Genomic DNA, 72,089 nt, shown 5'->3' with positions numbered 1-72,089 from the left:
TCTGGCATCTCAGTCTCACACATGAAGAATTCCACAATGAATGACTATTAATCAGTGGTCTGTGCTTTCTTTACCCAAGTTCTTTCAGGGTGGAATATATACCGACATTTTAGATTATGGAGCACTGCTTATTTTAGTTTTGTTCCTGAGCTACTTGGCACCTGATCATTCCAACTCCTTCTGCATTACAAAGCTGAAGCAAAACTAGCTTTGGGCCTGAGTTTTGTTAAACTTGGTGACTGCTACCAAATTCATTTCACTTAAGATTGTAGGTTCAACTCAAATGTGGGTCCCTGAAGAGAAAGACCAGTTTTTCATCCGTAAGTTAAAGAAAACATCTCTTATTTCTATTAAACACCCAGGAAGGAAAGATCATGCGACAACTGGAAGAGCACTGCAAATATCAGGGTTACCAAGAGTCACCCAGAAACCTTTAAAATAATTTAAAGTGGTGATAGAACAAGTAATACACTGTGCTTCTCTCGATGCAGTAATCCTTACCCCTTGAACCTAACTTTACTTGCAATAAGAAGTCAGAAAAAGCATTTCTAGTTGAACTACCAAGGCAATTTCCCACAATTTAATTGGGAAAGGTGTCAATTATTTTGCATTTAAATGATCAATAAAGCACTAAAAACATCTCTTTGCTAAAATTATCCTTCAGTTAAAAAAATGAAAAACTTTTAACATTAATTTGCCATGGATTCTCAGGGAATTGGTTCCAGAAGCTTAGGCTCCTTTCCACTAAATCTGACTAAACTGGGTTTCTCTGGTAGAGCAGGCTAATGCTAATGCTTCCATTGAACCCAGGTACTTTTTTCTTTCTTTGCTTTTGTAAACATTATCCTTCTCACTTTTATCTTGGTTTTTAGTGTGCTTAATACGGCAGATAAATACACATTAATTCTCCTGTCAAGAATCTTGCCCTCTTTTGTTTACATTGCCAACAGCATGCTGTGTAACATTGTAGACTCTTTCCAGTTTTGCCAGGGTAACATTTATCAACATTTTTTAACATTACCCATTTCCTTGCTATAATCTTTCTTGGTATGCATGTAGCCAAAACAACAAATTCATGTTTTCTAAAATACCAAGAAGATAGGTATCAGGTGCTTTTCTTCTTTCCCTTTCTATTCATCATCTTGGTGAATTATTGAAAGACAGTGCTTGTGACCAAAAGACTAAAAACTTTTTGTTTCACATTGTTTTTGCTGGAAACGTGGGTCTTTACTACTGATTTCCTTGAAGTGGCTGAAGCTGGTGAGGTGGGCGGCCCTGACGCTGGGCTGGCCATTCCCCAAAGCTTATATATGTTGGAGAACTCACCAAGGCATGGCTCATCATCTGTGGTTAGACTGCCACCTGGTTGAAGGTCTTGCCATTGTACATGCCCACCACCCTGCCCACCATTGTAGGCAGGATAACCATGTACTACAGGTGCATCTTCATCACCTTTGACTTCTCCACAGCAGGTGCCTCCTTCTTGGCTTTGCACAGGCACTTCAGTATTGAGCATTGTTTCCAACAGCGGCCAGGCTCAGCCACGATGGCTGCCAAGCACTGCACAGCTGCATCCGCTGCTTGTAAGACACATCGAGCAGCCGGTGGAGGCCTATGCTGCGGTAGCTGAACTTGTGGAAGGAACAGTTATTCTGTTCCACTTCTGCCATCTTGTCAGCTTCCTGGAAACAGTGCAAAACTTTCTAAAGAAATTATTTTATGAGTAATAAGTGGGTCAAGACAACATTGTACTGTGAGACTTAAATACATCAAAGATATGTGATAACACCAGAGCTATAATTTGCTTACTTCTCTGCAAGATAAACAAAACAATTCTAAGACTTGCTCTATTAGAAACAAAATTCCTTATTATTATCTACCTAACACTGTAGTGAATAGACATATCTTGGAAGTGGGATTAAGAGAAGATAAAATTAAATGGTTTAAAAGTAACTAAAGATGAACCAAGACACTCTGCATCATTAACAGCACAACACATGCACACTGAGATGCTAAAACAGCTAAAAAGGCAAAGACAAAATTAAACAGTAATGATGATTTATAGTAGGATACTCTGAGACATGACAGAAGTCTCAATACACCAAAAGGAAAATCTTGTTTGCTCAAATTATTTGTTTCTTCTGTCTAATGAATGTAATTCTAATATACAAGTGATAACACTGGCATTTCTTTGAAATGTTGATTCAGTTTAATTATGAAAATCACCAAGGTATTTTCTAGCTGCTGCATCACTCCCTGTACTAAGATTAATCACATCAACATCATTCATTTAATCTTCAAAGAGGAAGCACTTGTCCACAAAAGCCTTCAAATAGCTTCATTAGTGCAATTTTTCAGTCTCAAACACTTAGCTGGCAGCATATGATTGAAGGAAGGTCATTATATTCATCTATTTCCTAATCTAATTTTTAATGTTTCTATATTTAATGCAGAAATATGTAACTGGAATTTTTGCCTTGTCTTTGTTTGGCAAACAAATTCAAAAAAAAAGGAAGAAAATCTGGGTTTTGATTAACAATATTAGGTCACTATAGGTTCAAGTTATGAAATTTAATATACAGGCTGATAAACAGTTCATTTCCTTTTTTGAGGTTTGTTTAATGTAAAAAGGACTGAACACAGAAACATACCTACTTACCTCTTATACACAAAGAAACACTTGGAACACGAGAGACATTTCCTCATTTCAGAAACCAGAATTACAACTGTAATTCTGCAAGTAAAAGCCTTTGGTGTTTTACAATGCAAGATTGGATTTATATACAGAAGTGATCAACCCTACTTATGCTTTTCCACTAAGACCTTCTTTAAGCATCCTTTCTATTAAGAGCATTAGTATTCCCTTCTCTCATAGGAAACTAATATGTGTCAAAATCCCATAAAACAATATTCCAGCATATTTGATGCACTGATCAAATCATAATATCAATCATTAAAAACCACTCATTTACAATCAAAAACATTCTCAGAGAGACTCAGAGCACAGCCTGGCACTATGGGTTATGGTGGTAGACTCATAGGTAATTACTGTACCTACTCTGAAGGGTTATAAAATGTGTCAGAAAGTAAAATTTGCTGAGCCCTGTTACCAAGAAGCAAAACTTGCTAACTGGCGCATTAAACATTGCATCTTATAAAGGAATGATTTATTTGACTTTTGACTGGTCCACTTGCAGAAATCATTACATTGCAATATTCAGTGACTGTGCAAAGGAGAAAGAAAGGATAAATCATGAAGAGACAGTCTCAAGTTAATAGCTGGCAACCAAAAGAGAATAATGCCAAATTTTAAAGACAAGATCTGCTCATGATGGCATAAATAATGGGCAGTATGTGCAAGTTAGGAAAAAAGGATCAAAGCTTTAAGTCATGAAAACCATCTATAACCAATCACAATAATATGATGGAATTGTACAAATATTTCCACAAATCCTATAAAGAAAACCACTATAACTTTTATAAATTATTTTTAAATTAACGATGAAATGCTTTTCCAAAATCAAGATCTAATTGACATAATTTTGAGATAAAATTTAAAGACGAAAATGGCCCCACCTTGAAAAGGCCAAAATTGCCATCTATCCATCTACACATGAAATGGAATTACGTGAAAGAGAAACAATAAAACACATTACTTGCATGTGTTCAATAGGAACACCAGGAAAAAAAATCACATTTCTTAATTGAAGTGTTTATTAATTTTTAAATCTAGTTCCTGTAACCCTGTGTTCATTCTGGGAAACACAAAAATAGAAAAGACAAAGTCTCCTTTCTTAAGAAGGCTGCCACATGGAAAAGGCAAGAGCACAGGTATGTCCTTACACTGAACGGCAATGCAAGATACGCAGCAACAGAGAGGGTGAACAGGCCCCAGAGGTCACAAGGAGATTATTCACAGCTGGAAAACCACGGAAGGCTATACAGCCTAAGGACATCTAAATCACACAAGATGGCTACCAGGTTGAAAGGTCACCACAAGGGAAAGAAAGATTCGACCTTACAAGCTTCAAATATTTTATCTACCCATCCCAACATTTCATGAATTTATATCTTCTACAAGGAAGAATAAGTTTTTTTTTTAATTTTAGAAATACCAAGCGAATTGTTTCATAAGAACAAATTTAACAAGGGTTAAAACTCATTTCAGTCCACACTTTTTAAAATGAAGCTAAAATATTCATTGTAATCACTAATTCCAGATATATAATCCAGACAGAAATTAAAAAGAATAAATCTTACCAAATGTACTCAATCATACTGTAAAAAAAAATATGTTGACTTCTAAAGTAACAAAGTAAGTTTATTTTTATTCCTATAAAATCTGGCTGGAAACCTGCTAAAACTTCTGAATCATGTAGCTTTATGAGTTTCTATGTAATTTTTCACTTCCTGTCTCAATTTGAAGGTATAAATTTCACCCCACCAAAATGCCTTTACTAAAAGAGGATTTCATTTTATTGCCTAAAAAAGTAGAAATTTTTAAATAACAAAAAAGAAGTATAAAAATCAATGAATAGAGTTCATGGAATTCATCTATCTGCAGGCACTCCTGACTTGCCTTCGGTGATTTCAATTATCATCTTAAAAGTAGGCAACCCATTTTGAACTACCAGATGATATTCAGAAGTCAACAAAAATGTCCAAGGAACACGTTTCCTGTTTGCAAGCACACAAAGGATAAATACAGGCAGCCTGATGACAATATGAAAAGGAAACAAAAATGACTTTACACAAACTAATACTTAGGTCGAATCCCCTTCTAAGCTTCCCAATGTGTCTTACAAATAAGAGTATGTAGTGGCTCCCTTAGCTGTGCAGGTAACTGAAAAGCCTCCTTGGCAGAACTCTAAGGAGCTTAGAAACACCTTTCTGACCATCTTTCCTGTCTTCTATATATCCTCATAAAATATTTACTGTTCTTCTGAATGACCACTCTGATTATCCTGCGACTCCTTTCAGATTCCCTGATGATGTCATGGAAATGTTAAACCCATTATGCTAAGTTAGGACCTCCATCTGCAGTGACCTCTTGCCACAAGCTTCGAGGACAGCATGATATTTTTACATAAAAGTTAGTCTTCATTCAAATCCTCCAGGTCTGATCCTGAAAAAACACTGACAGCTCAATCAACCCTAATAAATACTTAACTAGGTTCATGGAAAAAAAAATAGGAATACAAGTCTGCCATAAAATCCATTACACATTTACAACCGAGTCATAAAACTATCTGTTAAATGCACAATTATTTCACATTTTTATTGGAAAATAAGCATTTATCCTCATTTGCAGGTTTAACCCAAAGGTGCTACATGACATTCGTTTTCATTAAGCTATTAGGGAGTGACAAGTGACAGTGCCCAACTCTAATTATCCTTAATACAGTATTTCAAATTGATCATGCATAATGCAATTACAAATCATAATTAAATTAATTTATATTGATTTAAGCTTTTATAAGCTGTTAATAACTACAGAAGAGTACATCTATTTCCATAGCCTAACATTAATGTTTTCAAACTGTCAGAGTATTTCCTTCCTTTTTACTCCAGTTTTGTTCTCATTAAAGAAGTTCACAAACTTCTAACTACTTGATACGAGTACAAGGTCACTTTAAAATCCTCTGGGTGGAAATTTAAAGTATTTAAATCAGATTTCCGATGCGTGTGTACAGTTAAAATCATCTGAGTTTAGTAATTTCATCTCTCTAAGGAAGCCATTCCTCACTCCGCAAGTGCCTCCATGCCTGGTAGGACAGTCCTTGAATGGTAAAGCAGCGGTGGGTCTCAACGTCCCTGAGAGGTGGAGAAGATTCTGGAACCCAAAGGAAGGCCCAGAAAACTCGGCGCAGGCCACAAAGCCCGCAGAGTTGGGCCTTTCCAAACACGTCTGGCCTCACCCTACTGGTGAGCGGAAAAGGCAGTCCTTTCAGCCATCTCCCTTGGACCTCCTGAGAGCAAGTGGACCAACGGCCTGGGAAGTGCAAGACCAATTCCTCTCCCTTCTCTGAACTGAAGGGAGATGGAGGGCAAGGCCACCCAGACACAAAATGTCATGATGGAAATGCGACTGACAGCCCCAGCAGGAGTCTCTCACAGAGCGCGGGCTGAGTGGTTTGGCCCTCCACCAGCCATTCCAATACCTCCTTCTAGTCGGAGTACGCGCGCAGCGGGACACTGGGCCTAACCCCGAGACACAATGTGTTCCTTCCCTACCCTCAATCCCAGGAGTAGGGCTGTCGGGACTCTTGACCTAAGTGGAAAAGCTGGGCCCAGAGTTCAATTTTTTTTTCCTCACAGCCTTTCTGAGACATTAAACACCTTAAGGTTCTTAGAGCGGAAAACGAAAATAATCAGATTTCGGAAGGCCTACCTGGAAATGGAACTGACGTGCTTATGAGAAAGGTTGAGACATGAGGGTTCCTGGGCCAGTCGGGTTGCCACAGCATTCGGAAGAAGGGCGACTCGGCCAGCAGCACCTGCCTAGGCGCCGGCGAGCGCGAGGAGAGGAAGCGGAGGCCGGAAGGGCGCGGGGCGCACCGGGCCTCGGGACGCGCGCCCAGGCTGCTCACTGGCGACCCCTCCAGGTCCCGGGGAGAAGGGAACAGGCGCCCGAGCACACCCAGGCTGTCCCGCTCGCCGCGCGGAGACCAACTTTCTTTGCTAGTTCCCAGCACCCGAAGCACTCCCTCGAGGAGCGTGGACACCCCAGAAAGCCACGGCTTGTTCGTCGTCACCGCGTAACCGCAGCGCCAGGGCCGGACCCCTGGATGGAGCTCCCGGTGACCCAGACCGAGGAGCGCTAATTGGAAAGGGGAGGGGAAGAGAGTTCCCTGTCATTCCTACTCTCTGCCGTGCACTGCACCATCGAAAACTCGAGAGCTCGGCCGTCCTACACTTGAAAGAACAGTGGACAAAGTCTGGGAAAAAAACGCAGCGACCCACAATTCACTCGGTGCCAGCGCGGGGCTGCAAGAGGCAGGGAATCCCGCGCAGTCAAGGGCGGGTGGTGGGACTCAAGGACTCTGCTCCTTACTGACCACCTGCTCCTGAACAGGCACTATCGCACTGGGTTCAAATATAAGTCAGCTGGAGCAACACTTTCTTGCACACATCCCATAGTTATTGAACAGTGCGCACGGACACACAGACACACACACACAGGGCCTCCCAAGAACGCAGAGGGTTCCCAGGCCCCCGGGACAGACCCCAGGGGTCGTGCAGTGCACTCCCCAGCACGCTCCACAGGCTGCGGGCCTGAGCCCCAGCCACGCCTGGAGGACGGCTGCTGTCTGCAGTTGGAGCTTGCAGTTCTAGTCCGGGTTTCTGCCAGACTCATCACTTCTCCGCGCAATTTTCCAGCCCTATTCATAAGTGTCCCTTTTTCTGCTAGCACTTTGCCGTAACAGCTGGGACGTGAGTTCCTCTTCTCAATACTGAGAGAAAATCTCGACGGGATCTTTTTGTTGTGTGACCACCAAAGATTTTCAAAAGATTTTTGAGTTGTAAAAGTGGTCTTTGCACTGAAGATTTCTCAGATGAGGAGAAAGAGGGACAATTGGAAAATACCAACCAGCATCCTAGCACATCGCTAAAATGGAGGATAAATTAATCACTTGTAACATTATTTTCCTTAGCCTGTAACACCAGAGATGGCAGTACGGATTTCTCTTCACTTTGTCACAACTCGGCATTAGATGGGGTCGTGCGGCAAGGAGATAGGGAATACCCCAGTCCTGAACCTCATGTGAACTGCGATTAGGTTATAAAGCCCTAGCTCCTTGATCTTGAGGTACCTATCAATCAGAAAACTTTTAAAATAAAAAAAAAAACTCTGGCTTTAATATTCCCCCCCCCCCACTTAGGAGTGAGTTTTAGTGCCTGTTTGGAAAAGGTGGGTTTAGGTTTTTGTGGGATTTTTTTCCTTTGGTGTGACTTTTTTTCCCTCTTGTTGGGCATCAGTATGTGTAACTAGCAGCCCAGGTTGTTAAGTTTCTAAGCAGGAATCAGCTTAAAATGCATAGATTCTATTATATGTACAATTTAATCACAAGGTATTTAAAATAGACATTTCCATCTAAAATCCAATCAGAAATCAACACAGTTCCTCAGGCATTAGATGATCATCTCGATTTTGCATTTGTAAACTGGGAGAAATAAATGTGACTTGTGGATACCAAGAGGTCAAGTACGGCTGCTCAAATATTTTTCTTACAAAATGACGGATTTATTAGACAAATAAGTAGCCCGGCTGATGCAAAACCCCCAGTGATTGAATTTTGACGTTAAGTCAACAACAACTCGAACTACATCAGTGCTTCAAGATTTAGTTATGATGGTGGAGATTACTGAACAAATAAGAGCCAGAAATGAATACAGATTTCTGAGGATCTGCCCCTGACACCCTCTTTTTGACATTCTCCTCCATATGCCCCTCCTATTCATACTGTATTATGATTAAAGGACTTGCTTATGCCTTGCAATTGGAAAAGAACTTTAAAATAATTAGGCTTATTTTCCTGTTTAAAAAAAAAAAGAGGACAGGCTCGGGGAGAAATCAAACTGTCTTTCATAATAAGTTCCCTCATGGCCTGAAAGTCACCTACCATTAGACAGGGGACACACAGTCAATGCTTCTGCTTTTTAGAGATCTTATTTTCATTAGGAATTTTGAAAACCTCTTCTTCCCTTTCCCTTGCCCAGCCTACAAAACACTGCTTTCTGAAAGATTTGAGGACCTGAGTCATTTTAGCATCCAAATGGAGCATCAAGATTCACTGCTAAATAATTAAGTGATATGCAGAGTTTCAGGAATATTAAGATTTTACCTCTTGCATTCAAAGGTTGCCCGACAGTGGTCCCCAAGAGCGCTGGCCATGGTGCTGAAAAATCTTCCTTGGCTCTTATACGAAGGGAGGGCACCACTGGTGGAGGAATTGGAGAGTCACTTATCTTTGCTCTTCATGAAAGAAAGTTCTAATAATTGAGACTACATTTAAACACAAAGCACTTCATTTCTTGTCGTATCGTGGAGAAAAAGACTAATCTCTTAGAGTAAAAATTTGCTTCTTTTTTATTCAATGTGTAGCTTCCTTCTTGTGGTGGAATAGTGAGTCTATTTCCATTTTGTTCTTGAGTGAGCCAACATTCCATTCCTTCTACTTTCTCTCTCTCTCTCTCTCTCTCTCTCTCTCTCTCTCTCTCTCTCTCTGTCTCTCTCTTTATGCTGTGATTTTTAGCTGCAGTTCGATTCTTTCTAGTTTATGGAACTGTTTACTTTTTAGGGCCAACTCTCTACATGATATTAAACCTTTGTCTGACCAAGGATCAGAGACAATATCTCTCTAGCTAAAGATGTGTTTTTGGGGGGTATCTAGGCACAGACTGCTGCAGTTATAAGCTGGCACTACATTTTTTTCAAAGATTTTATGTAAATACAATAGTAACTCCACTGTGTAAGATAAATTGAACATCAGGGCTTCTCTCCTTGTTGACCATGTGTTAGCCCTCCCCTAATGGCACACATGTTTTCCTCATGCTAGGTTTTGTATCATCTATTGTGTTAGTTGTTTCTTCTGGTAACTAAACCTGGGAATCCAACACTGCTAACCCAAAAAAACACTAGATTTCACTAAGTAGAAAGGGAAGTTTCAGAATTATTTTGTCACATCCTAGACTTAGATAATAAATTCTGCAAATGAAGTCCCTATACAAGGGAGGAGGAGGATAGCAAGGGGGAGGGTAGTTCTCTTCTTTCTCCTAAAATAGTGAGCCCTTTCTATCCAGTGATACTTCTGTTTAAAGTTTGCTGAAATTGTTTCCAGATTTATATTTCAATATGCTCTTTAGGATGCAAAATTCCTGTCAAATTAAAGAGTGCTCATGTCTTGCCCGCTTCCAGCAAATCACTTGCAGCACCTAATAAATCCAGCGGGGGTTCCTTCCATGGCCTGATGCTGCTGAAATCATTATTGTCCTGCCTTGTTTCATGTCAGAGGCCTCTTCGCCTCATCTGTCATGAAACCAATTTCACTTTATTTACATCCATTTGCTAGTTTAATTACTGAGCTGATGAATAGCCTGAAGGAATTAAGTTACGAGTCTTTGGAAACCCAAAGCGACAGATATATGGGCTACCTTTTAACTACAGGGGAAAAAAATGAAGGCTAGTGGCATGCACCAAAATTTAAAGATAATAAGTTTTCCTCCATATCCAGCTACTCTTGAGATTCAGGATGATGCTTTCTTTATGGCTTCCTCATCTCCTGGGTGAAATCTAAGCCTTTAGAATTCCTCATAAATACAGAGAGACTACAGCTTTCCAATACAATGAAATTATTATTTTCAATTATTTTTTCAACTAACAGTTACAGATGATTTTCTGGTCAAACTAGGTAATGTAAAGTAGTGAGATTTTTTTTTAAAGGTAGCTACCAATATTAACGCTCCCCAGTAGCTGAGGTCTTAACTTTCACACAGATGGATTTGTGAAAACATTTAATATATTCAATCTAATGCATTGTAGAAAACATCTCACTTTTATACTATAAATATAGTAATAAATTTCAATACATAATCTTATTTCTTATAATTGAGCATGACTTCTCAAATACATTCCTTAATGTATTTTAACATTATACATACAAAAACACTTTGCTGTGCTCTCTCTCCTTTTCATGACAAGCATAATCTGGTACTATGGTCTGTGTAAATGAGAGATTGAAGTGTGAATGAAAACTGTGATCTCAACATATTTGGAGCAAATCATTTGGAGATATATATACATATATATATATATTAACCTTAAGATCAATAAACTTTTCAGTCATTCAACTCTCTTATACATCTTACTGCTACGGCAAAAACCTTACTAATCATGACAAAAATTGTGAAAACTATTTTCCAGGTGTTTTTTCCAAGTTCAATCACTAATTATAATTTTAAAACAAAGTTGGCAATCTAAAAATTATCTTCATTTGGCATGTTACCACTACGTACCAATTAAAGCAATAAGCAAAAAAGCCAGAATTGATTTTTTATTTTATATTTTCTCTATTCCCAGGTAGCATGACACATGAAAAGAATAAAACTTTCAAACCTAAATGCCTACTTTTTTTCTAACATATTTTTCTGACATTTTAAAATTTATACTTTTGTCTTATCTTCCTAAAAGTGGCAAGTTTGAGCCTTAACCATCATTTCAAGAAAATTTTAAATATTTCCCCTACAGACTTAATATGCTGCCTCATCGCATCTTCATGCTGAGTATGTAATTACTTCTTAGGTTGTGCCAACTTCCTAAAGTAGTTATCTAACTAAAAGATATTTTTAAACATTCAAAAAGCAAGAGACACTTCTATACAAAGCAGAAATGACAAAGTGATTTTAAATGATTTTTCATTTCCTCTCAACAGAGTGAAATACTTTTTGTCATCCTCTACACTTTGTTGTTACAGGAAGGGACAAAAATGTAAGCAGTTTACATTTACAATTAGAAGAACTAAAGGTGAAGAGACTCTACTGTCCATGCACATATATCCCAATAAATTATGTATTCATCACAAATTCCCCTGATACCTCCCTACATGCCTCCTTCCATCCCCTAAATACACATTTAACTCATCCTCCCTCACCACTTTTAATAAAGCTCAACTACTAAATAGCATAGTAACAAAAACTTTATTATTATTTTTTTTTTACCAAGACAGTCTTGGCTATAAATGTTTTACAATTAGCCACACCCTAAACTGGATATTCAGGTACAATTTCCTACTATTTCAGTAGAATCAGAACTATGCTAATTCTCAGGCACGTGTGTATAAACAGTCTATAACCTGGTTAATGATAAGAAATCTGTATTACTGTGTCTTCAAAACATTTTTATTCACTTTTTAAAATGCAAGTCATGAAAATGGTGGGGGCCTACCGTGCTTCTTCCTTCCCTCTCCCCTTCCCCCAACTCTGTCATTCTCCCCCTTTGCAAGCCTCTCCTCCCTCACCAGCTCTTTTTGATTAATAGATCCATGTGGCTAACGGCCTGACATATGGTGTGCGAAGCAGCTTGAGATACTACCTTAGGCATCCCCTACGGCCATTAACATATTAGGGGCTTATGTGCAGTCAGACAGTCAGACCTCATCCCGAGCCAGGGTTTTCAGAAAGGCTACACCCCAGAGTTGTTTGATAGAGAGTTTCAATAATGCACCACTCTCCAATTTTCAGGGAGCCAGTCTGGCTCCTAAAGACTGGAGCAGAATTGGAACAAAGTTTAGAAATAAGACTTGGTTACGTTCCACAACAACAGAAAAAAAAAAAGTGCTGACGTCTGTTTGTATATAGATATGCACGTGGGGGCACAGCTTTAAGCTCACACATGTTCACCAGCTCCTGAGTATCATCAGCAGGCACCGTCAGCTGCCCAGATTTATATTGTTTAAAGATTTATTTTGCCTGAAGTTGTCTTTATACCCGGAATACTACCAGTACAGTAACAGTAGAGTTATCGATAGAAATTCTTCACTAACAAAACCAAAATACTTAGAAAAGACACAATGCTGAATCCTGGAGCTTGATTTTCTTCCCAACTAGAAAAAAACAGTCAGTGCATTTTAAAATCTGTAAGCTATAAAACAAGACTACGCGATCCTATTTTAATGATATTTGCAGATCTGTGCCCCTTAGAGGTAATCAATTTTATTCTACAAAATCTGAAAGTTTATGAACAAAAACAAAAAAAAGTATAACAGCTCTGAAAAGTGGTTGAAGAATCTGTAGGATGTACGTGTTTACAGATTAAAACTTGTTTTGGTGAAGGGGCTCTATTCAAAATCAAAGCATCCATGCCACTTGAAGCTTATTTAATTCATTTGAAGCTCATAACTTCAAATTCGCTTTACCCAGTTTGTCTTCCAGACTCCTGCTGATAAACCACTGTACCCCTTTTGATATGTACTCTGGCTGTTTGCTTGGCAAATAAATGCTGTTCCGCCCTATTAAACCTTTTAGGTGGTTTCATCTTCGGATTTCTCAAATACAGAGCTAATAAGGAGGTGCTTTGAAGCTGATTTACTTTCAAACTCTAGCCCTGAGGCGTTAAATCACGCAAAAGGTAACTAGAAAAAGCAAATGGCCACAAGCAAGGTGCACCCTCCCTTTCAAATCCGCCCCGACCCTCCACAGGGCATTGCGTGGCATCCAAATTCTCCCTGCTCCGGTGCAGAACGGCGTCTGTAAGCCACCCCTGGGGTTCTGAAGCGGTGTCACACCACCGAAGGGGTGGCAAGACAGCAGGCACTTCCAGGTTCCAAAGCCCAGTCCCTTGGAGGGCCGGGGAAAGACGACGACAATGATCTAAAAGTTGATTCCAAACAGATATCAGGTGGAAAGTTAAGATTAGGAAAGGGCAACTTGTTTAAGCAGTCGGAAAGAAAACTTCGGTGTGAGGCGTGGCGGTGGTGCGCCCAGAGTCGCTCCCGGGCGTTAAAGCCAATTTGAAACCTGGGGTTCAAAGGACACTTCCTAGGGAAGGCTCCGGCGCAAATTCGTGCGTCAGATACACCTGATCTCCAAACACTCTCACGCGAGTACACACACACATACACACACACACAGCCGCGCGCGAACACAGGCAAACGAAACAATTGAAATGGATCAGTTTTATTTAAAACGGGAAGGAAAGCGCCTGCCGCTCAAAAGCGTCCCCGTCTCGGTTAGCAACACATTCAGAAGAAACGCCAAGCCCTCGGGAAAAACTTAGTCAAATGCCTCCTACCCGCCTCTCTAAGTGTGTGAATTTCCACTGCTGACTTCTAAAAAAACACATTTTAAGATTGAGCCCAGTACAAAACGGGTGAGCCCCGGCGCCAACCTCACAGCTCCTTCCACCGTCCGCTTCTCTTTCTTTCATCTGGACGCTTTGGTAAAGTCGTGGAGTGGTCAAAATTAACATAAATCATTATTAGTTATTAGGATTTGCTCTAAATTGCACTGTGAATATCGCACCAGCCCCATCTGCCGCCCCTGCTCTCACAGCAATAGATTGCAGATGAAATAAATGTCCTTACCCCATTAGAAGGTTCCTGTCTCTGTAGCCAAAAGCCAAACAAAAGCAATAAATATCGGGCTTTTTCTCTCCACTATTCAGCTGTGACTCTTTTCATCAGCTCTTCCTCTAGAAAAGCTCAATAGCTGCCCGAAAATATTGCATTTTATATCACCAAAGGGCGATTAATATTGCATTAACTGTATTTAACATTTTTTTTAAAGCGCGGGTAAGTAATCTACAATGAGTTCGTTTCTGTTAGTAAGTACAGGGGGTGTTAGGACGATGGCTGCGCCGTAGGAGCGTATTATTTGCCTCACATATTGCATATATATATATATATACACACACATATAAATATACAGACACACATATGTATGTATGTATATAATGTGAGTGTGGACCGCGCGGTGTTTGAAGCGCACGAAGCTGCGCTAATGGTCTCCTTCAAGTATTCTGACACTGTCTGGAGACAGCCAGGTCTCTGCCTTCATTAAATGTTTATTGTCAACACTTGGCGGGGCGGTTGGGGGACGGAGGGGGAGATACAGAGACCGGTGTGAGTGAATTTCCACGTCTGGGACGTGTCAACATTTTCTTCTCTTTGCATCCATGTCTACAAAAGTGTGTGCACAGTACGCTGCACCGAGGCCAGACGTCGATTACCCAACAAAGTTCTGTCGGTGATTCTGTTCCTCCTAATCCAGGCAAGAAACCCATCCTCCATCTTTCCCTTTGCCAACTCCAGGATCTCTGCTTCCCCCACCTCTCCCTTCCGTTTCCCTTCATCCCTTCTTATCCCCTTTCCTTTCTAAATCCGACAGAAGCGACCTCCGGCGGGTGCGAACTCCTGGTGAAGAACGGGACTAACTTTTGCCCCACCACGGAGTTCAGGGGAGCAGGACCCAGAGCGGACTATCTGTGCTTTGCGGATTTTTCTCAGGGTCGAGAGCGTTCAACCTCAGCTTTGAATTCAAGACACCCCCGAATTGCCCGGGACAAAAAGCCTGGCGGCCCCCTTTCCTTCCACTATCGAATAACGTCAGAACGGAGCAGGACGTGGTACTGTGCGCCTCGGCACCACCACCAAAAAAGCCAAGGTCGCGTTTGTCTCTCAGTCCTTCCAAACCCCGAGAGCCCCTTCTCCAAAGTTTGTCGGCGGTCCCCTGAGGCGGCCCAGCGGGGACGCGGGGTGGCGAAGGACAGCACCTGTCACCTCTGCGAGACATGGATCCGGTCCGTTCCCTTTTCTCTCGGAATATCCTCCAAGACCCTTAACGAGTGGGAGGAGACCACCTCAGGGAGCGCCTCATTTGCAGCGGCGGAACGCGGGCTCTCGGCTCGGAGGGCCCTCCGCGCGCGCGCGCCCCGCGCATGCGCGGCCTCCGCGCGCTCCCCGCGCGCCCAGCCGCCCGCAGCCTCCGGCCGCCTCTGCGCACGCGCGCCGGACGCCCAGGCCTGGGGCTGTGAACCGGCTCGGGTCCTCGGGGCGCCGGCTGGACTGTGGGTCAGGGCCCGCCGGGCAGGGGCCGCCGCTGCGTCCGAGCGGAGCTGTGACCTCCGGCCGCAGGAGGCCTCGGGGCCCCTGGGCCGCTGCGGCTCGCACACTGGGGGGCGCTGACGGCGGGGGCAGGTTCTGAAGTGGCGGCCCCCGAGTAGCGAGAAGACGCTGAGGCGCCCGCGCGGCCGTCTCCCAGCGCACTCGCGGCCTCCCGGCTCCGCGAGCCACCGGATTTCGGGGAGGGAGGCGGAGAGGGCTGCCCGTCTCGCACCAAGCTGACTTGACAAACAATTAGGAAAGTTTTTAATTAGCTTCTTGTTATCGTTCATTTTATTAATTTCCAGACCCCTGCGGTCATGAATTATTCAGAGGGGGGCGGCAGCCCGAGTGGGGCGGACGGCGCGCCCTCGCCGCACGTGCTGGGCCACGCTCCGGCCGCGCCTCGAGCCCGCTGCCCCGGGAGCCCGCTGCCCTCGAGCCCGCTGCCCCGGGAGCCCGCTGCCCCGGGAGCCCGCTGCCCTGGGAGCCCGCGCGGCACCCGGAGCCGCAGTGGCGCGAAGGTTTGATCAAATATTAAATAACGTAATTATAGCGACAAGGCTTATCTCGCAGGTGGAAAAAGAGGCCCCTGTGAGAATTAGAATTCGGCTGCTATTTTTAAAAAATCAATTAAGCTCGATCTCCTTTGAAGCAGCCAGCCGAGACTGTGCGCGTCCCCTCCTGGGATTTGAGCTGCAAAGAACACCGGTGGCAGAACCGAAGCGGTTGTCCGGTGAGGACCACCTTTAGCATCCCGCTGGCCTCCCTGGCCGTGCAAAAGGGATGGGGACTGCTGGTTTGCGACGGGGTCAGAAGCCCCGGCTACAACTTGAAGGACCAAAAGTTTGGAAGTCCAGCAATGGGAAGACAGGGGTAGGCTGCGATAGGCGGGGACGACCTGGACAAGTCGGGAATGCGGGTCAGAGACCCAGGGCGGTGCAGCGGTCTCAGGGCACCCTGTCGCTACTTGGCGTGGCCACGTGTGAGAACTCGAGTCTGAGTATCACTAGACAGTAAAAATCGATACCATCACGGCCGTGGGTGCCTACGGTTTATTTATGAGAGTGTAATCGAATGTGAGAGCAATGTCAGAACACGCATTAAACAACAACCAAAAAGATGTATTCAGAAGGCAGCTGATGGGCCCTGCGGAAGGAGCAAGACCAGAAGCTCGGACCTCAGAAAACAGCGAATTGAAGCCGGTGGCCTTAAGGAGGGAGATGCATTTCAAGCTCATTTTTCTTTTGCTTGTCCTACTCAACCTCATTCCTGCATTCTTCAGAAGCTGAAATGCAAACGAAGTCTCCCACACTTTTAAAGTTACTGTGAGCTTATTCTCAAAACGTTACTAGTCTTCAAAAGAATCCGACCCACACATTTCACCGCCTCCCGCCTCCCCAGCCACTCACAGGTATGGGAATCCGCATATGCAAAGGTTCTGCTCTTCAGAAACGAAAACTTTCAAAGGTCAAGCTATGGCTGAGTTGTTCCAGCTCTCCTCAGGACGTTAGATCTTCTTTAGGAATGAACTAGATTGACAGTTAAAGGCGTCTTACCGTACTTACTATTCTTTCCATATATAGATCCACTTACCAGAAAGCAAAATATTTTTTTTTTGTTTTGCACAGTTTCTTACTACATGAAATAGGAAACTCTGCAAAGCAGGTATGTTTATGATCTGACTTTTAACATAATAGCTTTCTTTATATTTCATAAGGATTCTGCTTAATACAAAACAATCCTAACACAAACATTGGTCCTTATGACATAATACAGCTGTATGTGTCTGCCACTCTGAGCAGATAAAAAAAAATACACCTCCATAAATCTTTTCACTTTGTTCATTCCTGATTCTTCAGCAATGAAATCCGGTCATACTTTTCTATAAAATAACATTTTTTTTTTACAAATGCACTTTATTAAAAAACTTTGATGATATATCAAGTTAATTACAAGAGAAACAAATCAATTTTGATGGAAGAGATCTATTTTAAAAAATACTTCTGTGCTTTTTTAAAACATTAACAACTGTTTAAAGTCACAGCTTTTTTTTTTTAAATGTACTTTTCTTTTTTGAACATCAAGTGTTTTTCACAGATTTGCCGGTGAAATTAAGATTTGGCTAAAATAGATTGACTTCAGAAGCTAAAGCCCAACGAATAAGAAACTTTGTACATTTGGCATCTGCTCTAGTCTCAAGTCACCAGGAAACAAGAACGTCTGGTCACTCTGGAGCAATATGCGGCACAGGGAATGTTCCAGAGGAAACAGAGCACTTGACAAGGTGTCTGGGAAGATCAGTGGGTCTTACGAAATTTGATTTCCAAAGAAAAGTCACTTCATTATAACAGTTTTTGAAGCGTTTTCTTTTTTCTTTTTTTCTTTTTTTTTTTTAGCCCTACAACAACATAAATAATCCCCAAATGCCTCCATTCCTAATCCTTGATTTAAAAGTTTATTCTCGGTGCCTGGTTACTTATTACCTTCCATCACTCTGAATTGAGTGCTGTTTAGAAAAGCAAAACAAAACAAAACTGTGATATCACAGGCAATATAGAATTCATTTTATTCAGAGCACCACTGTTCACATGAGTTATCTGAAAGTGAATTCTGATTTAGGGGGAAAAAATATCATTCTTTTCCTTTTCTTTTTCATTCATTATTCACCATATCCTCCTTCTTTTTTTATTTGTTTAGCTGGTTGAGCTTTTGCTCTTGAATTAGGTCTCATTTGTTGAACGGCTCTACCAGGACTTGGCCCAGTATAAACACAAAAATGCACCCAGATCATAAAACTACTCTTCTTTCAGTTATGTTTTATTTGTAAGTGTATTGGGACACATCCCCCTGTTGTAGTTTGGCGCACAGAAATGGTTCTGATAGAAGTGGGGCAGGAGGAAGGTGATAGAGCAAAAAACACAACCAAGGAGAAAGCTCAGCAGACATACATGGAAAGGTAGATCAGTGTGTGTGACATTTCAGGGTTAACACTGGCGGTTTGTAACCACTGTGTGATTGTGTGTGTTAAATAAAATATTTACAAGCATCTTCCTTTTTCTCATTTTCCTCTAAATACAATATGACAAGATTGTTGTGTTTTCAGTGGAAACAGGCAGTAGACTGTGAAATCACACTAGCCACAAAACGGTCTACCAGAAAGCTAGTCCAGTTGAGTGCTCAGTTTCAAATGCATAGAATGTTTGCGCTGCAAACAATAATATACAACATAATTAAACAAATAATGCCTAACCAGAGTGAGACCTAATTGTGTTTCCTTCTGCACCTTTCCAATCATGCATGAGTGCAGTCTCTCATTAAACAGCAGGTTTGTTTTACCTTTCTGGCTTGTCCTGTTTTCTAGTTTCAATTCAAGAAGGGTAACAAGCCATCTACACATGAGATCCAGAGTGGTTTGTACACAAAGCAGGCATATCTCCTCTCCACCTTCAACTGTCTCATTAAAAAAAAAAAAATCAGCAGCTCATAAGGTACCTTGATTATTACTATGAAATACTATACATGATATTCTATTTGGGAGATTGATAGTGCAAATCAAAGTTTTTGCCAACATGTATCCCCAGTAATAAATAACTCTTTAATAATGATGATGATAAGAAAAATCTTTTGCTTCCCTCCTCCCCACATGCAGACCTCTGAAATAAACAACCTGGGATTGGGGGCTTTAATTCTGTCATCCTCTCTTCTGGGATTTAGATGATTTTTCTCACAGCCAAGTCCTGCCCAAATGGAAAACATAAACTCTTAACATTTCAGTCATTCCATCTTCTCCAAGAGAGGAGGAAAGGGGACCTAGAAGAGCAAGATGAGGTTTGTTCAGTGGAGAGAAACAGGCAAGAGAGGCAAAGAGAGGATCTCTCCTAAATAACTCCATCCCATCACAGGATTCAAATCAGGAGGGGAGGAAATCCGTTGAAAATAAACCCCTCTGGAAAAAAATAAATTAGGAGAGCAGCTAAGTTCTATGAATGGAAGGAAAAGCTGATGTTTGAAACTGGTTTCTGTATCAAAGATACAACAGCAAAACTTAAAGAGAAAAATCTTGTGAAAATTGATTTATTTTCCTAGGATAAAAGACTTCTTTTGGAGACTCTAAATTCCACCTTCCAGTCTGCTCAAGGACTCTGCGTAGCACTCCTTACCATCCCACAATGACTGGGAACTAGGCTGCAGAGGCAGGCTGGGCCACTGAACGCTGTGTACCCCACCTAGCCCTGCAGCCTGCCTCCAGTCCCACACCCTCTCTTCAGTTGTGCCCGCTTCATTCCGTTGCTAGACAGCAGCCATTGGGGTTTCCTTGGAGCCCAACAAATGAACCAAAGAAGCTATGGATAGTGAGCCTTAGCAAGAGGGGAAACTTAAACACGCAGACAGAACCACTAGCTTGGCTCCCCAGAATTTCACCTTCCGATTCATTTGGTTTTTGACTCTGCTTGGGAGTGCAGGGTTGGGGCCGTGGTAGTTAATGGTGCCTTTACTCTTTCTCGGGTAACTGAAGCTGCAGATTGCGGCTCTCCGGAGTTTAATTTCTAAAGCACTTTTCCTTTGTGTTTGTTCTGCTTTGTTTTAACTTGTCTTTATCTGCCTAGCATTTTTTTTTGGATGACTGGTAGGTTTGTGGGTTTTGATTTTTGTTTTGTTTGTTTGTTTTTTGTACATAGTTCCTTGGTCCCAGGAGAGATTCGGATAAATGTCTCTGGTCAAAAACAGTCCACTTCCCTACCCTTCCCGGTCTCCCCCCACCCGACCCCCAGAACCATCCTGCTCCTCTGAAACCCATGTCCAGCGTCGGCTTTCCCCCACACCCCATCACCCTCCGCACCCTCCGGCCTCTCTTTTCTCCACCTCCTGCCTCTAACCTCTAGGCTGGGACACAGGAAAGGCAGCAGGCAGAGGAGAGGGGCTTGCCCCCAGTCGCAAGCAGGATAACGGACACTTCTGAACCGAGAGCGTCAGCGCAGTGGGTTACCCCCACCAAGCGGGCCCGTGCCTCCCCACCCACCGCTCCCTCCTTCAGTAAGTGGCGGAGAATTTCATCCGCTTCTGCTTCTGTCTCTGGTTGCAAAACCACACCCGAACCACATTCTTTTTAAGGTCCAGTTTCTCAGCGATGGCAGCGATCTTCTCAGACGAGGGCCGAGGCTGCACGGCGAAGTAGGCCTCGAGGGAGCGCTTCTCGGGCGCAGCGATGGAAGTCCGCTTGCGCTTCTTCTCGCCACCGTTGAAGAGCTCGGGCTTGTTCATTTTCTCCCGCTGCGCGCCCTCGGCCTCCTCCAGCCAAGCCTGCAGGATGGGCTTAAGCGCGATCATGTTGTTGTGCGACAGTGTGAGCGACTCAAACCTGCAGATGGTGCTCTGGCTGAGAGAGCCCACGCCCGGGATCTTGAGGTTGGCCAGGGCCGAGCCCACGTCGGCCTGCGTCACACCCAGCTTGATGCGCCGCTGCTTGAAGCGCTCGGCGAACGCCTCGAGCTCGCGCGGGTCCGTGTCCGAGTCGCAGATGGACGCCAGGCCCGCTGCGCCCACCACGGCTGCCGCGGCCGAAGCAGCGGCCACCTGCCCGGCCGCCGCTGCCGCAGCTGCTGCCGCCGCGCCGTGGTGCGCTGCAGCCGCCACCAGCCCGGGATGCGGCAGCCCAGACGGCATGTTCATGGCGGCGGCCGCCGCCGGGTGCGACAGGTGGCCCAGGCCGTGCATGTGCGGGTGAGGGTGGGCCGAGCCGCCCAGCAGCCCACCGCCCGGACCACCGCCGGGGCCGCCCCCGCCCGGGCCGCCGCCCCCGGGGCCGCCACCACCCCCGCCCCCGGGGCCGCCGCCGCCAGGGCCACCGCCGCCAGGGCCGCCGCCGCCCGGGCCGCCCCCCGGGCCGTCGTGGGCGCCGCCACCAGCGCCCGCCGCGCCTGCGCCACCAGCGCCAGCCATAAGCGCGAGCGATGGCGAGGAAATGTGGTCCAGCAGGTCGCCCGGCTCGAGCGCCTGGTGGTGGTGGTGGTGGTGGTGATGGTGCGCCAGCGGCACGGTGGACGTGGATGTGCAGGGCACGCTGTTCATCGTGTGGTACGTGGCATCCGGCTTGAATGGGTGGCTCTTGCCCTGGGACACGGCGATGTCCACAGCCGCCAGCGCCTCGGCCCGCGCCAGCAGCGTCTCGTCCAGGCTGGCGAAGAGGTTGCTCTGCAGCTGCAGGCGACACAAACCAAACCAAACCAAAACCAAAAAACACAAACGAACAAAAACAACACAAACACACACACACAAGCCAGAGAGCACAACAGGCGGAACGCAAACACAAAGCCACCAAAGTAACATCGAGACGAGTGGAACAGCGGGCAGGATGGTATGGGGGCAACACAGAGGGGCCGGGGATGTGCAGAGGGGGGCCACAGGAACACATTCCGGGGACAGACGGGGGTTACAGGAGACGAAAAAGGAGGGGGAGAAGAACAAGAAATGGAGATGTAACTCGCAGCTGGGGACCCGTGCACACCCCCCAAGCACACAGAGACCGCCGTCTGGAGGCGTGAGATACACAGAGAGAGTAGAGGCAAGTCCGGAACCGAGGCCCCAAGAGCTCCAGTCGCGGGTGCCTGACACGAAGACATCGCAAAGGCAGGAGGGGGTACACAACACGCCTCGCAGCGGGATTCCTCCGTCAACACCCCCCCATACACACACACCCCAGCCCGCAGAGTCCCCCGCACCCGGAGCTGTCCGGAGCAGCACCCGACATGCAGCGTCCCGGCCAGGGGGAGAGGGCCGCGGGCGCGCGGGCGCTTACCGGCGGCGTGGGCAGGCAGGCCCGCCGGATGGCTTCGGAACTGGAGTGCAGCGACGGGTACTTGTGCTCAGGGAGGGTGGGATGCATGGCAAAGTGAGGCTGCTTGCTGTTCATGGACATCATCTTGGCGACTTGGTATGTAAATCCACAAACACTCCAAAGTCCGCTGCAAAAGTGCGCACGCCGGCTCTCCCGGCCTCCCTTCCGAGGCGGCGGCGGCGACGACCGCGCTGCGGGCGGCTCGCTGCTCCGGCCGCCGCCCGAGGCTCCGTCCGCCCGCGCAGCGCGCCGCGCGCCGGCCTCGCGTCCCCGCTGCTCCGAGAGCTCTAGCCCCGCGCGCCGACGGGAAGCGCTCCTCTTACACCTGAGCCCCACTTCTCGCGGCCGGCCCGCGGAGCTCTCGCGAGAGCTCGCGGCCCCGCCGCGCTGACAGGCATCAGCTGTCTCCGCCGTCTGTCTGGCGCGCGCTCTCCCCGTTCGGCCGCGCGGTGCGTCTGCGCGCGCGCGCGCGCTCCACCGGCGGCGACCGGCGCGTGGGAGCCACTCTCACAGTGACCACCGGCAAGGACAGCGCAGGTGATGCACCTGTGGCTGCCCGGGCATGCGCACTGAATACCTCACCTTTCCCAGCGCGGGTCTGCAAAGATCAGAAGGGCCAGCTATTGTCTGAGGGTAGGCACCTTTCGAGGCGGAAAGACAGGATGCGCGCACGCCTCTCCGTGGGTTCCCCTCCACCCCTCTCCCGTCACACGCCCAGAATATATGCGCATTATTTAGTTACACCTCTCCGGGATGCCTAACAAGCTGTTATATAATGCATAGAGCTGGGCATTTGTATGTTAAATTATGCCCGCGCATTCCTCTGTATACACACAAAAATAACAACACGGAGATACAGAAGGTGCTGTCTTGGGCTGCAAGGATCTGTTTCTTTCAAGGTTTATAAATAGATTCCCGGAGAATACTCGTGGTGATAGACGTTTGTTTGAAGCAGTCAGACGCTATTGATTTCTGTATAATTTAATTTCCTCCACATACTTTGTTGTTGTTGTTATTGTTGTGGATATAGCTGTGTCAGGCACCGCCGGTGACAACCACTTAGGAGCCAGAGGAGCCTGTGCTTTCTACTCGGAAATGGCTGTTGAGGTGGTGCGTAGCTCGTATTGTCTGCTTTAAATGTACAAACCTACATTTCAAACTAGCTCCAGGTGATCTGAGGCTTTCAGTAATCAAAAGGAGAAAATAGGGGGCAGGGTGCAGTTGGAAGCCTTTCCGCCGTGCTCACTCACACACACACGTGCTGGAAAGTCCAGGAAGAGCAGAACGCTTCAAAGAAAGACAACTTTCTTTCCCTCCCCATCATTTCATCTCTTGGCTTCTTACCTCTGTTTACACTTTTCTCTTTAATATACTAAGACAGGATTAAGTAACTGACAGGAAAGCCTGAATCAAATTACTAATTCAAATCGAGTTGAAAGAGCCGGCGCCAGCTCTAGTCCAGCCTTAATTTTGTTTTGTTTTGTCTTGTTTGGTAATGACTGTGAAATCAGAATTTGAGAAAAGTAAATCAATTAGCCAGCCTGCTGTATGGCTCTTCCGCGGCAGGTGGATGAGGGGCTTCTCCTGGGAGCCACAGTTCTGGAGTCTCCGGGGACACAATGCTTACCCGGGGTGATAATAACCGCCCAGATGTTATCACATCTGCCTGAGAGAGCTGGAGAGAGGCAAGGGCTGCTCATGGGAGGCAGAGATCAGATGAGTAATCTTCCCTGGTCTCTCGCTCACCAAGGACGTCCACATTCCCACCAAAGAACACCTCTCATCTCTGTAAACCTCAAACTGCGCTCCAGCGGATTTTATCTCAGCTTTGCATGATTTTAGTCGGTATTTAGCAAACCTACTCAGATTCCAAGAAGATCCCACAGGCGTCACCACGGCCTTCTTTTTGTTCTTTCTTTCCTGTCTTCCCACCCCCTCCCTTTCTTTCAAACCCTAGAGGGAAGGGAGAAGGATGTTCAGTTGCTGGCGCGAGCAGGAGCCGCTTCTCCATTCATTACACGATCCTCTGGGAGCGCTAAATGCAACTTTAGCTCCGCGGGGGATGGAAGAGGAGCGGGCGGGCAGCGCTGGAGGGGAAGAGAGAGTCCTCAGATTGTCTTCACACCAGGGTGTGCAGGCTTAACCTAATCCTTCCTGACACCCTTGGCAGTCAGTCCACGTGCTCTCCCGTGGGGACAGAGGGTGGGGGTTGATGGAGCATGGCTGGTGGCACCACTGGCACCTGGAGTTCTCCACTGCTCTTCCAGGAAGTCTGGCCTTTAGAGACACTAGAAGGCATAGCCCAGAAACACAAATACTGCCAAGTGCACCTGCAGAGATGAAGAGCTGCTAAGTAACCCAACTGGAGTTTAGTTTCCTCTTCAACCTTTGGGAGACCTTCAATAACCCCAACCTGGAGGCCTGGCCTGGCCTGAAGCCAAGGGTGTACCATTTGTCAAGAACTCTTTTCCTAGCTCACCTGTCTTTGGACAGCAGGGATGCCTGTTCACCTCACTGTGGGGCCAGTTGTTTCTCCAGAACATCTCTTTGGTTGTTTATATTTAAGTTAGAAATGCTAGGCCAAGGGCACAGTCCTCCCCTTCCCTCCATCCTCTGCCCTCCCCACAAACGGGGAGCCCATCTAGGCCACCTCCAGATCCCATCATGAATCAATGCATGGGTAGAGAAAGGGAGAGGAGTAGTCAACTGGAGAGGGCCAGGAGGAAAAAAGCAGAGTTTTTATGCAGCCAGGATTGGCTGGAATTGCAGGCAGATCCCCAAGAGAGCTGAATTATGGCCAGGGTGGGTGTGCGCACTTGTTTTTATATGTGTTGTTCCATGGTGTTTTTTTTTTTTTTTAGATGTCTTTCCTTATATCTTTGCTGGTGCTTTTTCCATGTTCAGATGCTTGTGGATTACCAATCTGACCCAGTGCAAGACAGTGCAGATGAAAAGTTATAAAATATGGGCACCTGCCCTCCTGAGGCTTGACAGCCTGGTGAGTACCTGGGGAGGCTAGGGAAGCCACAGGTGAAACATATTTATGAAACAAGTATAACAGGTGTGAAGACAGGGAGCGGTACTCAAATATGGACTAGGCCCAGGTGTTGCATGAACAGTTATCCCGACACATTCCTGGGGTGGGGGTGGTGGCTCAGTCACTGGCTATGGAGTGAGGCAGCACAGGCAGCTGCTGTGACTAGATCTCCACGGGACCTGGGCTCAGCTCACCCTGTGCTGATGATGCCCACATAGAGTCTGAGCCTTGGCAGAGGTTCCTGGGCATTCTACCTTCTGCCCTCCTCTCCCTTCTTGTTTAATGCCTAGCACAGATCTCTCCTCTCTCCACACCCCGACTTAGAGCTTTGCATTTTATCAAGAGAGGGATAATGAATGCACCACTATTGATTTCCAAGGAATTTCCGCCCCCAGGGACCGGGAGTCTATCATCTGGATCAGAAACACATTTCTTTTCCTCATTAATTAATTTTCTCCTCCTCCTCTGGCAGGCCTCCCTTCACATTTCCTTTGGCGTTACCCACTTCCAGAACACAGGAAACTGCCCTTCCCTGGGTGGAGAGAGGAGCCGCGGCTGAGGCACGGTACACCGGGAGGGTCCAACGGGAGGGTGCGTGTGCCATCCCGCGTGACTTGTGTGCTGTGCCTGTGAGGCGCCCTGTGTGCCTGACAGCGCTGCCCACTCTGATGCTGCCCTCCTTCTTCCAGCCTGGAGGAGGGCAAAGTTGGTGACAGACTCTCTATCACTCTCCCCCACCCCCATTTCCACTCAGGGGACCAAAAACCATCTGAAGTGTTCGAATTTAGCCACGAGGAAGGGGGTGGTCCTTGGGAAATGCTGATTTGACCAGTGTGGAGTTTGTGTCAGGCAGGAGACCCGCGCCCCCAGCCACCTCACTCCCTGCTCTTTGTGGAGCCCAGGGTTCCAGCCGCACCTGCAGGCCCCTGGTACTTTGGGGCCTAGGGACAGAAGCTGGAGCATCACTGGGCTCCTTGCAGGCTCCGACGCCACGTTGCTTGCCGCCAGGGAGCCGGTTCAACTCGTGGGGTTGGAGAAGCCTCCGGGGCCCACAGGGGGATTGGCTGTAAGGGCTTCTCGGGCTGTTGTGTATGTACCGTGGGAACCACAGGTTTAACCCGGATCTTACAGACAGCATGGAGATACACGACATAGGAGAGACTCGTGTCCCCTCCGGCCGCCTCCCCACGGTGCTGCCGGCCCAGCTTTGGTCACTGCCACTTGCCCACCTCGGTCACATTGCTCCCCCGAGATAGCGCCAGGGGTTGTATGACCTACTGCTGTGCTGACCTCCGCCAACCACGACCAGGGCCAAGGCTGTGCCCGCCATGGCCAGCGGGAGTACCCGGCCAGATGGGCTAGCACTTGCTATGGCTGGGAGATTTCTTGAAAGCCACTGTCCCCGCTCCTGGCCATCATTTCCCGGCATCCGCACCCTCTGCGTCCCCAGGGAACCACCGGTCTTGGGGTTCGCATGGTAGAAAACGCGCTCTTCTCTTTGTTTCGGCCTTTGAATCGAAACACGACTTGGCGTTGGGTGTAACTTTTCTGGCCGTGGACCACCCTGCCCCGAAATGTTGCTGATGACCCGCGTCCCGGATGATGCGTTCCGGGAAGTTGGTGCCTGGGCTCCCTGAATGTTGGCGTGAAGTACGCAGAGATACAACTGTGTCCATCGCTCGGCTCTCAATCTCTTAATGGATACCTCCCCTGCGGACACCCTAACAGGAGACACAGGACACTTCGGGCTCGCTCTCACAGAGGCTCAGCCACGCCCTCCTACTCGCAGGACCCGTTGCTCAGTCCCTGTGGATAGCTTTGCTCCACTGACCGTGGCCTCGGGCACCTGTGAGTTGGCTCCCATGGGGAGGGAGCAGAGGCCACCCCCTGGCTCACCGTGGCCCCTCTCCAAGCTGGGCGAGCGCGCCGGGCAGAGCAGGGCTTTCCAGGTTTCAGTTCAGGCACCAACAAAAAACAAGCCACACTGTCCAACCGGTTGGAAGCTCTGTGTTTCTTTTACCCCACCTGGCCGGCAGGCCGGGCCGCGCCATCCTGGACCTCCCACGCCCCGAGGCTGGGTGCTATTCTGGTGGAGACACAGAGCTGGGAGGGAGACTCCCGGGAACCCCCACCAGCGCTCTGGCAAGAGGCGGGCGCCGGTCTTGCTCATCAAACTGCCTCCGGGAGCAGGATCCCCAGAGGGTCTGGAAGCCGCGGAAGAAACCGCAAGGCTGGGAGTCCGAACCCGGGAGTGTGGAGCAGGGTCCCTTCGCCGCCGACTCCACTGCTCGCTGGCGCCGCCGCCAGCCGCCCCTCCTCCCTGCCGCTCGCACATATCAAAGCCCCTTGCGAGGGACTGGGAAATAGTTGCCTTGTCATGTAACACATTGCCCTGATTTATTATAAAATTTTAACGAAATCATGCATATTTTAACAGCCTTTAATCACTGCATGAAAATTTAATTCATGGACTGTAGCGCGTTTAAATAAATGAAGTGTTAATTCATTAGGATTAATTAATTTGTTAAAGGATTGTGTGCAAGGTTAAGGTGGGAAGAAAACTCTTTGTTGGTTTCGCGCCTTAATCGCCAGGTTTGGCCGAATGATAAAATGAAAGGAAACCGCAGAGTCGGCCTTTCGGCTGCGGACCCAGAGGGAGCTGAGAAGAGAGCCCCCCCAGGGACGCGGGAAGGAGGGCGCAGGGCGGGAACCCACGGGTCCTCTCCGGAGACCGGTAGGCGGGGAGCCTGCAGGAGAGGGAGAGCCAGCGCTGGCTGCGGCATCCAGGCGGGTGAGTTCTTTAGTTCCGCCTAGGGGCTCGGGGCAGAGGCTGGCACGCCGGATTCCAACTCCTAACCCCAAACAGGTGTTGGGGAAGCGAGGTAGCCCCCGGAGGGCCAAGCCTCGGCTTAAGGGACCAGTGGAAGGTTTGCCTCTCTACCATCTTAGGTCCTCCAGTGCCCAGGAGTCCACTGGCTCGTTATTAGGCTGCCTGCCCGTTCGGTTAGGGCGAGTCCTTGAGACTCAGGGAATTTCGCTGCTGCAGAACCGAGCCAAACTTGTAAGCTCTGGCTGGAGCAATCCAGGAAATCTGTTCCAGTCAGGACTCCTGGCGACAGGAAACGGTACCTTCACCACCTCCTCTAAGTGGGCACTAAACATCTGCCCATCCCAGAACCCCCTGCGGCGCCGAACTCTTACTCATCCTTCAAGACCCTGTAGGAATAGCACCTCCCCCAGGCTGTCGGATTTCCTCAGGGCATCTCTTTAACCCGCATGTGTACTTTTTCCTAATCCTAATTTCAGCAATCTAAGTAAATATCTAAGCGTGCTCCTTGCCCCATGAAAGGACCTTTACACTCCCAGTTACCAACGTATAAAGCCCACACGTCCATACATTCGTTAATTCAGCTATTTCTTAGAGAACAGTTGTTCTCTATAAGGATTCAGAACCAAGGAATCTACCAGGTTTCAAAAAAGGGGATTGTTACCTCAAGGAATTCTGACCTGCTTCAATCCTATTAAAACTGAAGATCACATTAGCTCCAGATGGATTCTTAAAAGAAATCTGCATCTTAATAAACGCTTCCTCGCTGAGTGGGGTTCCGAGAATTGGGCAATAAATGTTCACTGTGCACTCTGAGATCTCGGCTTAAAAGCTTTTCTCCCTGCCAAGTGTTATTAAAAGGATCAGGTTACAGCGTGATAGGCAAATGCTGTGTAGTAGGACTCCCACAGTTGGGAATGCAAGATCTTATGAGACTTTGGGAAACCCTTCTAATAAAGTAAGCCACACAACAAACTCTTTAATTTGATTCTCTCTACAAATGTCATCCACAGGTACAAAACTGAGGGGAAACGTCCAGTTCCTGTATTGCACCTTGAATAACTGAAAACCATTCAAGTTCCAGAAACACGTAGTTCCTTGTTCCACTGCATCTTCAGTTGTAAATGCCAAAGAAAGGACAGGAAAACAAATTTGAAGCAGACTGGAAACCTTAGTCTGCCATTTTTTGTTATATGTCAGTGGATTCAATAACAGAAAAAAGGGACATCATTTTTGGGTGACATGAAGATTTTGAAAATAAGATGAATGTTAAAGTCACAATCAAATTCTAGCTTCCTGCTGTATCCAAACCATTTTAAGAAGTCAATATAAACTCCCATACTAGCATGTGGCTTAGCGTTAAGATGCTCACATTAACGCTGTGGAGTGCCTTGGTTGCATTCCCAGCTGGAAGCAGGAAGCAGTGATGGCTCAAGTCCTGCCGTACATGAGAGACTTGAGTTTGGTTCCCAACTGACTTTTCCATTGCAAGTGTTTTGGGAATGAAACAGCAAATGGGAGGCGCTTCTCGCTGTCTTCAATTCAAATTAAACAAGTCAATCATCTACTTATTAGTAGTCCCATCTTTGCAGCGACACAGACCAACTAGGTAAGGTTGAATCCACCCAAACATCAGTTAACGTGAACCTTTAAGGTTGGCATATACACAACTTCCACCATCAAGCTTGTTTAGAATCAGACCCAGTAACTTAGGCAAGACTTGAATGCTACTTCAGTCAAAATAAAATGACATGCTAATAGTGTCAAAATATCCTTGTATAATATCACATCCCTTCATCTTTGGGTCTACAAATATGACCTTCCTACATGGGAGTGGGAAGCAGCCTAAATTCTGCAGTCAGAAACCTGATTCCAACATGTGGTTCTACCCCATTTCACTGGAGATCAGTAATTTTCCATAGCTTTTCTGTGAATGGAGAATATTTGGTTCATAGTGTTTGAAAAAGAAACTTAATGAAACACATTAACATAATACTTGGTCTCAACAAATTTTTTGTTTAATGTAAAAATATCTATTTTAAAATCTGTGAAAACATCCTATTTGTCATGACATTCGATGATAAAGGAGTAGAGTATATATGAGAATGTGATTTAGATTCTGTATGATATTCCCTTAACTCAGGCACAACATGGGTTTCATGAATGCATGCAGTAACTGGTTCAGGAAGGCAGGAAGGAGGGCAGTAGGAAATCTGATAGGTACTTTCATTTTGGTTAGTGAATGGGTAAACCAGGCTGCACATGCCACATTTCCAACACATTGTCAGTATAGTTTTGTATTAAAAACAGATATATTCATGTTCATAGAATTAGGCTTAATCCTTGTTTGGGTCAATTTGGGCTGCCATAATAAAGCATCTCTTATCGGGTAATTATAAGTCTCTCACATTTCTGGAGACCAGTAGAGAATCAAGGTGCTAACACATTTGATGTTTGTTAAGAGCTCACTTTGTTTCAAACATGGTGCCTTACTGTGCAAGATGGGGTAAGAGAACTCGAGGTCTCTTTTGTGAAGGTACTTACTCCATTCATGAAGGAAGAGCCCTCACAATTGAATCACCTTCTAAAGACTCCACATTTTATTACCATCACCCTGGGAGTTAGTTTTCAGCATATGACTCTTGTAGGACACACAAAAAAATCTACGTAACACCCTCAATTTTACCCTGGGACCGAAACAAATTTTACATTTTGGCTTTTTAATGTATGAGCATATTATCAATAGAATTTAAGCTGCTAATATCTATAAAGATCCACTAGCTTCATCAGGTAAAATAATGAACAATTATTTAAAAGTATGCATGATAAAAATTTATGCTTTAAGTGAGCTTTCTCTGGCTAGTTACTTGACAAACGAAGGACATGTCTCTCCAAATCATAAAAGTGACGTTTCATCTTCACAGTTTCCTGAGTCTCATAAGGGTGCACACACTTTTCTGTCACAAGCCAGAGAGTGATATTTTGGGCTTTGTGAGCCACCTGATCTGTAGCAACTTATCAACTCTGCTGTTGCAGTGCAAACTGGTTAGAGGACATGTCATCAATGAGTATAGCTGTATTTCAAGGCTTTATTCAGAAAACTGAAGCCTGAATACCAACTAATCTACTCATGCATTGAACTATATTCTTGTGTGTGTGTGTGTTTTTTAAGAAGCTTTATTTCCATTGGAAAAGCAGGTCTATAGAGAAAAGGAGAAACAGAGAGAAATCTTCTATCTGCTGGTTCATTCCCTAAATGGCTCCAGTGGTTGGAGCTGAGCTGATCTGAAGCCAGGAGCTAAGAGTCTCTTCCCATATGGAAGTGCAGGGTCCCACGTGGGAAGGTCATCCACGTGGGTGCAGGGTTCCATGGCTGGGCCATCCTCTACTGTTTCTCAGGCCATAAACAGGGAGCTGGATGGGAAGGGGAGCAGCCTGGACAAGAACAAAGTGCCTATGTGGGCTCCTTGCTTGTGGGCATAGAGGATTAGGCTATTGAGCCTTTGTGCTAGCTCCTATTCTTCTGATTTTTAAAAACCATTAAAAAATGTAAAAAAAAAAAAAAAACTTTGTTTTTTTTCTCACAGCCTCAAACTCAGGTGTAGATCAGACAATTAAAAAGTAAGTTTACCAGTATAGGTAAAATCAGTACCTGAGACATCAGGAACTACAACACTTATGACATTCTTTATTCAATTCACATAGAAAAACATGCAGTAATTAATGTAAAACAATATAGTACTAAAGTAGAATGTTCAGTGCACAATAAACAGGTCACCAGCATACAGACTCATTTTTAAACATAACAAACATTTTGGAATACATGTTTTCAAAGCCTAAATTAAAGATTGTGCTTAACTTTTACCTATCCTCCCCCTCAACACTTTCCATGAAACAAAAAAGTTTGTCTTATACAAAAGCTATTCTTTTAGTCAACGGAAACTTTTCAGTATGGAAAAGAGCAGGCAAAAATCTATCATGCAGTTTCCACAAAAAAACAGTAACATGCAAACAAGACCTTTACCACCCCACACAGACACACACACAGAGACGCATACACACACAGATACACGCACGGAGACATATATGCACAGACACATGCACACACACAGACATATACACACAGACACACGCATACGCACGCACACAGACACACACACGCACACACACAGACACACGCACACACACATGTGTGCGCACATGCACGGAGACACACAGACACATACACACAGACGCATGCGCGCACGCACACAGAGACACACGCATGGAGACACAGACACGCACGGAGACACACAGACACATGCACACACACGCATGTGTGCACGCACACACACATACACACGCATGCACGCGCAGAGACACACGGAGACACAGACACACGCACAGAGACACACAGACACGCACGGAGACACACAGACACATGCATACGCACGCGCACACACAGACACATACACAGTCACTCATGGAGACACACGCGCACACACACACGGAGACACATGCACACACACGCACACACAGACACATGCTCGCGCACACACACACACACGATGTGAGTGGACTCACAATTGCAGTGAGTGCTTTATACAGGGATACCTGCAGCAGAAGCCGATTTTAAGCTCCTCCAAACCCAGCAGCTCCATGTCTTCTCCACAGTATGCTCTACTTCTAAGTTTACATACACATAAAAAGATGAGCAAGTACAGGCTGACACAAAGGGCATTTTCATATTAAAACGTATTCCTTCGGACTAACAGAAGGCTTTCACAACAACTATACAAAGCAGAAGTTTTAAAAAAAATGCAAACATATACATGAAACCTTAAAAACAGTAAAAGAATATATTGAATTAATTAAGGTTAGAGTGCTATTTTTTTCCATCATGGTCTTTCATAAAATTTGGGGCAACACTAAACATAAATAAAAAGAGTCAGATAAAATAATTTCTGCAATAGGAAAACTCAATTATCCTTATGAGCAGTGTGGAGACAATACTAAACTTATTTAAGAAATCCATGTTCTGAAGACAACTTAAGCTCTTTAACAAGCCTCTGTGTCTTTTAAAACAAAATAAATCCAACCGAGGTAAGCTTAATGTTCATTAAAAAAAAATTCTCAATTTTTCTTAAGATCACTAATTTATAAAAACATCAGTCTTTTCAAAATGAACCAAAGTATTCTGGATATGGGATTAATTCACCATTCTGACTTAAGAGAATTCAAAATATAAAGAGCTCCTTTAAGGGGAAAATAATGTTAAAAAAAGTTAATATCCCTCTCAGGACAATAATCACAAAGGACAACTTTCTAATGAGTCAACTTTTGGTTGCTTTAGATGGGCTGGCATTGGAAAGGCTGCTCTGGATTTTTCTTTTTGTTGATTGATTCACGTTTTTATTCCTTTTTTCAGGCACAAAGGAAGTAGACCAAGGTGACTGGAGGTGGTTACCAAGACTATGCATCTCCGAGGACATTTTAAACAAAGATGATCCAAACCTTTGATCATCAAACAGTCGATGTGAGCTGTTTAACAAAACTCCCTGGGAAAACTCTGTCTGAAACAAACAATTGGGTGGTTTAATTTCATTAGTTCCTGGATTAGAAGTGGAATGGAGTGAAAAATCTTCATTCATTTCTTGGTCAGATGGAGAAAGGAGGAAAAAAGAAGCAGGTTTCCATTCATTTCCATTTGCTAACTGATCAGTACTCAGAGAACCTTTGGAAAGGTTTAGCTTAGTTCTCTCTTCCAACTTCTCAGGTTCCTCCAGAAATTCACTGTCCTGAGATGACTTTGACAGCCCATCCAAATCCGCTGACTTAAAACCGTTATTACAAGGGCTCTTACTGTTGTCAGATTCTGACATCATTGAATCCAACTCAGAAATTTTGTCAAGGTAAGCAGCATCCATTGATGCTTCACTGGATGTCCGTGTCCGGTTCATTTCGAAAGAGCGAATAGAATTTAATTTCTTGGATAAACAAGAGCCTGATTTCTCACTCAGTTTTGAAGATGTTTCTCCAACAGAACTGCCTATCGTATTCCCCTCTGATCTTTCAAATTCCAAACTCTGAGCATAGCTTGTGGAACAACAATCCCAAAATCCTGTCTTTGGGGAACTAAAACATTCGGATTTCTTTTCATTTTCACTTCTACTTACATCATCTTCTGAAGAATCTTTATTACAAACACTTGGAGAATCACAAAAATCATCAAATATCAATTTTCTGAGATGGTTTGAGTGCTTCCTGGAACTTCCTGCCTTGACCATTGAACTCTCTCTATTTTCTGGAGTATTAAGCTGAAGGCAACTAAGAGACAAAGGAGTACAAGGAGCTGGAAGATCATAAAGTTCTTCATCTTTGTAGGGTACACAGTCACTAGGTTTGTTACTCCACTCTCTTTCCAAGTAAGTATCCATGTTTGTATCTGTCACATCTAACATTATTTCTACCTGTTTTTTATATAGTTCTTTGTTCTTAGAATTTGGTTCTGTCTTGCTGCTGCTTTCTTGTCTGGTAGAATTGGTGTCAGAGAGTTGGCTGATGGAGGGCTTGGCCAGGTGAGAAGAACTTAAGGTGGATGAGCCAGGCTGCTTTCTGGCACTGTCACATTGATTACTTGACACCACATCCTCCTCATTACCCTTGCACCTCTTGCCATCTGCAGAAAGTACTCCTTGGCAGAAAGAATCCATCATATCCTTTTCTTCATTTGAACGTTTTAGTTGTGTGACTTGAGATTCCAGTTCCTCTATATACTTATCACTTCGTTCCAGGGCTTTCTTGAGGCGATTGGTTTCACGTTCATATTGTTCAACTTTGGACTGAAGGGCAGCGACCGTAAACCTTCCAAACCTATAAAGAGTGGAAGGATGGTTAATTTTACAGTTTAACTGTTAAGGTCTCTTTACTTATGTATTAGTAGGTTCAGGGCAATAATTGCAAAGCTCTAAAATGATTTTTGAGAGCTAATCAGTGTAGTTTTGATAGAGGCAGAAATGAGCCGATGATTTTCCTTCCAAGAGCTAGCTCTGTCAAGTTAGCTCAAATATGCATGAAGAGTTATCTCCTAAAACAATGGCAAAGATTTATGATAACATTTCAACAGTAGTCCACAGCTTGAAATATTTACATTCAATCATTTTCCTACTGTACAGCAGCATTTTACAATACATTTCTTACACAATGTCACCTTGTCAAACATAAAATGCCAATTTGAAATTCAGAAATCTTACCAGTCCAAGGAGGAGTGGTTTTAAATACTTATTTGGACCCTTTCAATTATAGTCTCCTTTGATCTGAAGGTTTTCCTTGGACTTTCTGAGCACTGGGCTCTAATTCATTTCAGCTCTACTTATTTTTAGCATTTTGCAACTATGTAAGACATCAATCTTACTTCTTTCAACTTTGAAATACAAAGTCAGTGCTTGTGCTTCCAATATACCATTAATGAAAACATTTTTACATTTTCGTATAGTGAAAATGTTGGAGAATGACACAAAAGAATGCATAAAAAATTCAGTTATTGAACCCAGCATTATCTTTTTTTTCATTATTCTATCAATTATATGTAATAAGTCAACTCAGAGTGTTTTTTTGAGAACTTGGTATAGGTTAATGACATATTTGGACTGAGGGATATGGCAGTGTTAGCTCTAAAGGATATAAAATATCTAGGTTAAAATCTGTTATTACCAAGGAAAATTCTTTCAGGAAATTGCTTCTGGAGCCAATAAACAGAAGCCCTACATTCTAACTCCATACAAAATGTCTTCTCTTCCCCAAAGTTCTTTCAAAAGCTCTAAACATCTTTTCAATGACTTTCTTCTTTTCTAAAGAATTCAAGAATTATTTGCAGGAAGGTACTTAAGAAGTTAACAACTAAAAATTATTTTTATCTTCTCTTTTTTCCTTCATTATAAAATATAACTACAACTGAGTAAATTTATTAAGTTTAAGTTAACGTATTAAGTATAAAATGCTACAAAGGACCAGGAGCTAATAGTAACTGCACATATTAGAATCAACCACAATTTGTTAATTTACTTTTGTTCATTTGGATAACAAAGTGACAGGAAAAAAAAAAAAAGACAGGCACAGATTTTTGTATCACTTCAGTCTCCAAATGCTTGCAATAACTGGACCAAAAAACCCAGGAGCCTAGGACTCCATCTGGGTCTCCCACCTGGGTGTCAGGTGCCCACCTGCTGCCTTCTGAGATGTACATCAGCTTTGAGAACTCAGGCCAGCAGCAGGAAACATTTCCTTCCCAAACATTGGCAACTTCTTGTTTCAGGTTTAGCTTAGAGTTTCAAACATACTGCTATATTAAGAGGCTGTATTTTCCCTGAAGATTTTTATTATTATTATCATTTTTGTGGTTCTGACTTTAAATCAAATTTAGCCCAAACCATAGAAAAAAGCTGAGGTACCATGAGAACAGACAAGTCCAGCAACAGAGTGCACATAAGGCAGACAAGCAAGCAGAGGTCACTGATGGAGTTAGGCTGATCTTTAACACCAATTTCTCAAAAATTTTCTTTCACCATTTTACAAGCCTAATACTTTGCCCGCAAGTATCATGGCAGAAGCTGTGAGCCAGAAACCCAATCTAGGTCTCTCACATGGGTGTCAGGGACCCAGTTATTTTAGCCATCACCTGCTGCCTCCCAAGATGCATTTTATCGGTACTCTAGAATTGGGGGCAGAGCCAGGACTCAGTATAGGTTCCTAGATGTGAAATGTGGGTGTTCCAAGTGCTTAAACTCTAAAGTAAAATGCCCGTACTATCAGATCTATTTAGCATGCTGGTACACAAACTGACAGAAATGTATAGTGAAATACAGGGAGGTAATCAACTAGTTAATTGATCCATGTAATTTATTTGCTTTCTGTCTCACACCATTAGAGCAGAACCTCTAGGACAGCAGGAGATTTAGCTGTCTTATACGCACTGCTAGATCCCCAGAATAATTCTTGGTATGGAGCAGTACCATGTACAATATTTAAATAAATTTCATTTCTTGCTTTAAAATATGTCAGTACCTCACTTTAAGACAAAGACAACACTACAGCATTAGCTAAAGGTCTGTGGTCCTCTTTTTCTTGTAACTATGTGACAACCATTTTATGACTGACTATGTTTCATGCAATCAACTGTTTACCATTTTACTTTAAAATGAAAGCCAACTGAATGATATATATATAATATTGTTTTTAATTGACATGCTTGAAACCAAATTAAGCCTCAGCTTGTAAAGCTGGCATCCCATGTGGCTTCCAGATCCAACACAGCTCCTGCTTATGGTCTGGGAAAGCCTTGGAGGATGGCCCAAGTCCTTGAGCTCCAGCATTCACTATGTGGGAGAGCCACAAGAAGCTCCTGGCCACTGTGGCCATTTGTGGAGTAAACCAGAAGATGGAAGACATTTTTTTCTCTGTAACTGTATTTCAAATGAAAAAATAAAATAAATCTTTAAAAATACAAGTAAATGAGACATTTGACACTGGTATTAGGGGACATTTTAGCTTATCCCAAGGTACCTATGTTAAATTAGGCAAAGGACAATTTATTTTACTATATAGGTATAATGATAAAGGGTACACATCTGGTTTTATACCTTCTTGGAAAAAGACAATAAGGACAAAAGCTTAACTGTCTTTGCATGTTAATATTCTCTTCTTGCAATAATTTCAGATATTTCCAGAATATCCAACACTAAATGAAACATTCCAGGGCAAGCTAGGATTTCTGACATCATTTGTCATAGTTCCTTTTCCTGAGAAAATTTTAAAGTGGAGTATTTTATAAAACATTCCATTAGAGACCAGAAGGCTTTGATTTGCAAAGTAGCAATGATAACTAAAAGTTTCATTATGCCAGAGAAAACAGTGCAGAGCAGTTTGGGAGCTGCAATTTATACTGGAAGTATGTTTTGCACAAATCTAGCAGCAGATTAAGGTATTTTTTTTCAGCTTCCAATGTGAACTCATGCATGCATTCTGGATTAGAGAAAACAATGATAGTTTTCCTTACTCAAACAGTCACAGTGATACAAGATCATTCCTGTCTGGACCAGGAACAAGAAATAAATCTGACCTTTGAGGTACTGGAACTAGAGTTAAAAACATCTCTGATAACATGGAAGTTCTCAAGACCACATGTTTTCACAGCATAATACTAGAAGAAATCAAATGTGTTTGAAAGTGATCCAAAAGCAGGCACATAGATGCTAAATAATAAATGCCAAAGTCCAGAATCAAATGAGTTAAGCTTGGGGCAAGCTCTGTCAACAGTGAGCTAAGCTGCCACCTGCAATGCTGGTAAACCATATCAAGTCGGTTCAAGTCACATCTCTGCATCCTATCTATCTCCCTAGTAATATACCTGGGAAGGAAGGCTGAATTACTAAGGCCTGTCACCCACATTGGAGATGTGGACAGAACTGTTTGCTCCTGGATTCAGCTTGGCCCAGCTCCAGCTGTCATGGTCACTTGGGGAGTGAACCAGGTTATAGAACTCTCCCTCTGCCTTCCAAAGCAATGTATCAATCAGAAAGAACAGAAAGAAAGGAGGGAGGGAGGGAGGGAAGAAGGGAGGGAGCGAGGGAGGGGAGGGAAGGAGGGATGGAAGGAAGGAAGGAGGGAGATGTTCTGGAGCTCTGCTACTGATTTAGGCAATTTATTTTGCCTCTCTAGATCTCAGCAATCTCAACTAAAGGTATAAATATAGTGGTCAATGGGTTGCCAAGACTACCAAACTTCAGAAAGGCCAGCATGAAGTATCAAGAGGATACCATAGAAATGAGTTTACTTTCTTTCTAAAAAATTTTTTGATTTTATATCTTTTCCCTGCTTTTTAGCTGAGGGAACAGCGAAACAAAATAAAAGCAATCACTGGAAACACAGCAGCTGTTATGGGCTAGCCTCTATGACAGGTTTTCAGTGTGGATGTCCTTGCTTAATATGTTTGCTGTATGCATGGATTTCAGCTACCATTTGCTATGGTTTGAACCAGTTTTGGCTCCCAAACTCATTTGGGTATTTACTTCCCACCCAAACTTGAACTATGAGCTTCCAAAACTGTGAGCCACAATAAATTTCTTTCACAAGTAGCTACTCTCAGGATCTGTTATAATGACAAACATTTGACCAATATTCCGTGTTTTAACTAGACAATACTGGTCACCAACAAGCTTTTACTTTTAGTTACCACTTCATGTTAATACTAAGTATAAACCAGTTAAAATCTGTCCTTAGAGCTTTTCAGTTTACAATTATCAATCAGGTCACTTCTTTCAAAGCTGTCAATGACTGGTCACTCTGTAACTGTTAACACACAAGCAGGAGCTAACGCTGGCTACCTCTCTTCCAATGGAAAACCCACATAAGATTTCATAAAGGTGGATATACAAAAGGCAGATTTGAAAACAAAGACGAAGGTGTCGCATAGAAGTAAAACGTTATGGTGCTGGAAGTGAAACTAGACTCAAATGTAAAATGTATTTATGGAAAAACATTTATAGAAAAAAATGTATTACTCTGATGACAGTTACTGATGTCTAATGTGTGTTGAGGGGCTACAAAGAAGGAAACGAGAAGTAGAAATTATAATCCCTATCCAAACATATTTCATAACCTCTCTGACAACATTATTGCTTAATTATTAGCATACATTGCAGGCTCCTGAAATCTCAATAAAGGCAAGCCAACAGAAAACTGCAGTAACTGTCTATTTCCAATTAGCTGAATATCCAGAGAAGGGTCCCCGAGGCAGCTGAGGGCCTGAGCACAATTGGCTGTCACAGCTTGGCCCCAGGGTATCATCAGGTTTCACCACAGTCTACAAGTTCCCCTTCTGGGAAAACCAAAAGGCATAGCAGAATCAGCCATCAAATAAGGCTGGGGTCAAATACTAGGAATAATGGCATTTGTCAGAGCAGAACTGTGAGAAACAAAAAAGGCCAGAACAGGTCAAGAAGGGACAACTGCCAAACCCAGCCAGACCAGAAGTACTGATGAGGAAGTCAGGCAACAACACAGGCCATCATAAGCCAATGGGAAATGTTCAGTATTACCAGAGAGACTACAAGAAGACACAGACTAAGAAAAAGACAAGAAAATTAAGCAGAAGTCATATAGGAAAGAAGCTTGTACACTATACAGTACTGAAAATCTTGGGCCCTTTATGTAGGCAATGGGGAGTCACCAAAAGTTAAGGAGGAACAAAATGATCAAATATAAAATCTAGAATTCAAGCAATGATATAAAAGATACTTCAGGTTTAGAGTGCAAAGGTATACTTAGAAGGTTTTCATACTAGGCTAAACTAAAAATAATATGGGTCCAAATTAGTGGGAATAAGATGGAACCCAAAGGCATCAAAGGAAGGTGGTGAGACAGAAACAAACAGGTGTGGGTTGAGTTGAAAGGCTGGAGAAAATAAGATAAATAGCAAAGTGATAAAGTGATAAAAAGGATAGGAATGAAGCAAGAGCATAAACAATCTTTTGTATGGGAGTAGGGAAAAGAACAGATACAGTTATTTAGACACACATACAAATGCATATTATCTCTTAGCTATTCTTTATGTATTATATTTTGTAAGGACAGATTATTTTAATCCTTATAATGACACATTACCTACATCTTCTTAAACAAAATGATGGCTCTAAGACATTAATTCAGCCAATGTTATTTATCTATTTAATTATTCAACAAATATTGCACTGAGGCTTTAGGAAAAACACACCCTGTTGGAACTGAAAGAGTTTAGTATGAAGGAGACAACAAAAAGGGCAGGCATAAAGGAACAGGAGTGCATACAGTGATATGGGATATAAAGACAATACTGGGACAGTGGTGAGCTGTTAACTACGTACTGTGTCGTAAGTGCCTCAAATTTGAATTCCCTTAATCTTGACTACAATCTACAAGAAAGTACCACTGGCCCCATTTCACAGATAACCCAAACTGAGATATACAATGGTTAAATCTTCCTCCAAATGCCACAGGTATTAAGCATACTGTGCCAGTGTTCAAGTGTCCTGGAGAGTCTGACTCCAGAGCCCGTGTTCATAACTGCGGAGGTCAACTGCTTTCCCAGAGCCTGATTTTATTGTCATGACTTCATGAGACAGAATAGGTAGAAAGAACTGAAGGGAGAGATGCTTTAGACTGAATTATCAGAATGGCCTCTCAGAATCTAATGAAAAAAGGAGACAGGTAGGCAAAGATCTGGAAGATGAATATTTTTGACAGAACAACCATGTCCAGCATGATGAGCATGATGAGCCAGGGAAGTGAGGAGGAGATTAAGTGGAATAGGCAGGTGTAACTAGCTTGTGAAGGATCTGCATTTCAGTTTAGGAAAATATTGGGCAGTTTCATCTAAAGAGGAATGGATAAAGAAACTGTGGTACATCTATTCCATGAAATACTGTTCAGCCATGAAAAAATGAAAATCTACCATTTACAACAAAATTGTCCCAACTAGAGATCATTAGGTTCAGTGAAATAAGCCAATCCCCAAAGGACAAATATTGTGTATTCTCTCTAAGACAACCTTCATGCAAAATACAAGATCAACAGATATGCAGGTAAACACGCATATACATACAGTTATTTAGAGGAATTGTATAATGGAGACTAGCATGCTGAGTGGTGAAGGTACAATGTAGTATGTATCTCTACTTTCGAATAAATGATAGAGTCTCAATGATACTGTTAAATATATCTTGACAATAGGAAGTGGACTTTCTACCATTGTCTATACCTACAATGTCATGATAACACTTAAATAGCACAATAATTTAAACAGCAGAATGACCTAATAACAGAATGACTTGTGACTGTTGCTGAAGGATTATACTATTGTAACAATATAGGGAAAAATGGGGGATGGAGGTAGAGAGAAAATGGGAAGGGCTGAAGGGGAAATTTTAGCTTGTAGAATTCTATCATGGAAAATAAAAATTTTAAAAAATGGGGCAGTTTTAGGAAACAGGTCTAGATAATTTGACTTTTACTTTACTAAATAACCATTTTTAACATGATAAAAATTGAACTGGATATAGCAAGGAGGCAAACAGTAGAAGGAAAGCTTATATTCAGATAGTCTCTGTCTCCAGAGCTAAGCTCTCTCAGCCATTTTGCTTTGTGGTGAATATAAGGTATAGGACCTTAACCAAGAGTATAAAATAAATAGAAATATAAATCAGCACTTCAGAAGAGGGCAGGAAAAAATATTTAGGTTTTATTTTATAATCTTGAACATACAGGTGGGTGATTATGCAAGACAAACAAATACAGCAAGTAGGAAGAGTGCTGCTCCTAATCTAGAAAGTGTATTCTTTTCTCCTTGGAGCACTTCTTATATTCTAGTAACATGAAATACTGTATTCTGTTCAGAAAGTACATAGAGCTTTCATCCTCTCCCCAAAGGAGCTGGATCATGGGCAAAGACTGGTCCACAATGATAAGCTTTGGGGTTCCTGTTCAGTAAAATGAGCTGTATGCAGCCAGACATTATCAAACTAATAGATCTAACTCAAACAGTTACAGAATATGTAACATTCCTGAATATACTTATAGAAATGAAGCCCATTAATTCAATTATAACTAAGTTTGATAGAAATGAAGTAGAGTCTTCTACATGGAGCTTTGTCTCCCACCATGTTAGAATGAATGCATAGCTGAGAGCAGACAGCTGCTCTGCTAAAGCTGCACAACAGGTGGGGACAGGTCACAATCCCTTTCCAAAGTGACTACAGGAAAAAAGGGGGAAGAGGAAAAGGAAGAAAAATAAAAAAAGAATCAAATAACAAAATTACACAGGAACAGAGACATGGGAAAGAGGAAATTTTAAATGTTTTCCAAGTCAATTCATCATTATTTCTTCAAGTTGAAAGAAAAATCACTAAGGAATACATAACTCAACCAAGGACAAATATATCCACATGTCCTGGAACAATTTAACTGAAATCAAGGGAATTTAGGAATAACAATAAAAAAAATTCCAGTACTAAAATGTTCAGTCCACACCCCAATGCCCCTCCTGCCCTTTCCCACCTCTTAGTGTTTCTTAGAATACAGAGGCAGAGAATTCTTGCTATTCCGTACCAAACTGTCAGACTAACAACTGGCTTTTCTTCTTATAGCAGAGGATGGTAAATACAAAAGACTACTGCTAACCAACTGCCTAATTAGATTGCTGATGTTTATAAGGCAGAGGAGTGAAAATCAGATTTTTGTTCCAATCGACCTGAGAAGGAAGCCACCAGGTTTCCTTAGCAGTGACGTGTGGTTACTATATGATGTGCAGAAAAGGGACTATTTAACACTCTAATAGTCCAAGCTGCTTCCTTTCTGAATGACTTCTTCCATCACTAACATCTCCATCCGCCAAAGTTGGGTTCAAAACTGGACTTTTTGATAGACTCCTCTATTTGCCCGTCTCCAACCCCATATTACCATTATTACCATCTCTGTCATATATATGGCATAGTATTTGTTATACAGCTTAAGAATATTTTGTGTATTTTCATCTTTTGCCTGCATAGATGGTGTTTCCTGGAAGTACTAACCACATATTGCTGGTTTTAAATTTTTATTGAAAGAATTTTTAGACATTCACAATATAGAAAATAATGTAACAAACCCTCACATACTCATCAACCATCTTAAACAACTATCAACATTTTTGTCTTATTTCCCATTTATACATATTATAAAATATATTTATATGAACACATACATAAATAAGCCAGGCAGGGAAGGAGGAGTGGGAAAAGGTTGAGTAATGGGTACAACGTCATAGCTAAATAGGGGAAGGATTCTGGGGTTCTAACATATAGAGGGGAAAAGATAATATATATCTCTAGTGAAGACAGAGTGGATGCTTTAAGTATAATGCAATGTTAAAGGTGTGAAAGTATAAGGATATTTACTTTGGACATTTTACAGTGCATTCATGTAACAAGAGTGTTTATTGGTACTTTGTGATGTTCAGAGCCTGCATCAAAACAAACCCTGCCAAACTACACCTGGGACTATCAACTTTATGAACAATGAGAAATAAATCTTGGCCAGTTAAGCCAATTATTTTCTAGTATTTTGTGACAACTGCGCTAATGGCTTTCCTAACTTTTTTTTCAGTATCTAAATTTGAAGTTCTCCTATATGATTAGTAGAATATGTATACTCAACTCAAGATATCAGAGATTAAGACCATGTGTAGAAGATATATCTGACACCTAACCAAGAAAACAAGAGAAAAATCATTAGTCAAGGCAGTTCCTAGACAGAAGGAATGAAATGAAATGGATGATTTGTACGTTTGCATTTACTTTTAGCATTGAAATTTCATATTCTTTTCAAACAACTAAACTCTTCTCAGGTGAACTGCATCTGGATATTTTCAGCTGTGGTCAGCTTCTCTATGAATCCTACCAGATTCTGGGGATGCAAGGTGAACAAGGCTATAATCAAATGCAATGTGTTTAATACCTCAATGCATTGCAAATTCATCTAGATTAGGGGTCAGCACAAATTACTTCTGTAGTGGAACTGCTCCCTTCTGAAAGGAAGGAATGGAAGCTGCAGATGGAAAAGCATACATTGAACACTGGATTCAGATGCAGAGCTGCTTGTTGGAGCGCAGAGGGGCCAGGCTTCCTTAGGTGAGATTCTTCAGTTATTTATTTAGTTGGACCCAATGCTATTTAGAAACAGACAGCCTGTGGCATTAAATTTAAAATATGATGGGCAAGTTTTCAAGAAATAAAAGCTATAAGTGAAACAGCTTCAGGTCCATTCAGTATGCTGTGGGAAATGGCTAATGGACATTCATTATTATGACTGGCAATGGGAGCTGCCAATAAATGATAGAGCAGAGATTCAAACCACCACGTAACAGCAACACTTCCTAAGCTTACCTCACCTTTCAACGCAAAACATTATCTGAAGAGACAAAACAACAACAAAAACAAAAAACCAGGGTTGGAGAACACAGGGGAAGATTAAGGAAACACTAAATTAAACATAAAAGCTATGTTTCTTCCTATATTCCTTCCTTATCTTTTTCCAATAAAAAAACAACTGGAGCCCAGAAAATGGAGGGAATAAAGGGGAGCAGAATTGTAATCTGTCATCCGTTAGAAAGCCTACCTAACATGGGGGCTATGTTACCCTCTCACTTGTCATTTTATTTTATTTTACTTATTTAAAGTTTCCTCCCCTCCCCCCATTAGAAAGGCAGACAAACAGAAAATGAGATCGAGAAAGATTTTTCTTCTGTTGGTTCTCTCCCCATGCTAGAGCTGAGCTGACATGAAGCCAGGAGCCAGGAGCCAGGAGCCAGGAGCCAGGAGCCTCTTCTGGATCTCCTATGTGGGCGCAGGGTTCCAAGTCTTTGGGCCTTCCTTGACTGCTTTCCCAGGCCACAAGCAGGGAGCTGAATGGGAAGTGAGCAGCTGGACATGAACTGGTGCCCATATAGCATCTAGACACATGCAAGGTGAGGATTTAGTCACTTTAGGCTGTTGTGCTGGGCCCTTCCTTTTATTTTATTTTTAGAAATTAATTTATTGGGCCCGGCGTATTAGTGTAAAAGTCCTCACCTTGAACGTGCCAGGATCCCATATGGGAACCAGTTCTAATCCCAGCAGCCCTGCTTGCCTTCCAGCTTCAAGCCTGTGGCCTGGGAAAGCTTTGGGACCCTGCACCTGTGTGGGAGACCTAGAAGAAGCTCCTGGCTCCTGGCTCTGGATTATCTTAGCTTCAGCCATTGCGGCTGCTTGGAGAGTGAACCACTGGATGGAAGACCTTTCTCTGTCTCTCCTCCTCTCTGTAGAGCTGTTCTTCCAATAAAAATAAATAGATCTTTAAAAAAAGATTTGGGAAAAAAACCTATTTTTATTTGAAAGAATAACAAAGAGAGAAGGAAATCCACTGGTTTATCCTCTAAATAGTTGTAATGACCAAAGCTGAACTGATCCAAAGCTGGTAACAATGAGCTTCTTCTGAATCTTTCATGAATGCAGGGGACCAAGGACTTGAACAATCCTTTGCTGCTTTTACATGCCATAGGCAGGGAGCTGGACTGGAAGTGGAATATGTGGGACTAGATCCAGTGCCCATATGGAATTAGCTTTCTAAGCTGCAATGTTATTTCATTTTCCTACAAAAAGAACTTTGTTTTGCTTGTAATCCTTTCATTTTCACTGTTAACACCCAATTATTTCTTATAATCGTAAACACACTAAGTATAAACACTTGTGATCTTATATTTTACGAAGCAAAATTAAAACCATTCTATCATAAATAAATAATCTGTTTTATTTTTTAAACTCCAAATCAATCCAAAATTCTATGTACAATTCTGTAAATTGTTTTAGATAGGCTTTATAGTGATAGTCAAGAGCACAGACTAGTTAAGTTCAAACACTATTGTAACCACTTACAAGCAGTGTAGATTCAGATAAATTAATCTCCCTATACCCCTGCTTTTCTCAATGGAAAATATACAACAATTATAGTATCACAGGACATGATGTTTTCACTGGCAAAGAGAAAACACTATATGAGCATTACTGTTACTGCGATCACCCGAGAAAATACTTAGAGGGCATTATCTTAATCTCATTATTTGTTATTTCTATTAAATGGTTACACATATATGATCTATCTCTTGATTTGGATCACATAAAATAATCTTCTCAATATCAAATAAAGAGAAGGAATAAGAATGAAACATTTTTCTCTTTAACTGATACTGGAATTTTAACAATATCACCAAGTATATATTTGCCTTTTAGAAGTAACGTGTTATACTTAAACCTACATACATAAATGGAGAACCAAATGAAAGACATCTGCTATTATAGCAGCCAATTCCCGAACACTGATATAATACGATACATTGCTTTATGCACAAAATACCTACTTCTGGGGGGATCTGTTATCAACTTCAGCCTTCAGTCGTAAATTCTCCCTCACTAGGCCACCATTTTCCAATTTCAATTTTTTATTTGCCTTGAAAGAAATAAAATAAAAAGTTTTAATAAGCACAAAACCCCACAAAAGTACCTTGTAAAAAATACAAACTAAGCCCTCTGTTTTTTAAATGAATGAAATCAGAAAGCATGGCCAACAGAAACTTAAAATAGGAAATGCATGTGAGATTACAGGCATGACTAACCATTTAATGCCACCCCTGAGAGCTCACAGAGCTCAGGGAGGTGAACACAATGTGTGAGTTAGCTGACATGAATTAGAGACTGCACCAACTGCATGTGTATTGTCACAGGACTAAACATTCTCAGCATTACACTGCATAAAAGTATCTACAAACTAAATTTGGAGAGCAAATCCTCAAGCTATGAGCATGCTTTTAGGTTCTTTTAAAAGCAGATTTTTTTCCTAACAATAACAACTCTAATTTGCTTCAACCACTTTTTCTTTCCTGAAAAATGCTTTCTAAATGCCTCTACTCTCAAATTCTCGTACCCTCTATTTTGGGTTATTATCACCCAGTAAACCCCATTTGCCCTTTGACAAATAATCAATCAGTCAATAAATAGGCGGCACTTAGTGAAGCACTTTGAAGATGACAACAAATTTAAATTAGGAACTTGTTTGACTGCCTTTCCCAATTTTCTCTTTTTACTTCATATTGTATTCACATCATAATGTTTCAATTCTCTTACCAAGTTAGGTAATAATACAAATTACTGGATGTCTAGTTGCTTTACTATCAGAATTTTCAAGCTCATGAATCCCAGATGAATAAATGGGGTCAGGACATCAGCACCTGATGGTATAAAACTCATCTAGTCCAGGAAACGTCAGGAAAAAAAAGCTATTTCATTCATGTTGTACAAATAGTTGTTTATTCTGAATCTTTTGTACTTCTGTAGCTGATTTACAGTATATTATTTTGTTCTAAAAATTCAAGTTTGGTCTCTGTATAGCCCACCTTTTTAAATTCACCTATGTTCTGGTTTATAGCCTATTATGTAATATCAACAACAGGCATACAAAACAGGCTTTTAACATATTCCAAATGATTTGAGGTCTCAGGGTAGCTTTGAGACTATTAACACAGCAAAACCTAAACTGTGCTTTTTGCCTATTTCCCTTATATACCATCCCCACACCACCTTTATGAGCCCAGAGTAGTTTTCAGAAAGATCCTCATGCTACAAGAAGCATTTATTGTAAAAATTTAAACAACATTTATTAACTGTAAAGAAATTACACAGAACTTCACTGTGATGGCTTCAAAAGAGGCAGGGAAATTAAAGGAGACTTAGTCGTGACAAATATTTATAGATTCCAAAGCTGTTAATCATTCACTATTCTCACATTTTCCAATGACCAAAACGCTAACATTTGCCATAGACAGCCAAGGAAACTATACCCTTCCCCTACACTGGTAACGGACTTAATGCAACAGGTCTGTAGCTCCTTTTATCTCCGAAAGCACTAAATTCTGGCTTTTTCTGAGGACCCAAACCATTTATTGTATATGTGTAAGCTGCCTCATGGCTAGATGCAAACACTTTCCTGTTAATTAGGCTCACTGCAGATCTAAGACTCTACAAAGACTCCTCCTCACAACAAGCTATGGATTTCTCTGATGACTTCAGGAGGTGGATTTAGACAATCAGCACCAGAGCATTATTTTAAGGGAAGGCAGGCAAGCGATGGCTCCAAGTACTACCAAATCATTGAGAATCTAAGGACTTTACTGACGGGTAAACTTGAGGTTAGGACTGACACAACATCACATTCTTCTCAAGGAAGTCTAAGGCAACTGCTTGCAGCTCCTTGTCATTAATGACAGCGCTAGAAGATGTGCTCAAAACATTCCCTTCTATTGCAATGGCAATGGGTATATTTTTGTCTTCTATTAAAAAATAAGGTAGTCACTGACCTAAACTTGGGAAAAAAATAAGAAACACCCCTAAGATGGGGGAGATCTCTTAAACTGATGTCAGTCTTCTGGAAAAGAATGCAACTGCACACAATGTCTTCAATTAGAGTCACAAATGGAATCATAGTTTTTGGCAAGTAGTTATCTTTAACATTTTTATTTATTTTTTTAAAGTCAGAGATACAGTGCTTGGCGCCATGGCCTAGTGGCTAAGGTCCTCGCCTTACAAACTCCAGAATCCCATGTGGGCGCCGGTTCTAATCCTGGCAGCCCTGTTTCCCATTCATCTTTCTGCTTGTGGCCTGGGAAAGCAGTCGAGGATGGCCCAAAGCCTTAGGACCCTGCACCTGCATGGGAGACCCGGGAGAGGCTCTGGGATCTTAGCTATGGATCAAGTGCAGCTCCAGCCATTGGGGCCACTTGGGGAGTGAATCATCAGATGGAAGATCTTCCTCTCTGCCTCTCCTCCTCTTTGTATATCTGGCTTTCCAATAAAAAGAAAAAAAAAAATAGAAAGAGAGAGAGAGAGAGAGCGCGAGAGCTCTTCCATCTGCTGGTTCACTCCCCAGAGCTTCATTTTGGTCTCCCATGTGGATGGAAGATTAGAACATTTGGTTCATCTTCTGCTGCCTTCCCCAGGCCATTAGCAGGGAGCTGGTATCAGATGCTGGTGATTCAGACAGTGGCTTTACCCGCTACACCATAATGATGGATGCCCTAGTAAAACTTAATGATAAAAAGCATTTCTATTGAAAATAACTGTTTGTTGAGCCATCTTGTCCTTACCTTTCTCACAAACCAAATGATGAATCAAGACAATATGGGTATTTATACTTAAAAGCCTTTTTAAAATTTTAACTTGAGTGCCACAGTGAGTGGGAAGGAGACACAGAGTGCTAGCCTCTGGTGGTTTGCTCCCTAGATGCTCACAAAAGCCCAAGTGCTTGAGCTGTCACGGCTGCCTTCCGGGGCTGCACTGGCAGGAAGCCAGAGTCAGGAAAGGAGCTGCAGCTTGAGGCCACAGACCAAGTATCAGTATCTTGGCCATGACAGCAACTGATTGCCCTATTTACTTACGAGGTGTTTAAAATTCAGAATTTTTACAATAGATTTCTTAAAGGTACAACTTACCTCCTTCAACTTGTCCACATCATCTTTCACTTTTTCATATATTTCATTAGCTGTTCTGAGTTTTTTCTTCCACTCTGCTACAGTTTCGGGGTCAATTTTATTTGGATTATCTGCAACTGGATGTTTATCCTCATTTTGGTTGCCCTGAATCAATGTTAAAGGGTCCAGAATAGTCTTTATCTGTGACTCCAAGCTGAGATTTTTACTCTTAAGCTCCTCCACCTCCTTCTGCAAACAGTCTATTTCATCCTGGAAAAGCAGCACACAGTCAGTGGGTAGACAGGTATTGCACACATACATACATATGCTAACTGAGGCCAACATGTTTTTGAATGTTATACTCAGAATTCTGTGGATGTGAAGTTCACACCAGAATAATGTTCGAATGAAAAAGTCACATTCAGTTTAAATTTCCAAAGTGTATTCTGACTCTTAAAAATTGTTATTTATGTTGTTTTCATTTCATAGTTTTAACCTAAGAAAACTGTCAAATCCTTGATTATCTTTATTATAATCAGAAAACAAGATGACACATGATTTCCAACAGGGAAGTAGATTCTGTTTTGGAAGGTAATTTTGAGGCATGTGTGCCTCCTTTACTCAGAGGAATTAAAAGTGCAGTATCAAGCAAACTGTGATCTATCAGGGTCTGGCATCTGTACGTGAAAAGGGGTGAAATCATATCTTAGTTCCCTCCACTTTCTATTTAAGAATAGATCTATAAAAAAAATTTCTGGGGCCTGGTGCTGTAGCCTAGTGGCTAAGGTCTTCATCTTCTATGGACCATGATCCCATATGGGCGCCGGTTCTAATCCTGGCGGCCCCGTTTCCCATCCAGTTTCCTTCTTGTAGCCTGGAAAAGCAGTGGAAGATGGCCCAAAGCCTTGGGACCCTGCACCTGAGTGGGAGACCTGGAAGAAGCTCTGTGTTCCTGACTTCGGCTCAAGTGTAGCTTCAGCTGTTGCAGCCCCTTGGGGAGTTAATCATCAGATGGAAGATCTTCCTCTCTGTCTCCCCTTCTCGCTGTATATCTGACTTTCTAATTAAAAAAAAAGTTTCTGGATTCAGGTTTTTAAAATACTACAACTACTATTCTACATATTAATTTTCACTCTGGAAATGCTTGTCTTTTAATTTTTTAAAATAAAAATCTATTGAGGCCAGCATCCTGATTCAGTAGGCTAAGACTGCTTGCAGCACTAGCATTCTACATGGGCCATGGGCACCACTTCAAGTCCTGGCTGTTTCACTTCTGATTCAGCTCCCGGATGATGGCCTAGGAAAGCAGTGAGGACAGCTCAGGTCCCTGGACCTCAGCACCTATGTGGGAGACCTGGAAGAAGCTCCTGTCTCCCAGCTTCCAATCAGGTCAGCTCCAGCCATTGTGGTCCTTTGAGAAATAAATCAGCAGATGAAAAATCTCTCTTTCCTTCTCTCTGTAACTCTTTCAAACAAAAATTACACACACACACACACACTTAAATATTTACCTATCTGAAAGAAGAGTGAGAGAAAAAGATCTTCCACCTTTTAGTCCACTCCCCAGATGCCCACAACAGCCAGGGCCACCGCAGCCTGAAGTCAGGAGCCTGGAATGCACCCAGGTCTTCCACGGGGCAGCAAGAACCCAAGCGCTCTGTAAATCTGCCTTTCCAGTGAAAATAATAAAATCTTAAAACAAGAAACTATTCCAAAAACATTTTTAAGTCCTACATTTAGTTAATATAAAATAATTGGGCTTAATGTCTGACTTTCAAACATTTATATACAGTAGCTTACCAAGACCATGATTTAGCTTCCTGAAGTTTCAGTTATCCTTGTCAATCACAGAGAAATAACACTACATGAAAAATTCTAGAAATAAACCAAAAGTTTTAAATAACTTTTATCATAAATTATTACTGCTAACCTCTTACTGAGCCTAATTTATAAATTAAAGTATATCACAGATACAGACATGTTGGGGAAAACATAGTGTACATAGGGCTCAGTACAATTTGTGGTTTCAGGCATCCACAGGTGTCCTGGAACATATCCCATGCAGATAAGGGAGAAGTACTATATTCCATTAGTATGGATTTACACAGAAAAAATATACCTCTATATATGAGCAGCCTGCTCATCCACCGTTCTCTATGCCCACAGCTGACATGGATATTTACTTTATCAGAACTGATCAGACTTCTAAAAATCAGCAAACTTAGTGGTAGAAACAAATAATGGTTGTAGGGGTCAGGATGACTTTCCACTATCTCCTAAAAAACACATACAAATGAAAGGAGAGAGGTACAGCCTTTAAATTAAAAAAAGGAAAAAAAAAAGTAAGTGCTTCCATCTTTTTTTTTTTTTAAATCAATGCACTCATTCTTCAATACACATTTTTAAAATATTTATTTTTATTGGAAAGGCAGATGTACCGAGAGAAGGAGAGACAGGGAGAAAGATCCCCTGTCTGCTGATTTATTCTCCAAGTGGCCACAATGGCTGGAGCTGAGCTGATTCAAAGCCAGGAGCCAGGCTCTTCTTCCGGATCTCCCATGCGGGTGCAGGGTCCCAAGCCTTTGGGCCGTCCTCGACTGCTTTCCCGGGCCACAGGCAGGGAGCTGGATGGGAAGTGCAGCAGCTGGGACATGAAGTAGTACCCTTTGAGTTTCCAGAAGATGCAAGGTGAAGACTTTAGCCACTAAATTATTGTGCCAGACCTTAATATGTACATTGTTAAAAATATAAAGAAAAACCCCCTTTATTTATAAAGGAAAACAAAACAGAAAAAAATTTCTAATAAGGTATGTTTTACCTGACTTTTAAATAAAGGTTTCACTGGATGTTTCCTCCCAGGAAATCCAGGGACTAACGTAGCTCAACTTTACCTTGAAATTGGTGCTGACATATTTTAAACTTTGGTTATTATTTACCTCATATTCTTTGTGGAGTAATTCAAGTCTAGTTTTCCGAAGATGCTTCCTGACTGTATGGCTTAGCATAGGTTCGCTTTCACTTGTTCCTCCTACAGGGAAAAAAATTCCTATTTTTCATTCTTGATCTGGATGAAACAGAAGTGAATGTTTTTCTTATTGTTTCATAAGTCTCTCTGCTTACTATCTACCTTTACCCTTCCATACATACTTGAGGCTGCAACTTAGGCCTTTATCTCAATCATGAAAAAAGATAGTATTAACACCTTCAGTAAAATATCATACTGTATTTACTTACCTATATATAGCATTACAACTCAGTGGAAAAAAAGGTTATGTATTATCATTTATCGCATTTGGACAACTGTAAATTCTTAAAATTTGATAACGGTTAAATAATGACAAAGCCAATTATTACAGTTAACCAACTGCTTATTTAGATTATATAGTATGATAATATATAATAATTACAAAGGGATTAAAAATGCTGGTTACTGGAAATACAATCTTAAAAAATTAATGGTTTTCTTCAAGGATTCCAACAACTTCAAGTTACAATGACTGTGAGTCACAGCATTACTTGTATGATATAAATTGCTACAAACACAGGAACAACTAGTTCTTCCCGACAGCTGTTCACTTACTCTGTGGTCACCTTCTTTGGATTTCCAAGCCATACATGCCAAATGTGTTTTACAGATGAACATTTCAGGAGGTTCAATGATACAAGATATAGATGAAGTATTATATTTAAGAGAATGTATGAACTATCATCTAGATATAAATGAATTCAGACAGGAAAAAGAATATGAAGAAATGCTGTGAAAAAGCTCAAATTATTTTAATCATCAAACCTCATAGTTCACAAAAAAAGACCAGATTCTGGTGAATTTCATTAGGAAAGAAACTACAGAAAGATTAACACAGCAGCATGCAACAGAGGAAAAGATTAGTCCCCTGTCAGACTTCACTTAAGAGTCTGACACAGAAATTTCACAGCCAACTCTGACTTTTCCTTTGTGCCTCTTATTTCCAAGCCCCACCATTAGTGTCCTTTTGTATTCTAGCATGTTACCTTCCTTTTCCATTATTAAAAAACTCAGGTCCACTTTCCCTGAGATGGGACTAATAAAGTGACTTTTTAAAGTTTTCTGTAAGATCTTTTCTGTACTTGGTTAATTATACATACATTTTCAATTTTTCCTAAAGTAAAACAAAAACAGAAAGAATTACTTCAACTTTTGTAATCTTTAAACTGACTTAAATGAGCAGAAAAAAACAAACATAAAAAAGGTTATCCAATCTCACCTACATTAGTGTGGTATTTATTTTTTTCTTTTCATTAATCTGAACTCACATTCTATCTTACCTAGACAGAAGCCCTCTTCAGTACCCACGCACACGCTGTCTCAGACCACCACTCAGGGGTTATTCCAAAGCCTATTCTAGATCCTATCACTCCTGTGCTGAAACCGCCAAGCCCGCTCCATGCTTCTTCCGGCTGATACAGCAAGTTCTTGATTTAGTTCTCATTCAATGTTCTCAATGCTCAAGTCTCAATTTACCTTTTCATTTCTAATTCAGTAATTAGACCCAAATCAGACTACTAGTCACCTGTAAAAACATGTTCCTTTTTTTTGTTTTTCTTAAATATTTAAACCTTTGTTCAAGCTATTCCACATGTGCTCCTGGAGATTTACCAGTTGAAATTTTACACTGTGTCAATGTCCACCACTTACTTCATGCAACTTTTCTCAATGTTCTTTTTGTTTGTTTGTTGTTTCGCCATTAGCATCTGTTGCTTTAAATCACTGATGCTTTTGCTACAAGTAAGTTTCATTAGACTGAAAGGTTTATTTCCTCAAGCATCCCTCCAAAGTGGCTTGTTCTTCGTTGTTCCACATATTTAATACAAAATTACTGACTCATTTAAGTATGAAGTTAACCAGATGAAAATCACTGAAAATTCTCTAGTATTCCATATATATATGTATGTATATTATTTAGGGATTATCTTCAATCTGTTGTTACATATACATAAAATAGGTACTTACCAATAATCTCCTTGCAAGGATTTTCAGGAGTGATGGGGACTCTGCAAGCTGGACACTGACTATTATTCTTCAACCACAAATCAATACAAACTGAACAAAACACATGGTTGTTGATACATATGACAGGCTGGCGCACCTTTGAAAAGAGGAACATTACTTTTAGTACAGGAAAAGTCACAAGTAGAATCCCCAAACACTTCACTTTAGAACAGATTCATCCGCTAGAGCACAATGGTATACATAACCACCATTATCTAGGAGTCGTAAAAATGTTTTTTCTGTTGACCATTCTGTTTCTTATATGCAGGTACTTTAACAAAATTCAAGAAAGAAAGGAGAAAAAAGATAAGTTTATTTTGGTGCAAAAATTTTTGAAATTATACTTTCTTCTTTAAGTTTCCTTATAAAATTTATGTATTTGAAAGGTAGAGAAGCAGAGGAGAGGCCGAGAGAGTGGCAAACAAGTATGAAGTCTAAGCAGGTCCTAGTTTTTCTTTCTTTCTTTCTTTTTTTTTTTTAAGATTTATTTACTTATTTGAAAGACACATTCACAGAGAGAAGGTGATCCAGAAATCTTCCATCTACAGAGAGAGATGGCTGTAACGTCTGGAGCTGTGTCAGGCCAAAGTAAGGACAATGCAATTCCATCCTGGTCTCTCACATGGATGGCAGGGCTTTCCAAGGGGCTGGGTAGGAACACAGTAGCCAGGACTCAAACTGGCACTCCAATAAAAAGTTGAAAGTGACAGTTTAAACCCTAGTGCTACAAGGATGAACCATGCCCTTTCCCACTCTGGAAATTGCGAGTTGTAATTTGACAAGTCCAGCAAAGCAGATTTTGAGAGTCAGGGGCATAATAGATAATGACACTTAAAGTCACAGGATTGGAGGTGAGCCCCTGCATGGGCAAAACAGCTGGAGAAAAGAAGGCATTCCATCCGGAGGAGGAAGAGCCAGCATAGGAAACTGAGAAGGGTTGGTGGGGAGGCTGTGATATTGGAAAGAATACAGGATCAGAGAATCCAATGGAACAAAGTTTTTCATGAGCGAAACAGTGGCTAAGTACATAAAATATTGATGACAGATTGAGTTTGATGTGGACTGAGATGAGACTATGGGATTTAACTGCATAGAAGTCACTGTGATCTGCGACTGACAAGTACTGTTTCAGCAAATAGTGTGAATGGAAATCTCTCACTAGAGGTTGAAAAACAGTGAAAGAAGCAAAGACAGAGAATATAGACAATTCTTTCATGTTTTTGTGCAAAAGAAATAATAAAAATGAGACCATGGTTAGCAATGCCAATGGGGGATTTCACTGATGGAAGAAGACAGGAAATGGTACTAGAGTCACAGATGGCAAAGTTCCTAAGAAGTCAACAGGGAAATACGATCTGAAGCACAAGGGGGAGATTCCAGCTCATAAAAGAGGGAGAACCTGTCTTTCTTTGTTAAAAGGAGTATAAGAATAAACGCAAAGGAGCTTCTACCTGCTAAGGAAGTAGAAGGGAATTCATATTCAAAATGTCCCAGCTGCTTATATTTAGTGATAAAAAAATGTGGCGATGTTCCAAAGGCAATTCAAAAGTTACAAGAAAACACAACTGAAAGGTAAGAGTATTTTGGTGCCAAAGAGTTGTGAAATCCACAAAAAGGGTTGTCAAAGAGTTCAAGAAAATATGTTATAGAAAAACTATGGGTCCAGTATGATGGCTCAGTGGCTAAATTCTCACCCTGCATGCATGCTTCTATCTCAGTATTATAAAGCTGGATCCTGCTTGCCTGATGTTTTCAACTTTGCCAATATTGTAAGTAAGATATTTGTGTGGATGAAAGAAGTTAGATATCCTTCCTATAAATAATTTATGTCTAGCATTTTTTCTTGCTTATTTTTCTTAATTTCTTCCACGCTGTGGACTAGTATGCCAGCAAGCAGAAATGCAGGAATGGGCTAGCCTAGGGATCTGTTAAATAGCATTTCCAATCCTGCTACCAGACTGCTATAAACCAGCTTATCTCTAGATAATTTCAGGGTTTGTTAGGATTCAGGATATGCAACCAGGTGGTAGCATGTAGTTGTTTTATTGGTTATGTGCACATGCAGTAGGCACAAAAGTGTTGGGCTCATTTTTTACAGCTCTCTGTTACTACAATTTAGATCTGCAAGAGTGATGAAATCCCTTCATGTACACACACGACCTAATCACTTTCCTTCAAACCCCACCTCTTACCGCTACTGTATTGGGGACTTAGTTTCAATATGACTTTTGGAGGTGACATTCAAATTATAACAGATGTTGACACAAATCTTTTTAATAGGCTAATGGAGTTGGTAGTATCAGATCCAATTTCAGTTTTTGACATTTGGATTCAAGAAAATCATGATGCTACTTATCATAAATGGTAGAGCTAGCATTTGCATTCACTGCAATGCAACTGAAAAATTATGAACTCTTATAACTAAGACACATTCTTGTTTTATTTCCTTGGGATACTTGATAAAAAAAATCAATGAGGAACAAATAGACACATGCCAGAAAGAAGTGAGGGTGAAGGGTACTTGCTATGGCTGGAGTGTCTTCTCAAATTTTAACGGTTTAGTCCTCAAAGTCTTCAGCTACTGGTATCAGGAGGATGGAAAATCACTTCTACAGTGTTTGAAGGATTAGAACAGAGAGATGGTTAAGGTAGAAGCTACATGATTATATCCTGTGGCTTTACAGGAGACTACACAGGCATGAGCAGACCCACTCTGATTGACAGTCTCTTGCCCAATGGTGTTCTTTGCTGCTCTGGTTCTCCACCCACAAGAACATCATCAGCAGGTGCTGAGCCTAAAGGGGAACCACTGAGTCTTGGACTGTGACTATCAACAACTGTGAGTTGAGGAAAGTGGTTTGTTCTTCATAAGACAGTGTTGTAGGAACACATTATATTAAACAGTTAATTACATCAACAAGAGTTAATATAGCATTAATGGAGTGATAGTGGCAAAGAGGTTACAGATTAACTGTACCAACTGCTTTGATAATTAAGATAAAATTCCCTGCCCTTTTGGTACCCTTGATTAAAATGAAAGGCAATCCTTCTTTAAAAAACATTATTTTTTTTTTGGACCTCATCAAACTTCATGAGTTTCCCTAGTAAAGACCTACAAAGACTGTAAAAATGAAATTAGCCTGCAGTACAGAAAAACTAGTAGGTGCTCCCGATGCTTTAACTTCGGGAATTTCGAAATTTTTCAAGACAAAGTTCTCAGGTTGGTCTTGCTATGCTTTGTGAAACACCTGGCTCTGGGTCAGAATTTGGTTCTCAAAACTTTAAATCTATATGTACTACATCAATTAATGCCAATTGATTTGAATCCCTACCCCCTGCCTTGGTAAAAAGAGAAATTACATCTCCCCTCTTTTCCCTTTATCCTTATCAAGACTGTTTCACAGTTAACTTAGAAACTTATTTGTGAAGTACACAAGTCTAGTGTGATATAGTAATCCTTATCATCAGAATTATACTTTGTTTAGTATGCACAGAATTTATTAATACTTTGTATAAATATACAGAAAACACAATATTTAATACTTTCCTGCAAGTTAGTTCATTCTTCACTTTTATTTTAACCTAGAAGAGAGAACAACGTAGAATTCTCATCCTTAAGTCCCCTTTTGGGACCAATGAGACAATCAAGACTCAAATGTGGGCTCAGTACACTGAGGTGGATGACTCGTAGATTAATCAAAAGATTGATAACCCCTACAAGATTAAATAAAGATCTTCATCATCTCAGACTAACCAAGTTAAATTGCTCCATAGCTAGTCCTATCTTTCAACATTTTAAAGCAACTATTTTGGCAAAAAGCAAAGTGGACAGTCCTTCCTGGAAGAAGTGACCCTTTCAACAGCATTCCCACTGTACACTTCGAGAGGCACTCTGACATCATAAGAAAACTGATTTTACTTCTGATTCCTTTGACAGAAGATTCTCTTTAATAATAGCTAAGCAGAAATCTTAATTCTGCAGATTTACACAAAGTTTGATTCCTTTCAAATTAAAAGTACTTCAGATATTTTAAGGTTTGCTATCACGTCCATCCATTCAAATATTACCTATTGTATTCCAAACATGTTCCAAAGTCATTTTCAGCTCCTTCAGAAATAATTTTTTAAAAGATTTCTTCTTTCAATTTTTATTAGAAAGGCATATTTACAGAGAGAAGGAGAAAAATAAAGACCTTCTATCAGCTGGCCCACCGTCCAGATGGTTCCAAGGACCAGAACTGAGCTGATCCAAAGCCAGGAGCAAGGAGCCTCCTCTGGGTCTCCCATGTGGGTGCAGATTCCCAAGCCTTTGGGTTCCTCTGTTGTATTCCCAGGCCATAAGCAGGGAGCTGGATGGGAAGTGAAGCAGCTGGGACATGAACCAACCCCAGAATGGGACGCTGGTGTTTGAAGGCAGAGGATTAGCCAGTTTTGCCATTGCAGTGACCACTCAAAATGATTTCAAAACATTCTGGCTCATTTATATTTATCTGAAGGTGTGGTACTCCAAGCGTGACTCAAACTCAAATGAAGAATAACTAAATCTGATACACTAACATTGAAGAGCATTAGCAATCTTGTGGTTTGGCACTTCTACTGAGAAATTCCATCATTCATAAATTGACTGTGGACCACATTTAGCTGTTGCTCACAGTGAAATGCAAACACAGCCAATAAAACAACTACATGCTACCACCTGGTTGCATATCCTGAATCCTAACAAACCCTGAAATTATCTAGAGATAAACTGGTTTATAGCAGTCTGGTAGCAGGATTGGAAATGCTATTCAACAGATCCCTGGGCTAGCCCATTCCTGCATTTCTGCTTGCTGGCATACTAGTCCACAGCGTGGAAGAAATTAAGAAAAATAAGCAAGAAAAAATGCTAGACATAAATTATTTATAGGAAGGATATCTAACTTCTTTCATCCACACAAATATCTTACTTACAATATTGGCAAAGTTGAAAACATCAGGCAAGCAGAATCCAGCTTTATAATACTGAGATAGAAGCAGTAAATGAAGAATAAAGTTTTCAGTTTTAACTCTATTTACATTAAAAAGCCAAAAGTAACAAGCAAGTATAAACTTAGGCTCTTTCTCCACTCCCCTGCCTTTGCTGCTACTTGCTTCTAACATTCTCCAACTTAAGCTCCTGCCTATCTGCTTCAAGGTAATGTCTGCTTAAAAAGGAAAAGAAAAAACAAAAGCTGACAGCAGAGTTCAAGGATAATGGCTCCTAACTCTGTGGAATGAGGGAAGGAGAGGACAATGATGGTGAGGGTTGGGGCAATTGAGGAGAATGTGGAAGAAGGCAGGCTGGAAGGACCTTAAGCTCAGTCTCAGATATGGCTAGATACTGTATGTCATATCGATGGAACTGATACTGGGTCTGTGCCATTCTAGTACCTGACAAGTGAGAAAATGAGAAGCTGAGTAACACATGCTGGACTGGCTTTGTTACTATTATCATTGTTATTATTTTATGATACAGTTCCATAGGCTCTGGGATTTCCCTATCCCTTCCTCTTCAGTACTGATTTCCCCTCTAGCATTAAAACGCATGGTCCTTCATGAATAGTCTAAGTCCATCACTCTGCTATTGAAGTGTTTCCTGACCTTACAGACATGGGTAATGTCAGAAAGTGCTGGACTGGCTTTTAAGAATAAAAAGGCATCGGTATTGCAGAACCAGCTAAAACACCTGGATGCACTGACACTTTCTGATACCAATAGACCCTATTTAACTGAGAATGCAAAGCTTCACTTACAAGTGCACTGGACTCACAAAGCAGCTAGGTACAAGTGACCAGACAAGACTGCTTTTCTCCCTCCTTCAGTTGAAGAGCCTGCTTTCATGTCCATGATAAAGGCTAACAGTTTTTGGATATTATTAGGTGCCAGATTATATTGCTAAGCACTGTATATGATTGATTTGACATCCCCCCTCCAATAATCAGGCTGGGGAGTTGAGAGCATCATCATTTACAGTTTACAGAGGCACAAAGAGGCTAAGTGACTTGTACAAGGTCGTACGACTGTAACTGGTAGAACCTAGGGTGGAACCAAGTAGTCTCAGTGTACATCACTCTTTCTTTTTAATAGTTTACAAATCAGCAATCTTGTAAATTTTAACTGATTTTTATTTTAGAGTAGACCCAACTGAATAAAACTAAGTACAAACCAGAAAATATACTAAAACTGACTACGCTCCTGGGTGAATTCAGCCGTTTCGGGATTTCGGCTACAAAGACACCAATGGTAATGACAGAAATTTGGTCACCACAGTCTTTAAGTTTTAGTTTCCTTATTTCAGTAATGCTAAAACTGGCACCATGCCACAGTGCTGGTGTGAAGAACAAACGTAAATGAAAGCACACAAAAGCAGCCTGTCATCTGCAAAGCACTGCACAGATTTAGCATCTTCCCTACAAGGCTGGGAGTAGCAGTGCTTCACAGTTTGGTTTTTCATTCCGCAGGATTTTGGAGTATTTGAATATACAGAATGAGACACCTTAGCGTTGCGATGCAGGTCCAAGCACAGATTCACTGATGTTTCTTACATGCATATCTTGAAGTAATTTTGTAACATTATTTTTAGGGCAATTATATTTCTACTGTGACCCATCCCATGAGGACAAATATGTAATGTTCTGCTTGTGGCTTGGGTCAGGCCTCAGGTTTGGACTTGGGGAGCACCCTGAATTTCAGATTTTGATGCTTTCTGTGAATTTTATCAGACACCTCTTTTGTGAGCTACAAAAAGCACAGGCTTGGTAAGCGAAACAAACAGAACAGATTTTCATCATAATTGCAAAAGACAGCCTACAAACTACGGGAAGGTATATATAATTTGTACGACTAAGAGACCAAAGGGAAAGTCATCTCAGAATATTTCTATCATCCTTTAAGGTTAGCGTTGCCAGAAATTCAGTTTATGACACCCTTCTGGGACCCTGAAGTCAGCAGCCCACTGCATCAGATGGTAGCAACTAGAAGCATCCCTTCCTCCTGCTCCCTGCTCTGCAGGCAGCCCTGGAGGCAAAGCCAGCTCCTCCACCACTGCTTGATCTCAGCTGCCAGAACCATCCAGCTGCCTAAACTCTCTTCCAGGCACTTGCATCTTATCTTCCTCAGTACTTTAGGGACAGTATCTAGTTAAGGGTTTCTTCCAATTCACTCACTCTCCTGCATCTAAGGCAGGTAGAGGAAGGGACAGAGAGCCTCAAATAGCTTGCTCTAGGCAGTCTACCTCACAGGTCTCCCCGTGCACTTAGGTGTAAAAACACAGCAAAAAACAAAACCAAAACCGAAGGAACAATTCTGGATGGGTGGGGGGAACCTGACTGTGCACAGCAACTGCCCCCTTCTCGATCCAGGAGGTCAAGAATCGTCCTTTGAAAAGAATGGAATGGGGGGGGGTACAAATCCTACTGAAAGGAAACAGTAGAACCTTCACAACTCTCAACTACTTTCTCCTAACTTGTTGCACGCGTTAGGGTTAGGAAGCTTTGCATCACAAAGGGAGGGTTTCCGTATCGCGAGGGATGCCTGGTGGAAATTTAAAGACCGCGCCCCTCATTTCTAAACGCCTTCCCAGGGCACGAACCATTTACTTTCCAAATCCTGAAATGCGGAGCACAGGTCATCCTCAAGGCCAGGATAAGGAGACGTTCTCCCATTAGCCCCACAGGCCCGAGAATAGCAGCGCTCCTGTCGCACAGGGGGCTGAGCAAGTTTAGGACAGGTGCCCGAGGAAAATGGGCTTTAATGGGCTTTAATGGGCTGCAGAGCGCACGAGGCTGCGCCGGGCGATGCGTTTCCGACTGGGCCTCCTCCAAGGCCGACGGGCGCCCCGCGGTCGAGCCGCCTCTCCGCCCGCCCTCTGGAGCCTCGGTCATGTCCCCCTCGTCCTAAAGGCCGCCCCGACGGGCCCGTTCCCCACGGTGCGCCCCCTCCGAGGCCCACGCCGCGGCCCCGCGTCGCCACTGCGCTCCCGGCGCCTCACGCCCCTTCCCCGCCCCGCTCGCAGACCGCCCTCGGCGCCCGCCAGCGGCTTCCGACCCAACCCGCTTCGTGGCTGTGCCTGGAGTCACGCATTACCTTCCCCAAGCAAATATGGCATGTGATGGGCAGAGTGAGCGATAATGTAACGTTCTGCACGCTCTGAGCCATGGCAGCGTTCAGAATCCCGCCAACACGGAAGTCCCGCCGACAGCGGCCCCTCGCCACGACTGGGGACGCGCCAGGCCGGCTACGGCGGCCGGGCAGGGCCACAGCCCGTCAGGGAGCGAAAACGGCAGCGCGCTTCGGAAACAACGCCTTGTTCGGGCTCTTCTTTGCGGAGACAAAACCGAAACCAAACGGAACAACTTTCCCTCTTTCGGCAACTCTAACATTCCTGAAAATGGAGCGGAAGATGGTTTACCTCAGGCCTCAAGGCTCTTGAAAATTTCAGCGAAATTAAGTAGTGCAAAGGAGGAAAGACACGGGAAGAAGACTTTTCAGGTCCCAGAATTTTTTCTCGGAAGATTAGATGCTGAGGTAATTTTCTCCCTCAAAGTTAAACCCCACATAGCAGCCACCCCGCACAGTCAGCAAAGATGTGAGAAAACTCTAATTGTGTATTTTAGTTTTTCAAAGCAACTTTCCATCTTTCTCAGTTCCCATTCTCTTCTTAAACCACACGGTGTGCTTGGAGAGGACACGAAAATTCACTTGAAAATTGTCTCCTTGTTTTAGGGTATCCAGGGACAATCTAGAAGTATCCAATAGCAGCTTTACCTGGGGACGCACACTTGATATTGGCTTTTACCTGGTCTCTACTTAAAGAAAGCTTAAGGATTGTATAGCCCATTTATTTACTTTACTTGAGAGCAAGAGAGAGGAGCGAAAAGTGGAGAGAGCAAGAGAGAGAGAGAGAAAGAGAAAGACGGAGACCACTTCCACCCATTGGTTTACTCCCCACATGCCTGCAAAGGGCAGGGAAGGCAGCCAGACCCCCAGGTGGGCTGCAGAGGTCTCCACCTGCTGCTTGCAAAGCCTGTCTCCATGAGCAGGAGACTGAACCCAGGAGCTCACATCTTCACCCCAGGGCCGGTGCTATGGTCCAGTGTGCTTTCCCTAGCAGGTCAAACATGTCAGTTTGCACAACGCTTTTTAATACCACCTTTCAGGTGCCTGGTTGGATAGGAAGTGTACCGTTGTGTTTTTGAATCCCAAAGGGAGAATTTGTGAGTCTATAAATTCGCATTTCTTAACCATAGAAAAGACAAAAACCTCTATGAATCTTACATAACAGATTTGAAATCTAGCTGAGGTAGAACTGATGAGATAACTTACTTCAACAAGCATAATCTGTGTATTGGGAAAATGTAGAAGCAAAATCCTTGTATTGACCTTTACTGATCTTTCTAAGAAAGGTGTGGTGTCTGGATCCATGGCCTCAGGCAGTTGGTGTAACTGCTCTGAGTGTTAGCTTCTTCAGAGTGTGTGTGTGTGAGACACAACCTCAGTGCACGCTTACTGTCAAGTCTATGAAAGGACAGGGACCAGTGTTGTGCTGCAGCCAGTCAAGCCACCACAGGTGGGGCGTGAGGCCTGGTTCCTCTGGTTCCCATCCAGCTTCCGGCCAGTGCAACACCTGGCAGGTCGGAAAAGATGGCTCATGTGGAGAATAGATTGAGTTCCTGGCTGATGGCTTCGGCCTGGCCCAGATCTGATTGGTGAGGCCACTGGGAAATGAACCAGTGGATAAAGATTCTCTCTCTCTCTCCCTCCCTCTCTCCACTCTCTCTTTCTGTTGATCTCCTTTTCAAATAAATAAAGAAAAGGGTAGGCAATAATGTGATCGAAACAGGTAGCAGTTCACTTGAAGAAACTCAAATCCAGTACAAGACTGCTTCACAAACGACAGTGAGAATGCTCCCATACAGTTCCATTACTTTTCCTAGGAACTGGAGAAACAAGCAAAATAGGTTGTTTCTCTAAATCCGGCCACTTCTTGCATAATGCCTGGCCTAAGAGTTGTCTGGTTTAAGTTTTGGAAGGCACAGCCATTTTTCCAGTGGGTCCCTGAATTCTTAGGTGCTGCTGCTGCCGCCTTCACATTCCTGACTGAACTGAGCCTTCACAGTGGCAACGCTCTCGGGGATCATCCTCTGCAGTTCTGGTTTTATTCCCCGATGCCGTTCCTTGCTCAGTCTGATACTTCACACAGTATTCTAGGGCTGCCTTTGCACTCTATTAAGGTGTAACTCTATTAAAGTGAGGTGTATTGTGGTGTATTCTGCCTCCGACATCCATCCCTGGAAGCAGTTTAATAGGGAGATACATTGCAGGAATTATTAAAATAATGTACTTGTTTGACAGGCAGAGATACACAGGGACAGGAAGAAAGAGCGAAATCATCCATCCCTTAGTCCACCCACTGCCCCCTACAAATAGCTGCAACAGCGAGCCCTAAACTGCTGTGAAGCTAGGAGTGAGGAAATGAAATGGGGTGCCACCATCGATGGCACGTACCACCGCTCAGGGTAATTGACAGCCGACATGGCACAGAAGCGGAGTTTCCACACCCTGCCCTGCCTACCTCCTCTTGCACCGTTCCAGTTAATTGAAGGTGCCAAAGTGCACCTGTGTCTCATGTCCTCCGCACCATTCACAACAACTGATTGCCAGAAATAACTCTGCAGGCTCTGAACACCTGGCCCCTCCTGTTGGGCTATATTACATTAGGTTAGCTATTGGAAAACTTTGGGTTCCGGTAACTCCCTGCCTGCCTGAAACTTAGTACTGCAAGGCTCTCAGTCTGATTGGAGGATGGGAGCCGGCACAGTGGCTCCCTGGAGTGTAGTGGGAGCTGCTGTCACCAAGCTTGGGAAATAGACTCCTCCTAGCATTCTACACTTGGGTCCAATGTGATCTCTCTTGTACTCTGCAGCAGAACCCCATCAGACCTCACAAGCAGTGGTTCAACTTCTGCTGCTTCCAAGAATACACTAGGAGGAAGCTGGATTGGAAGCAGAGCAGGCAGTTCTATATCCAAGAATGGGACACCAGTGCTGCAGGTGGCAGCTTAATGGTTTGTGCCACACTGCAGGCTCTGTAGCTTTTTAAAAACGATTTATTTATTGGAAAAGCATAGTTATAGAAAGAAGGAGAGACAGAGAGGAAAATCTTCATCCACTGATTCACTCTCCAAGTGGCTGTAATGGCCGGTGCTGCACTAACCTGAAGCCAGGAGCCAGGAGCCTCTTCTGGGTCACTCATGCAGGTGCAGGGTCCCAAAACGTTGGGCTGTTCTCAATTGCTTTCTCAGGCCACAAGCAGGGAGCTGAATGGGAAATGGAGCAGCTGGGATTAGAACCGATACCCATATGGGATCCCGGTGGGTGAAAGGCGAGGACTTTAGCTACTAGGCTACAACACCAGGCTGTAACTTCTTTTTAAAAAACTTTTCCAATGTTTACTAGGGCACATTCATTCCTCACAAACCATCCTGTTAAATTGGTTAGTACCCTAATCACCAACGTAAAATTTCAAGGTTGTAACTGACTTGTTAAGAGAGTATTAAAATCTACATTATTTTCCATATCTCTCCCACGTTCACAATTGTTATCATAGCATCTCACTGCTGTTTGAGAGCTGTCCATGTACAGCTTACAAAGGCTCTATTGAAATGCTTGAGAGCAGAGGTGTTCCAAATTTCAGTGTTTTGTTTGCATAGATTTTACCAGTTCAGAATCCCTAATCTGTAAATCAGAACTACAGCATGCTCCACAATCCAAAACACTTTCAGCCTCATTTCAGCACTAGAAAAGATTTGGATTTCAAGTGATTTTTGATTTTGAATTTCAGATTTTGAAATTGCAGGTGTTCAACATATAGCTATTTCTGAGTAGATCTGTTGCATCCTAACTGTTGGCATGTTTTTCCTCACCACAGACTGTGCTTTTTGAAGTCACGAATTGCATCTAATATATCCGCTTGGTAAGTGTCTATTCCATAACTAGCAATATTTTCTTTAATAACAGCTTACTCTATTATAAATCTAGGCTGTTTCATTTTAACGATGTCTTTACTTTTTTTTTTAATTTTAACTTAAACTGGAAGACTGTAGTTTTTCAGAATTATAAACATAATAAAGACTCCTTTTTAGAAAATGAAGCTATTGAAAACAGAATAATAAACAGAATCTCTGTACTTCTGCTTCTACTCTTCTGCGTGGCAGTCATTAACTTCTGCAGCGCAGCCTTACAAGCATCTGAATTCATGTGTGATTGTATGCTTAAACACAAGAAGGATCGTATTACAGCAGGCCTGCTTTGTCACTTTCTGCTGTGTGGATACACACAGGCTCCAACCTCCCTCCCCGTCCTCCTCTCAGATGATATTCTTAGCCCTACAGGTTGATTCAAACTCTCCCTAGTTCATACTAAGTTACTATATTTTGTTTTTACCAAACTGAATAGTCTAAAGTCAGGAACTACTGCTTCTGTCTCCTGTACCAAGGGTATTTCCTGCTTCTTGAATATCTTTGTTGGTGCAGATGGTTAAATGCTGTTGCCATTCTTCCACAAGGAAAGCAGAGTTTCCACAGACCCATTGGCTTTCTGTTTCATTTCTGTCTCAACTTCTTAGTTTTATGGGATCTGAGTTCTATTACATATGATACTCAACATAAGCTAACAAATGTGACCCAAATCTTGGGATTTATAAACATTTTGAACTAGAAGGGCTCTCAGCGGTTGTTATGCAGGCATTTCCCAGATGAGATAAACCAGCGATGAAAGTAGAATGGAAGCTAAATCCACCTCACACATGATGGTTGGCCCAATGCCTTCATGTAAGTGCAAGATGTATTATTATTAATAAAGTAGTTCAGTAATAAAAAGTCAGTCATAATTGAATTTCTTTGCTAAGAAAACCATCAAATAGCTATGGAACACCTTTTACCCCTTGTTTAAATCAGATTCATTTTTATGATAAATTATTTAAAAGCAAGTTTAAAAAAATATAAAATCTTAAGTGCTATTAAAAATTGATTAGGAATGCATTATTCTTTCATTGACCCAGTTTAGATTGTTTTTTAATTTTTTTGGTCAAAGCTAATAAATTTGAGTAGATGTTTCAGACAGACGTTTTGTAATCATTTGGTCATCAGTCAATTAATCACAACTTATAAATATTGATTTCAGATTACATTTATTTTTCATTCCTGAAAGACAATTTTTTGCTTGTTTTAAATTTATACACCACACCCAGATTGTGGTTAATACTGAGAAAACTCATAAAGATTATGTTAAAAATTAATCAGGGGTGCTGGCCCAGTTGAATGGGCATCAGGCCTGGTTCCATCCTTTCCAAGGCTAGGAATTCGGAGACAAAATGGTTCAAAAAGATGGCGTTAAAGATGCTTGTAACTGCAGCAGAGGATCTTCTCAAACTGTTTATTTTCTAAAGTTGTTGTTGTTGTTAGTGTCTTTAAGAATAGTTTGAGAGATGTTGTCTTTCATTACAAAGAAGTTCACAGTGAGCATTCATTCATTTCCTATAGGTTTCTTTAAAACATTGAGGAGCAGCTGATTCAAGGCTCAGTCTCATAGAGCTTGTGCTCTGGGGACAGTTAGTTATGCCACACTGGCTTGAAACTGAACTTGGCCTCTTGAGCATACACTTGTTTTAACTCAAACAGGAAGTTCATAGGTAATCACAACATAGTGATTACAGAATCAATAGTTATTTATTTGTTTGCTCCACCAATACTACTTTTTTTTTTTGCTTGCAAGGCAATGCTCTAAGGGCTGTGTAAGCAGCTGTGAATCTAACATGATCTCTGCCTTCATTTATTCATTCAACAAATATTTTATTGACTACAAATGATGTGCCAGCCACTGTACTACTAATGAGCCGCTCTGTAAACAGAACAACTGAGACCAACTCTTCTCTCCCTTCATAAAAATGCCTATTTCTACAGTTATTTCTCTTTTGGATGTTCTTATTGGTTGGCTAGCCTCTGGCAATTGAGATATAGCAAGTTATAATTTTAAATATTTTAAAATGTTGCAAATTGGGTGATTGTTTTGAATTAAGGCACTTTTAAGAGAATATTTTAGTCTTACCTTAAGGCTACATCGTGCTTCATAAATGTTTGTTGAATGCTAGAAAACAAATGAGGGAAAAATCTGCTAGCACTGGAACAAGGCCCTCCAACACGGAGAAGTTACGGCACTTGCCACAGAAGCAGAATAGAGAACATAGCTCCCAAATCCTGGCTGCTCTTTCCGTTGCCCATTAAGGAACATTTCATTGTTTTTTTCTTGCCTTTATTTTAGATGTGACCTGAAGTTGTCACTCTCCACAGGAGTCCAGTGCCAGGCCTGCCCCTTAAAAAAAAAAAAAAAGCTAATGCTTTCGTATTATTTAGTGAAGATCTACAAGTAAGTAGATGCTGCAGGAGTTCAGCTGTCCTACAAGGCATCCTGTACTTAACCCGTGGAACCTCAGCTGCTGCCAATTTGCTTAACTTGGAAATAGGGCTCAGTTTCTCTTTTATACAGTCAGTATGTTCCTAGTCATTATTTTAGCAACTGAATCATTTATTGAAAGTGTTATTTAAGCCCTGGCTTTATTTCCTGATATCTTAATCCTCAACTCTTTAAGTACATTTTATTATTTTTTTTCCTCGCCTCACACCACTCAGGATGACCAAATCTCAAGTTTCATCTCTTTCATGATGCTTTTTCTCTTTGCCCCAGCCTCTTCATTAATCATGTGTTTTTCAGATCCTTCATCACTGATAATCTGCATCGAAAAGTTTGTGCTTCATGTACTTCTTTACGGGAAAGCACTATTCTAAATACTAGAGTAAAAATGTTGAAAGATGGGTTTAACCCTGGCCTGGTGAATGTTACAGTTTAAGCTCAGGAGGACAAATACATTAGCAAGACACAAATGGTTTCCTGAGTTAATTTCCGTGGGGGGGTTGGGGGGTGAGAGAGAGAGAGCGGGCATGCACTTGTTCAGCCATGTAGAGATATATCCACTTGTGTTGGTCTTTAGCCTGAAGATCACTGAGCATTGGGAACCCAAAATCACTCCTGCAGGGCAGAATGCTGAGCGTGTAGAGGGCCTCTGCAGGTACTGGCTAAGGGACACCCGTCTCTGGTGCTGTGCGTCTGTCTCCCTTCCTATTACTATCTTAGAATGTGTATTAACTTATTTGAGCCACTCTTTTTCTTGGCTGGAGAATTTCATTGCCTGTTTGATCCTGTTGAGAGACCTGTTTCCTATGGGGACCCATGACATTTAAGATGGCTCCTACTGTTGTTTTTGGTTCCAGAGTGAAGTGACATGGAGTAGAGGCCATGACTGCCTCTGCATGGACAAAGAGCCTGAATGAGAAATAGGCCTTTAGTATTAAAAGTGACCAAATTGTGTTACCATAGAAAATCCCAATCTTGCCTGATCACATTTTGGGGAATATGATTTCTTTTTATATCATTTACACTTCTTTTTTTTTTGTCATGAACTAAATTTTGTCCTTTTTAATTTCAGATATTGAAACCCTAATCCCTAACATGAGTGTGTATGGAGATAGGGCCTTTAAACTGGGCCCTAAGCTGATAGGACTGTGGCCTTAGAAGGGAGTGTGTGTAAGTATGTGTGAGTGTGTGTGAAAGTGAGAGAATGTACATGAGTTCATATATGTGTGAATGTGTTAGTGTGTGTGGCTGTATGAGAGAGTGTGTGTGTGCCTTTGGGGAGGGGGGTTGTGGTACAGCAAGTTAAGCAGTCATGTGTGATGAAACATCTCATGTTGAAGTGTCAGTTTGTGTTACAACTACTTAGCTTCTGATCCAGCTTCCTACTGCTTCTGGGAAGGCAGAGAAAATGTTCCTCATCTGTGGGCAGAGAAAATGTGTTCAGTACTGTGGGAGACCCAGTTGGTGTTCCTGACATCCTGGCTTCCACCTGATGCACCCCTAACGTTGGGGTCCTTTGAGGAGTGAACCAGTAGAGGGAAGAATTCTCTCACTGTCTCTTCCTTAAAAAAAAAAAAAAAGGGCCCGGCAAGGTGGCCTACCAGCGAAAGTCCTAGAGGACTAGATAGTTCTGCTTGCCTGTGGCAGACAAGGAGTTAACTTGCAGGATGTTAACTAGCTGGGCAGGATTATCACCTGCTCCAGGCAGGAGTACCCCAGTCCATTGGGCGACACAACCCCTGAGGTGTGGAGTGGCTGCATTCACAGTGCGCAGGCATTAAGTGGTGCACATTCTGTAAGGACGAGAAAAGTGAATGTCATTTTATTGAAGTTAGAAGGAGTGGAGGGGAATGGCAAAAGTCATTTTTAGACTTCAGAGCTTGGCATTTGGTTGTGGAGTTATAATAAAAATGGTTTTAAATTTTTTCTAACACAATAAGAATCTCCCTCTAATTGCTTATGATAACTGATATATTAGCTCAATACTAAAAAGAAGTGGCATTTTTTATTAAAAACCTGAGAGTGAGAAAAGCATATTTCATCTGCTCTGTAAAACTATGCAGTGCCAAATTGAACTTTCCAGTCATGTTGGATATTCATCGTCTTTCCATTTCCTCACCATTGGCCGTGTAATTGTCCCTTAGTTCAGTAACATTCGGTACGGGGACAAATTCAGATAGCAAGCATTGTCTAACCACACTCCCATTCTCTATCCGTAACCTCTAGCTTGACAT

General features: G+C 42.4%; 2 protein-coding genes across 2 annotated transcripts; both read right to left on the bottom strand.

The window, feature by feature from the left end:
• Window positions 1-20,630: 20,630 nt before the first annotated feature.
• On the bottom strand, window positions 20,631-22,518 carry POU4F1 (POU class 4 homeobox 1). The gene is made up of 2 exons (XM_040991028.1): window positions 22,396-22,518; window positions 20,631-21,797 (listed from the first exon to the last, which is right to left on the bottom strand). Exons 1-2 carry the CDS (start codon window positions 22,516-22,518, stop codon window positions 20,631-20,633), a joined length of 1,290 nt encoding a protein of 429 aa, XP_040846962.1.
• Window positions 22,519-32,784: 10,266 nt separating this feature from the next.
• On the bottom strand, window positions 32,785-63,582 carry OBI1 (ORC ubiquitin ligase 1). Its single transcript, XM_040991261.1, has 6 exons — window positions 63,473-63,582; window positions 55,331-55,466; window positions 53,277-53,368; window positions 50,362-50,610; window positions 47,239-47,327; window positions 32,785-35,150 (listed from the first exon to the last, which is right to left on the bottom strand). Exons 1-6 carry the CDS (start codon window positions 63,542-63,544, stop codon window positions 33,611-33,613), a joined length of 2,178 nt encoding a protein of 725 aa, XP_040847195.1. The 5' UTR covers window positions 63,545-63,582; the 3' UTR covers window positions 32,785-33,610.
• Between the last annotated feature and the right edge of the window lie 8,507 nt (window positions 63,583-72,089).

This window comes from Ochotona curzoniae, unplaced genomic scaffold (genome assembly GCF_017591425.1).
Source record: "Ochotona curzoniae isolate NIBS_2020 unplaced genomic scaffold, NIBS_Ocur_1.0 contig_64, whole genome shotgun sequence".
Classification (NCBI taxonomy): Eukaryota; Metazoa; Chordata; class Mammalia; order Lagomorpha; family Ochotonidae; genus Ochotona; species Ochotona curzoniae.
The sequence above is the reverse complement of the archived record's forward strand: the minus strand, read 5'-3'. Positions and strand labels throughout refer to the sequence as shown.

What these genes read in the sequence shown, in the direction of transcription:
- POU4F1 (XM_040991028.1), bottom strand. Translation starts at nt 22,518, where the DNA reads ATGATGTCCATGAACAGCAAGCAGCCTCACTTTGCCATGCATCCCACC. An exon ending in CCTGCCTGCCCACGCCGCCG is followed by an intron (nt 21,798 to 22,395) that starts GTAAGCGCCCGC and finishes TGTCGCCTGCAG; the next exon opens with CTGCAGAGCAACCTCTTCGC.
- OBI1 (XM_040991261.1), bottom strand. Translation starts at nt 63,544, where the DNA reads ATGGCTCAGAGCGTGCAGAACGTTACATTATCGCTCACTCTGCCCATC. An exon ending in GCCATATTTGCTTGGGGAAG is followed by an intron (nt 55,467 to 63,472) that starts GTAATGCGTGAC and finishes CTCTTTTCAAAG; the next exon opens with GTGCGCCAGCCTGTCATATG. An exon ending in ATGTGGACAAGTTGAAGGAG is followed by an intron (nt 47,328 to 50,361) that starts GTAAGTTGTACC and finishes ATTTCTTTCAAG; the next exon opens with GCAAATAAAAAATTGAAATT.